At 34.6% G+C, this 69,909-nt stretch overlaps 8 protein-coding genes and 1 long non-coding RNA gene across 16 annotated transcripts; 3 read left to right on the top strand and 6 right to left on the bottom strand.

Annotated features, from left to right (window-relative positions):
• Positions 1 to 8,398: 8,398 nt before the first annotated feature.
• LOC144559922 (uncharacterized) lies at positions 8,399 to 8,869 on the bottom strand. Its single transcript, XM_078309090.1, has one exon. The coding sequence runs from the start codon at positions 8,867 to 8,869 to the stop codon at positions 8,399 to 8,401; it is 471 nt and encodes a 156-aa protein (XP_078165216.1).
• Positions 8,870 to 10,506: 1,637 nt separating this feature from the next.
• LOC144559144 (protein OXIDATIVE STRESS 3-like) lies at positions 10,507 to 12,193 on the bottom strand. Its single transcript, XM_078308115.1, has 2 exons — positions 11,736 to 12,193; positions 10,507 to 10,876 (listed from the first exon to the last, which is right to left on the bottom strand). The coding sequence occupies exons 1-2, from the start codon at positions 11,966 to 11,968 to the stop codon at positions 10,588 to 10,590; spliced, it is 522 nt and encodes a 173-aa protein (XP_078164241.1). The 5' UTR covers positions 11,969 to 12,193; the 3' UTR covers positions 10,507 to 10,587.
• A 2,608-nt stretch (positions 12,194 to 14,801) lies between these two features.
• LOC144559921 (serine/threonine-protein phosphatase 7 long form homolog) lies at positions 14,802 to 15,926 on the top strand. Its single transcript, XM_078309089.1, has 4 exons — positions 14,802 to 14,995; positions 15,081 to 15,258; positions 15,368 to 15,685; positions 15,912 to 15,926. The coding sequence occupies exons 1-4, from the start codon at positions 14,802 to 14,804 to the stop codon at positions 15,924 to 15,926; spliced, it is 705 nt and encodes a 234-aa protein (XP_078165215.1).
• Positions 15,927 to 27,177: 11,251 nt separating this feature from the next.
• On the bottom strand, positions 27,178 to 29,157 carry LOC144559299 (early nodulin-93-like). The gene is made up of 4 exons (XM_078308314.1): positions 28,868 to 29,157; positions 28,596 to 28,657; positions 27,794 to 27,869; positions 27,178 to 27,466 (listed from the first exon to the last, which is right to left on the bottom strand). The coding sequence occupies exons 1-4, from the start codon at positions 28,989 to 28,991 to the stop codon at positions 27,375 to 27,377; spliced, it is 354 nt and encodes a 117-aa protein (XP_078164440.1). The 5' UTR covers positions 28,992 to 29,157; the 3' UTR covers positions 27,178 to 27,374.
• Positions 29,158 to 39,825: 10,668 nt separating this feature from the next.
• On the top strand, positions 39,826 to 46,768 carry LOC144559743 (copper-transporting ATPase PAA2, chloroplastic). 2 transcript variants are annotated; one of them, XM_078308857.1, is made up of 18 exons: positions 39,826 to 40,245; positions 40,330 to 40,561; positions 40,647 to 40,724; positions 40,818 to 40,915; positions 41,031 to 41,084; positions 41,750 to 41,836; positions 42,198 to 42,356; positions 42,450 to 42,560; positions 43,189 to 43,257; positions 43,331 to 43,440; positions 43,773 to 43,878; positions 43,972 to 44,038; positions 44,156 to 44,235; positions 44,407 to 44,864; positions 45,448 to 45,622; positions 46,009 to 46,140; positions 46,226 to 46,376; positions 46,464 to 46,768. In XM_078308857.1, exons 1-18 carry the CDS (start codon positions 39,892 to 39,894, stop codon positions 46,556 to 46,558), a joined length of 2,616 nt encoding a protein of 871 aa, XP_078164983.1. In that variant the 5' UTR covers positions 39,826 to 39,891; the 3' UTR covers positions 46,559 to 46,768. The 2 variants fall into 2 exon arrangements, with proteins under 2 accessions (XP_078164983.1, XP_078164982.1); XM_078308856.1 differs by having other exon boundaries at positions 39,827 to 40,245; positions 40,327 to 40,561.
• A 1,618-nt stretch (positions 46,769 to 48,386) lies between these two features.
• LOC144559741 (Putative membrane lipoprotein) lies at positions 48,387 to 49,417 on the bottom strand. The gene has a single exon (XM_078308855.1). It carries the CDS (start codon positions 49,289 to 49,291, stop codon positions 48,662 to 48,664), a length of 630 nt encoding a protein of 209 aa, XP_078164981.1. The 5' UTR covers positions 49,292 to 49,417; the 3' UTR covers positions 48,387 to 48,661.
• A 300-nt stretch (positions 49,418 to 49,717) lies between these two features.
• On the top strand, positions 49,718 to 50,361 carry LOC144559742 (uncharacterized). The gene is made up of 2 exons (XR_013513222.1): positions 49,718 to 49,824; positions 50,181 to 50,361. It is a non-coding gene; the product is annotated as an uncharacterized LOC144559742 (long non-coding RNA).
• SPL2 (E3 Ubiquitin ligase family protein) lies at positions 50,180 to 54,088 on the bottom strand. Of its 5 annotated transcripts, none has more exons than XM_078308849.1 (7): positions 53,533 to 54,088; positions 53,229 to 53,330; positions 52,656 to 52,826; positions 51,896 to 52,017; positions 51,693 to 51,812; positions 50,730 to 51,022; positions 50,180 to 50,498 (listed from the first exon to the last, which is right to left on the bottom strand). In XM_078308849.1, the coding sequence occupies exons 1-6, from the start codon at positions 53,905 to 53,907 to the stop codon at positions 50,731 to 50,733; spliced, it is 1,182 nt and encodes a 393-aa protein (XP_078164975.1). In that variant the 5' UTR covers positions 53,908 to 54,088; the 3' UTR covers positions 50,180 to 50,498; position 50,730. The 5 variants fall into 5 exon arrangements, with proteins under 5 accessions (XP_078164975.1, XP_078164980.1, XP_078164976.1 ...); XM_078308854.1 differs by having other exon boundaries at positions 50,180 to 50,414; positions 53,533 to 54,084; XM_078308850.1 differs by having other exon boundaries at positions 50,180 to 50,493; positions 53,533 to 54,046.
• Positions 54,089 to 56,557: 2,469 nt separating this feature from the next.
• Positions 56,558 to 64,448, bottom strand: LOC144559190 (mitochondrial import inner membrane translocase subunit TIM44-2-like). 3 transcript variants are annotated; one of them, XM_078308172.1, is made up of 14 exons: positions 64,140 to 64,448; positions 63,866 to 63,972; positions 63,001 to 63,075; positions 62,676 to 62,751; positions 61,981 to 62,025; positions 61,187 to 61,615; positions 60,106 to 60,174; positions 58,463 to 58,527; positions 58,276 to 58,344; positions 58,109 to 58,181; positions 57,767 to 57,871; positions 57,446 to 57,517; positions 57,274 to 57,336; positions 56,558 to 56,993 (listed from the first exon to the last, which is right to left on the bottom strand). In XM_078308172.1, exons 1-14 carry the CDS (start codon positions 64,200 to 64,202, stop codon positions 56,862 to 56,864), a joined length of 1,443 nt encoding a protein of 480 aa, XP_078164298.1. In that variant the 5' UTR covers positions 64,203 to 64,448; the 3' UTR covers positions 56,558 to 56,861. The 3 variants fall into 3 exon arrangements, with proteins under 3 accessions (XP_078164298.1, XP_078164300.1, XP_078164299.1); XM_078308174.1 differs by lacking the exon at positions 64,140 to 64,448 and having other exon boundaries at positions 61,981 to 62,027; positions 62,677 to 62,751; positions 63,830 to 63,930; XM_078308173.1 differs by lacking the exon at positions 64,140 to 64,448 and having other exon boundaries at positions 61,981 to 62,027; positions 62,677 to 62,751; positions 63,866 to 63,929.
• Between the last annotated feature and the right edge of the window lie 5,461 nt (positions 64,449 to 69,909).

Below are 69,909 nucleotides of genomic sequence, written 5' to 3'. Positions count from 1 at the left end.
CTCTGCCACCTATGTAACTCAAAAATTACTGCTATGTCTACATTCCTAGAGAATAAAATCAGAAGGCCCACCTACTTGTTAATCGGGCGCGAATAGACTAATTCGCATTCTCTGGCTTCACATATGCTAGGGTAGTAATCTAGAAGTCAATCATATTTGTTCATGAATTGGATGATTAATATATTAGTTGTTCCATAAGTTTTATTGCAATTATGAATCATTTTAAGTTCATGACTGAAATTGTGAAACTTCATAATACAGATGATGATAAATACTCTAAATAGTCACTAACCGTGGTAATTAGCAAGAACACTAATTAGTTATTATAAGATTAGTATGTGGATTAAATGATGGTTAAGTTTCACAGACTATAGATAAAGAGTTGTCATTTAATTACATAGATACATGTTAAGAACATGGTATTTGACTGACCCTAAATGAGATGTTAAATGGTAATGTGTTTGTGTCATTAACGGTTTCATTTCAGTGTTAAATTCTACAGTATGAGGTGTGGTCTTTCCTATATGAGAAATGTGTATCCGTAAGTGTTATCAAACGCTATCTGTAAAAAGTAGTTATAAAGATGATATTTCAGTACACATCACTTGTGCGGAGGAAGAGATGCTCACCAAAAGTACTATCGTCCCTTGTATTATTATACGAGTGATAGTAACACTTGGCCCCTTGATAGGAGTAGAATTATACATATATGGTATGATTAATAGAGATTAATCATATAAAATAATATACTGAAAGAGCAAGAAAAGATTAGGTTTTGCAGGGATGACACATACCTACCCTAAACCTGATCTGTTGCTATGAGACGAAAGAATTAACACAAGTAAATTAATAAGTTTACTACAGGATCGTGATATTGTAATGGACAACATCATCTGTGTAATTAGGAGTCATAGTGCACTGCCAGGTGCCAACTATGATCTATAGGAATTAAAACAGCTTTTAATTATATTGTCAACATAACACAGATCCTATCGGGTCACACCGCATAGGAAGTAATCAGATAATCTTATTATTAATTATAAATGTTATAATTAATTAATTAGATGGCTATATGTTAATTATAAATGTTATAATTAATATAGAAATGTCATATAGATGACAAGCTTAAACAGATTAAAATTACAAGCGTGACTGACACGTTGTGTAAAAGTTATCACAACTGCAATCGCAAAAGAATATAATTGTTCAGAATAATTATATATATGAATTAGTATATTTGGGCCTTAATTATATTTAGAATATAATTAAGAAAGCCCAAAAGTCCAGGTCTATTACTATTCAATCTAAGCCTTTCTGGGCCTTGTACTATTCATTCTAGGCCTTTTTGGGTCGAGGTCATTTTGGTAAAAAGCCAAAATCAACCTACTGTTCATAACCACCTTTAAACACCTATAAATAATGGTGGAGGGGTGGTGGTAAGGCATACTCATTCCATGGTAAATATTGGAATCTGACTGATTGTCTGCGGAAGCCAGGTTCCCTTCTTTCTCAGTTTTTCCTCTCAAATAGTTTTTGAGTTAGGAAAGAAATATATATGTAATTGACATATATATTTCTAAGAGTTGTCAGTGGTTGTAATCTCACGAAGTCTGCGGTAACTCTGCTTTCGCATGAGGTTGTGAAAGTGGGAGTATTTGCGAATCGTGAGATAACTATTTTTGCTGATTGTTTCTGGTGGATTACTAATAGAGGCACTGAACGTCTGGTGCTCTTGTCCATAGCAGCAACATCAGCGAGGCAAGACCAGCGATAGTTCCAATTTGAATTTGGAACCATGGTATAATGTTATATTAATTTATTTAATTGTTAAATAAATTTAGTTTTAGAAATCAATCATGGAGATAGATTCTCGGCTTAAGTTAGACGTAAATTTTTTTGTTTTTCGGTCTTTTTCCGCATTTAAGACAGTACAAGGGTAGCATCAAAATCCAACAACATATCTGTTATTTTCGACACAGCAAATTAGATGATTTTATAGGTAGTGCAATGTATAGGTTTTTTGTACTTTCTATTTTAATCAAGGAAAACCTATATAATAGCTTGAAGTTTTTTGAAATGAGGAATGAATTATATTAATTTGTTCTGATTTACAAAGCTCTCTGTATATGAGTATATATAACCCAAAAATCCTATTAGCCGTTGGCTATTTTCCTAAAATACAAATTTCTGGATTCTTGTGGATTGTTGCCTAATTAATGAAATTGTACTAGGTACTAAATATAACCTAACAGCTATATTATTTATGCTAGTAGATTTCTTCCTAAATATGCCTATGATGAATCTCTGAGGCAAATCTTCTTTTTCTCAACACTGCCCCTCAAGCTAGGATTGTAAATGTCGATCAATCCTAACTTCCTTGTAATATCTTGAAAAGGCCTCGGATCTAATCCATTAGTGGAGACATCAGCAAGTTGATCTTCACTCTTTACATATGGTGTTTCAATTTCTTTCGCTTGAATTTTTTCTCTTATAAAATGATAGTCGATTTCAATGTGTTTGGTTCTTTCATAAAATACTAGATTAGAAGCAATGTGTCTAGCCGCTTGATTATCACAAAATATTTTCATAGGTTCATGATTTATAATATTCAAATCGGCTAAAACTTGTCTAATTCAAGTCAGTTCACTCGCAGTTGATGCCATAGCTCGATATTCCGCTTCTGCGCTTAATCTTGCTATAACATTCTGCATCTTGCTCTTCCATGTGACTAAGTTTTTGCCAACAAATGTGCAAATGCCTGTAGTTGATTTTCTATCAAAGCTTCCCGCCCAATCTGCATCGGAATAGCCACATATCTCATTAGAATTGTTATTTTTCATCCATATTCCTTTTCCGGGTAATCCTTTGAAGTATCTTAAAATTCTATTAACTGCATCTAAATGAGGTGTTCTTGGTGAGTACATAAATTTACTAATTTGACTTACCGAATATGAGATGTCTGGTCTAGTTATTGTCAGATATATTAATTTTCCTACAAGTCTTTGAAATTGGTTTATGTCATCTAATGGTTCTTCATCTTCAGTATTAAGTTTACACTTATTTTCAATAGATGTTGAGACTGGTTTTGAACCTAATTTACCTGTTTCGTTAAGGAGGTCCAATGTATATTTTCTTTGAGAAATGAACAAGCCCTTTTTTGAATGAGCTACTTCTATACCTAAGAAATATTTTAGTAAACCTAAATCCTTAATGTCAAAGTTATTCTTTAGTTGATTTTTTACTGTATTAATTTATTTTTTATTATTTTCAGTAATTATTATGTCATCTACATAAACTAACACAATTGTAATGTTCTCACAATTATGTTTAGTAAAAAGAGAGTTATTAGCACTACTAACTTTAAAACCACATGATTTAAGAAAAAAAACTTAGTTTTTCATACCATGCCCTTGGAGATTGCTTTAGTCCATATATTGATTTTTTTAACCTGTAAACAAGATTATGATATTTTTCTCTCTCATGACCGGGTGGTAGGTTCATATAAACTTCTTCTTCAAGTGTTCCTTGAAGAAAAACATTCTTAACATCCATTTGGTAGAGTTTCCAACCATTATTAGTTGCTATTGAAAATAAAATCCTAAATGTGTTCATTTTGGCAACATGAGCAAATTTCTCATGATAGTCAATTCCATAAGTTTGTGTATATCATTTTGCCACTAATCTAGCTTTGTATCTTTCTATGGTGCCATCACTATTATATTTAATTTTATATACTCATTTGCATCCAACTGGTTTTTTATCTTTTGGCAAGGTTGTAATAACCCATGCATTGTTTTTTTCTAATGCCCTAAGTTCTTCTTTCATTGCATTACACCATACTAGTTGGTTTAAGGCTTCTTGAAGGTTTCTAGGTTCTTCTTCCTTGGATAGAGAACTCAAAAAACTTTTATAATTAGTTGAAATTTTGTTTTAAGAAATAAAATCTTGAATAAGATATGTTACCTTATATGTCTCAAAATCTTTAAGTCTTGTGGATGGTTGGGTTTCCCTTGATGACCTTCTTACACCTGTTTCTTCCTCATTCTCATTGTTATTGCCAACCATTTCTTCCTCATTCTCATTATTATCATTGTTAATGTTATTGTCTTCAATTTTTTCTTGCTCACTTATTTCATCTCTATTTTCACCTTCAGTTATGACTATGAGGTCTTGGGTATGGTTGTTTGGTAATACTATACTATCTTGACTATTGGTACTGTACCCACTAATCTCCTTTTTTGAAAAATAAGTTTTATTTTCATTAAAAATAACATCTCTTGAGATGTACAATATTTTATTTATTGGATCATAACATTTATATCCTTTTTTGTGTGTTAAGTAACCTAGGAAAACACCTTTAGTAGATGTAAAATCAAATTTATCTCTTTTTTTTTTTGTAAATAAAACAAACACAACCAAAGACTCTTCAGTGGTCAATATTAATTTTTCTTTGGTACAAAATTTATAATGGGTTTTTATTTTTTAACCGAACCCTAGGGAGTCTATTAATTAAATATGTGGCTGTGAGTATTGCATCCGACCAATATTGTCTTGGAACATTCATTTGAAATAAAAGTGCTCTTGTAATTTCTAATAGGTGTCTATTTTTCCTTTCTGATACTCCATTTTGTTCGGGTGTATTTATGCAAGTTGTTTGATGTAAGATTCCTTTATTTTTTTAAAAATGTATGAAATTATTATTTACAAATACTGTGCCATTATCAGATCTAAAAATTTTAATTTTTGTATTAAATTGATTTTCTATTAAACTAACAAATTCTTGAAAACATAGAAAAACTTCACTTTTTGATTTAGGTAAATATAACCAAGTAACACGAGAAAAATCATCAATAAATATAACAAAATATCTGTAGTCATTATAAGATTTAGTAGGAGCTGGTCCCCATATATCATAATGTATTAATTCAAAAGGAACTTTACTTTGACTAGTTGATAACGAAAAATGAAGCCTAGTTTGTTTGGCTAATTTTCATACATCACAATTAACACAATTATGTAAAGAAAAATTTAAATAAGAATTCAAAATTCTATCAGATGGATGCCAAGTCTTTTGTAACATAAACTATTTTCATTATTCTCCCTTGTAGCGCAAAAATTATGTTTTTGATAATTCAAAAAATAGAGCCCATTGTCATAGAAACCCTCCCCAATCGTCATCTTGGTTGTTTGGTCTTGAAATTTAACATTTGTTTTTCAAAACAAAACATCACAATTAAATTCTTTTGTAATTTTACTTACTGAAATTAAATTTGTTGTAAAAGATTTTATATATAACACATTTTTAATATTTTTTGAGAAGAGATTAATGGTTCCTATACCGGTAATGGGTACTTTAGTTCCATTAGCAACTAAGATATATTGGTCATGATTCAACATTTCTAAGGTCACGAAAATATCCCTATTTCATATCATATGGTCAGTAGCACTAGTGTCTATAATTAATTGATTATTGGATGAAAATTTAACTAAATTTAAAGCAATACCACATGAATTATTGTTCTGTTTGGCAAGCATTACAGACAGCTGCTCCATCAACTGCCGCATGATAGGCCTAAATTATATACATATTCGATCTGATTTTTATCACAAAATAACACCAAATATCTTGTATTTTGAATATAAAGTGAATATAATACACCTAGGATCAAGTTACTGCGTTTGTTTGGTTTTAATTTGCAGAAAATGAAGAAAAACGAAGAAAAACCGAAGAAAAATGCCCAGTGCGAACGCACGGTTTACGATATGGTCGCACAAAGTACTTAGATGGATTTTTGGATGCGCGCCAATTTTAAAAAGGTATAATAAGCTATTCGTCAAAATCCGTGCGGATGCACGGATATCGATGCGAATGAAATCTGGACGCACAGAAAAAATCCAATCCCAGTGTGGACGCACTGTAGCACCAGTGCGGGGACCTGGCCGCACTGTAGCAGAACACATAACTGGAACCTGAACTTAAAATAGCCATAATTTTTGACTCGTAACTCCGTTTTGGGCATACGACCACTTTTTGGAAAGCTAGGAAGAAGATCTACAACATGAGAAACTAAAAAAGGAAATTTAGAGTCAGTCGGACGCACTAAACTCGCAGACAGCCAAAATTACACGGTTTTTATTTTTGGCGCACCAAGGACACATTTTTATAGCTGAACTTGGACAAGCTATCCTGGGAAACAATCCAAATATAGCACCCACTAACTCCACTTCCTAGCCTCTAAATTGGACATGGTCTTTAGTTATAAAAGAGGGGGTTCATTATCCATTGAAGACATTTCTTCGCAAAGATCATCCATCAATCATCCAATCTCATTCTTTCCCTCCACACATACAATACTTAGCAATAAATTCTGAAGTAAGGAAAGCTTTCAAGCAAGGAGAAGAAGGGTTTCCTGAGCAAGATTCGGCAAGATAGAAGTTCTTGATTCAATAAAGGGTGTAATCATTTCTTTATTTCATTTCTTCTTACTTTGCCAACTTTTTGTAATGGATCTCTCCATGAGGGAGTAGTTCTCTCTCTAGGGGTTTAGGTCAATGTATGAACTTGTTTAATTGTATCTTATTCGGTTATTTGTTTTTTTTATGATTGTTTTATGGGATTTGATGTTAATTTCTGTGATTTATTATTTGTGTTAATTACATAATTAGTACTTGAAATTGCAGTAGTCCCGTGTTGGATTCGAAAGAACCAATATTACTAGGATGAGAGGAGAGTACCAAATTATGAATGCAAATACCCTATGTTAGGATTAGGATCTAACCAATTTGTAATCTAAGCCGGAACTACAGAAATTAAGGTTAGAAATTTGGTGAAGGACCTAATCGTGAAGGCAAACCCTAATTAGGACATCTCAAATCGAATCGGGTATTGGTATGAAGGACTTAATCGTGAAATATCAATATTTGAGGAGAGGAGAGACTAACAAGAGCATATGGTCTAGGTAGCTAGGATGAAGGACTTAATCGTGAAGTTCGAATTACTTAGACACGTTATTAATTCACGAAAGTGACCCTTAATAACATATTAGGTTAGAAACCTTATCAAATCATACATGAACTTAAACAAATACCGAATAGATAGAGTTAGCAAGGGATTGTAGACCAAATGCCCCTAGATCTTCTCAAACTAGAAAGTAAATCAATCTTTATTTCCTCAATTTACTTTTATTGTTTTAAAATTTCTCTCTCTCCGGTATTGAACCCAAAACTAGGAATTGTTAGAACAAACCCCCCCATTTACTTTTATTGCACTTTACTTTATTATATTTTTCTGAAATTTGTTACTAAAGTTTTAGCATAGTAATTAAACACTCCCTGTGGATGGATACCCGACAATATACTACACGGTAGGATTGTATACTTGCAATCTGAACCAAAAAGTGTATTTAGGGATAAAATGTACATCTAATTATACTGAAACTTTTTACCATACCCTTTTGACGTATCACCGCATTGAATCCGGGCCATTTGATGGATTTGATTCGCCTAGACCCGTTTCTGTCTGCGAGACGCATGCGCTGAAGGGGCCTTGAGTCGCTAAACCTGCGTACCCTCCTTTGTCGCTCCCCCTTCCTTATTTCTTCAGTCCGATCACCGCCTTCCCATTTCCACTTCTTCGGCCGGAGATGCGGATGTGAAAACCAGCATCTCTCCTTTGTATGCCCAACTTTCTTGCAATTATCACACTTCTCGTTGCTGCTGGATTGTTGGTTCTTGCCCTTTTGCGAGTTACGGTTTTGAGTCTTGGTGAACGCACCAAACGGTTGGCCCTCTGGCTGGTCGCCGGATTAAGTGTTAGTGTTCATGGCGCTTCTCCTTGACTCTTCTTGTTCTAGGGTTGGAACATTGGATTCAAGAGGAGGTAGGTTGGTTCCAAGGAGGATTTGGGTTCGGACTTGTTCCTAGCTCGGGTCCATGTTTGCCAAAAATTGAAAGGTTCTATATTGGTTTTTGAGTGAGTCTATGGTACTATACATATCACGGGCTGTTACCGTGCTACGGCTCTATATTCGAGTTTTCAAATCCTAATGGTCGATCCGAACCGTTCATCTTGTTCTCCATATTAATATGTCTTTGGAGACCAAATTTTACATTTTTTGAAAATTGTTTACTATTTTTTTAGATATTTAGAAAATCGCTTGATCTGAAAATTCTGGACCATCCAAAAACAGTGATTTTCAATAAATCTAAATAAATAGTAAAAAAATTTCAAAAAAGGTAAAATTTGGTCTCCAAACACATATTAATATGAAGAACAAGATGAACGGTTTGGATTGACCGTTAGGATTTGAAAACTCAAATATAGAGCTGTAGCACGATGCCAAATCGTAATATGCATAGTACCATAGACTCACTCTTGGTTTTTTCTTTCTCTGATTTTTTATGGATCTATGGTATCTGGTTGGTGGATGTCTAATTCATCCCATTTTTCTTTCATTGCCCCAAAGTATTGTGTGATTGATCTCTGGTTTTGTTTAATTTGAGCAGTATCGTGTTTGATTTGAAAAATATGGGCGAAATTATTTTGTTTACTATACATTTTTCGGATCTCGGTCCACAGCTTTGCTGAAGTTTCGGCACCAATCATGAAAAGTTCACTAATTTGTGGCTCCATGGAGTTTAGGAGCCATGACATTATCAGGTTGTCATGAATCTCCCATTCTTCTGGGTTTGTTGCTAGTTTATTCTTGTCGCCTGTGACGTGCCCGTATTTGCCTTTGCCTTTGAGAGAAATTATTGCCCATTTGGACCATAATTGGTAATTTTTACCATTGAGTAGCATGGGAGTTAGCTTCAAGGAGGTATTGGCATCAATCATGGTTGATACTTCTTTGGTTGCTGATTCTGTCATGCTTGCTCTGTTATTGTTATTGGTTTGTTGTTGCGGAATTTTGTTCTTTATCGGTTACTGGTACAGATTGTGTTGCTCTGATACCATGAAGTTTTTTGAAATGAGGAATGAATTATATTAATTTGTTCTAATTTACAAAGCTCTCTGTACATGAGTATATATAACCCAAAAATCCTATTAGCCGTTGGCTATTTTCCTAAAATACAAATTTCTGAATTCTTGTGGATTGTTGCCTAATTGATGAAATTGTACTAGGTACTAAATATAACCTAACAACTATATTATTTATGCTAGTAGATTTCTTCCTAAATATGCCTATAATGAATCTCTGAGGCAAATCTTCTTTTTCTCAACATAACTATCTTGTATATCATTGGATCAATGAAATCACCTACGGACTTTCAAACAAAAAAAAAGAAAAAAAGACAGTGATAAGAAATCAGGTGCGGAACTAGAAATTCATAATAGGTGGTGTTAAAATTTAAAATGAACAATATCTTGTTGATGGGAATTGAACCTAAGCTCTCCACAACCACAAACTAAGCTCTAACCACTAGGCTACAAGTAGACATGTGATATTTTATGAGGGGGGCTAGGCTATATAAAAAGTTCTAAAAAAAAAAAAAAATTCAATTCAATTTCAATATACATAACTAAAATTTTAAAATCATAAGGTGGCTTAGCACCTGTACGGATGAATGTAGATCCTCCCCTGTAAGAAATGGTGGTTTAGACTTTAGACTTTAGACTTTAGAGATGGATCCGATTTTTTTTTTTTTTTTTTTTTTTTTTTAGAGTAATGATCCGATTTTCATTATCCCGAAAGATACATGCACCTCGGACTTGTATCCAAGTAGAGCTAGCTGAGCTAAAGGTCCACATTAGTCATTGCCACAAAAAAAAAAAAAAAAAAAAAAAAAAAGGTGCATATTAGTCATTGCCGAAGCAAATAATAAGTAAAAGGTCCGCAATGGTTCAGAACTTGAGATGTGACAACTGATAAGCAACGCGCTTGACAGTCTTGACTGCATCAGTCAAGCTTTCAAAAAAAAAAAAAGATAAGCAACGCGCTTAATTTATAGCTTTCGCAAGAGTTGGGTTAAATTTTAACTTGAAGAATTTATATAGTGTTGTATTAATTATAATCATGATTAACAAGACTTAATTCATAAATAGTGTCTAGTAATAATTAATATTTTAAATTAAATTAAATTAAAAAGTGAATTTAATCTGCATTAAAGAGTGATACTTATAATAATTAAATGACTAGAAAGGTTGAGAAAATATGCAAAAAGCTAAGAAGATATTACCGATACGATATAAACCGTTAGAACAGGACAGTTGTCTGTTCGGCATCACTCGAAAGTTGAAACTGTGTTATCGTTGAATAAAATAATTTAGTATTTCTTCTTAGATAATGTTTTTTTCTTCTTAGTGATGATTAAATTACTTGGATCAATAAGAATTAAATGTGTCTGCCGGCGTTGTTATTTGTTAGGTATCAGAATTAGTGCGCATGGCTTTTGTTATATATTCTTTTATCTAAGGATAAGCAATCTAGAACTTGAACTCTACATTTTTTTTTCCATGCAAAAGATTAGTGCGCAAGATTTTTTTTATATTACAAAATGTTTAAAAAAGAATTACATCAATTTCGGCGAATAATTTAATTTTTCCCAATAATAAATGAGAGATTCAATAAAATAAATCATCATCTCCTATGACCTATATACGGGTACAGGTGGTTTGCCACTGCTGAAAAAGGCATTGCTATTTCTCCTGGAAATTAATGAAGCACATGAGTTTCCCCTGGGGGACTTCTTTGCAATTGTTTTGTTGTAGGGGCCTGGAATAAAATTTTGCTTCTCCAAACCAGCATAACTCTTGCATGATTTAATTTTTTTTGCGTAAGGAGATTCCTTTTTTGCTAAATCTTCTATGCATCTGGCTTCAAAAATGCATGTGAAGGATTGTGACTTCCCTTGGTAGAACTTGGAGAGACTTCGTCTGCACAAAATTCGTAGATTTATTAGCTTTGCACTCTTAAAAATTTATCAAAAGTTACATATTCCATTTTCTTTTTTAATTTGAACATTTATTTTTCCACTGAGATAAGGATTCCAAAATTTATACTTGAGACTTGAGAGTTGAGAACTAAAAACTATTTCCGCTATTAGCACTCGGCAGGATCAAATATGGCGGTCAAAGGGAATAAAAAAAGAGTGATGCTTCTATTATGAATATAAGGATCTATTTGTAAAATGAACACATTTTTATTTTTAAAGTTCAAACAGTTAATCCTAACCGTTCATCTTGTTCTCCATATTAATATGTACTTGGAGACCAAATTTTACATTTTCCTGAATTTTTTTACTATTTATTAAGATGGTACAAAATTCAATGGTCTGAATTTGATATTTTTTGTACCCATCTTAATAAATAATAAAAAATTCAGAAAAATATAAAATATGATCTCCAATCACATATTAATATGGAGAACAAGATGAACGGTTCGGACCGACTGTTTGAACTTTGCAAATAAAAATATGTTCATTTTACAAATAGATCCTTATGTCTATAGAAGCCTTTGCCATAAAAAAAAAACTGTTATACTCTTTTTATTATTTTTCGTTTTTTTATTATTTTAAAAGAAAATTATGCTCCGCCTCATTTATACCTCAAGAAAAATCAAGGCAAAATTATTTTTTTAAAATCAAGAAAATCCATACTGCTTCCGACGGATTTCACTACAAAGCAAAACAAATTCTTTACAAATAATTGTCTGCTCAAGGAAAACAGCTTCTTCTTATAACTTTCTTATAGAAGAAAACAAACAAAATAGAATTCAAAATGAAAAGAAAAATACCTAATTGGCAAATCGGCCATGAGAGAAGAAAACTGAAAGACCTCCCCGTTCGCATCCAACTCCGACTCCTTTCTCTTTGGAGAAGCTGATTTCGGACTACCTGAACTCGCATCGTCCGTCAAATCCGACGAAGACGAAGAAATCGAGTCATTAGAATCACCAGAAAAAGAAGAAATGTCAGAAGCCTCTGCTCGATCACCGCCATTTAATACATGCTCGCAATCGTCCTTCATCTCTTCCAAACAACTTTTAAGAATCTCTTCTACACGGATCGATATCTTCGCTTATATATTTTATTTTAATTTTCGGTTGTGGTTTCGAGCTTTTTAATATTTGTTTCAAGCTTCATACAGCTAAGTTTAAGGGGAGATAGAGATGCTTATATACAAGACGGATATGGGGATAGGATAAGACTAAAGAAAATGAAAATAAAAAAAAAGGAATGCGTGGAGAACATTTCAGTGGGCGGTAGCATATTTTAATGGGGTTAGCTAACCTTTTCATGCATGAATTCGTATCCTCTGCGTTAACTCAAAAAAGAATCTTTTGAGTTAATACATCTAGACCGTCGATCCTCTTCAAGATTCATGTGGACTAGATCCGCACTAATATTAGAGGTCCTCTGAATTATAGACTGTGGTCAGATTGGCTCCGTTTAAAATCACACGGTCAAGATGTATCAACTCAATAGATGCTCTTTTGAGTTAATGCAGGCGATGAGAACTCTTCATGCATGGCCCACACGGAGCTGCGTTCCATTTGGGTTCCTTGAAGATAGAGCTGAGTTTTCAACGGTCTGATCACAATTAGGATTCCGCGGTCCGAGTTGGTTTTGGACATCAGCGGATCAGATTAGATTAAAATTGAACTATGAAAAGCAACAATTCTTCTTGTGTACAAAATTTTCTGAAAAGAAAATGGGCTCGGTTATAATTTTATATGCTTCTCACCCCAAAAGTGGTAATTAGAATAGTATATTTTTATTTTAGGAGTATAATTATTTTCATGGGAAAGGAAAAGGTTTGATGATTATAGAGAATTCTTGTTGTTATTTTATGGAGAAAAAAAATTCTACAGTTTTTAACAAATTAATTTATGTTGGATTATAAATTCCAAGCAAATGACAAACACGTCATTATCAATTAAAAGTTAGTGTGCAGCACCTGATTTATTATGCAATGAATTTAATTGAGATACTGTTAACTACCACCCAGAAAAATTATTAGCAATATTTTTTCTTAAATCTTAAATGTTTTTTTTAATTATCATAAAGTGTTTAGTGATAAAAAATTATTATATTTCTTATTTCTCTAATTTTAGTTGGATAAATAAATATTAAATAACAAAGTCAGATAAATGAAGTTCAGGTCGCAAGCATTGCCACATGTAACCTATGCTTCTCCTCCCGATTTTTTTAAAAATACCCAAAACAAAAAATAAATAATTTAAAATACCCAGGTTTCGGACAAAATTTTAAAAATGCCCAAACCGCCTCAAAATTCGGCGGTCCGGAATTATAATTCCGAACCACCAATAAATTCGGCGGTCCGGGCCTATAAATACCCCCCAAAGCCTGTTTCTCTCTCCTCACAATTCATTTTCTCAAAATCTCACTCTCTCTCCTCCCCACCCGAATTTCTCCTCTCTTTTCTCCTCTCTTCTTCTCTCTTCTTCCAATTTGCAAGTAAGTCCCTAGATTTTTTTGAAATTTAATTTGTAGTGTAAAAAAGTTGTAGATTAGTCCAATTATGTTAGTAAGGTACCAAAATTAGTATTTTTTTTTTAGTTAGTTGAGTTAGTGCTAATTAGTTATAATTAGGATTAAATAATTACGGTACCAATTTAGTAGTAATTAGTATCAATGTAGGTATCAAAATATTTATAATTAGTGATAATTATGGTACCAAAGTTAGTTTTAATTTTAACTTGAATTATTTAGTCCAAAATTTGATCGTAATTAGTGCTAATTAGTTATAATTAGGGTTAATTAATTACGGTACCAATTTAGTGGTTATTAGTGTCAATGTAGGTACTAAAATATTTGTAATTAGTGATAATTATGGTACCAAAGTTAGTTTTAATTTTATTTTGGATTATTTAGTCCAAGCTATGATCGTAATTAGTGTTAATTAGTGGTAATTAGTGTTAATTAATTAAAGTACCGAATTTAGTGATAATTAGTGTTAATGTAGGTACAAAATTAGTTTTAATTAGTGATAATTGAGGAGGCCAAAGTTAGTTGTAATTTTATTTTGGATTATTTAGTCCAAAATTTGATAGTAATTATTGTTAATCAGTTATAATTAGGATTAATTAATTACGGTACCAATTTAGTGGTAATTAGTGTTAATGTAGGTACAAAATTAGTTATAATTAGTGATAGTTGAGTATATTTGAGTATATTTTATCATATTTGAGTATATTTTTGTCGTAATTAATGTATTTTAGCATATTTTACCGTGATAAGCGTATTTTAGCATATTTTAGTATATTTTGCCCAAAGAACAATTTTTTTTTTCATATTAACGTAATTTAACCAATTGTAGCATGTCTAATTTTTTTTCAAACGTAGGATGGCTAGGGGACGGCCTAGGAGACCACCACCACCCGACCATACTGATGATCCCATTTCCGTAGACAGCACGGAGCATTTTAGTCCATTATTATGGATACCTCATAGTGAGCATCGAGTCTCACTGGCATCCCGAGAGGTACTTGATTACTTTTTCCTTTATTTTTTTGAAAGTTTAAATTTTTGCTAATTGCTCATTTTTTAAAGTTTTTATGTTGTTGTTTTTTTCAACACAGAGTCAGGACCTCCTAGAATGTAAGAATCGGGCATACGGCATGCAGTACTACTCTCTGATGGACCCGTATCTACGAAATTTGGGGTTGTACCATTTGGTCGATATTTTGGAGACGGAGAGCAAGGCTACTAATGCATCCCTCATCCAGGCACTAGTGGAGCGATGGCGCCCCGAGACGCACACGTTCCACTTCCAGTTTGGAGAGATGACAGTGACTCTTCAGGATGTGAGTGTCCTTTGGGGTTTGCCCATCTAAGGCATGCCCGTCGGTGGCATATCAGACTCCACTGATGATAAAACGATTAATGCCACCCTCGCAGAGTTGTTGGGAGCGGAGCCAGCTATACGCGATAATGGCGGGAAGTCGAGGTTTCATGTGAAGAAGACGGCACTGCGAGCTCTATTCGCCAATCGAGGTCTGCATTGGGGATCCACGGAGCAGGACATTGAGAGGTACTCATATAAACCATTATATATATTTATTTTGTACTATATTTCATACTAAAAAATGAGGTGCTCCGTAATTTCGACATTATAGATACACACGGGCTTTCGTGATGGATCTATTTGGTTCTGTCATGTTCGCTGATTCGAGCGGTGGTTCCATCCCGATTATGTATCTGGAGCTGTTGCGAGACCTTGGGACGTCAAGAAGGTACAACTGGGGTGGGGCTGTCCTAGCACATCTTTACTCCAACTTGTGCCGTGCTTGCAAAGTCAGTATGTTATTGCTGTGTTATTTTGATTATTTAACTTGTCATGTAATTATTTTCTTATTTGAATTATTTAACTTTTTCCTGACGGCTATTATTTTTCAAAATACAGCCTAAAAGTAAGCAGATTTATGGACCGACACTTCTACTGCAGCATTGGTCATGGTCACGTATACCAGTGGCTGTTCCCGTGCCGAATGAGCCCGATGATGCATATCGCCCGGCACTTGCCAAGAAATGGTACGGAGATCACCGCTATGTTAACCAGCCTCACGGAAAGACAGTAGGTATCAGGCTAGTCCGAGGTCAGTTGCAGAGTTTGGGTGACACGCAGGTGAGCTGGACTCCGTACAGTGAGTTATACGATGAGGGGAGGCTGCCGCAGATTGTATCGGATGATGAGGAGATGTGGCTCTACAGGGGTCCGTTGGTTTGCTTCTGGATAGTGGAGCACCACTATCCAGACCGGGTGCTCCGTCAGTTTAGACTTCCTCCACTCATCCCCGCAGATCCAGACATTCCGAGATCTATCATCATGGGACTACACGGGTACGTACAAGTCATGAGATCTATCCCGAGATCTATCGTCAGTTTGGTGCATTTTGTACTTAATATTAGTTGTTTCCTTTAAATTGAATCTAAAATAATAATTACAGGGTGACCCACGGTAATCATAACGATAGAGATTGGAGTACGTATTACCTTGACCACTACAACAGAGCAGCGAGCATGAGTGAGAACTTGTGGCAGATGTCGGAGGTTGGTGAGATGCAGTTGCAGGGGCCTCCCCTACTGCGATATCAGGCTTGGTACATGCGGGTCGGCATGGCATCTGTGTATCTTGAGGGAGATTACGGCGATTATCTTCGCGCGAAGATCTTCGAGGATGATGGTTATACCCCTACAGGCCGAAAAGTTGCTCGCGATGTAAGTAATGCAACTCAAACAATTCATTTTTTCCCTAATGTATTTTTTTCGTCTAACTTTAGTTTTATTTTTTTTAGCTACTACTGGCAATTAAAGGTGCCGGGCATTCAATCGTTTGTCTTGGAAGGCGTGGCTATAGGGCTTTTGGGCACACGATGTTGAACTTGGTTGCCCCTTGCATTGAGGGCCATGGCCATGAGGCCAAGCTAGTCACGATGCTCAGAGACGCCGGAGAGGACATCGATTGGCGCAGAGTACAGAGGGATGAGCCCGATGAGCCCGCTGTTCATGCTAGTCAGATGCCACCGGAGCCCACATCTCAGCCAGAGTGGGACTACCATCGTTGGATATTGAGCATGTCCGGTTGGCACGGCTTCTGGGATGAGCATGGACGTGCAGTTCTTGCAGATTTTGTTCCAGAGTATCAGTTGGACACAGCCGCCTCCCCGACACCGCGTCAGCCGTATCCGGAGAGGTCTCATGATTGGGAGGCCTCTGGTAGCGGGACTCAGCCTGACTATGGTTCCCAGCTTGCGGCATCCTTGTTCCATACCCCCCCGCCACCGCCAGCTACCCACACCGCCGATGATCCATGGGGTACAGCACTCATGATGAGCAGATAGGCCGCGCCCATGGAGGAGATCACACCAGCTCGCGTGGCGCAGGAAGGAGAAGTACAGTGGAATGATTGGCATCAGGCTCGGGTTTTCACCAGAGAGAACAGGGGCCAACCAGCTGACCGATATACACCTTCGCAGTATCGTTGAGCACTTAGTTTTTTTTGTTTTATTTTTAATTAGTTTTATTATGTTTTAGAGCTCGTGGGTTTTTTTTTATAGTTTTATTATGTAGTGTTTTATATTTTATTATGTTTTATGTTTGTGTTTTTAGTTAGCTTATTATGTTTTATATTTTAGTTAGCTTATTATGTTTTATATTTTAGTTAGCTTATTATGGTTAGCTTATTATGTTTTATGTTTTATTATGTTTTAGTTTTAGTTTTGGGTTAAACTATGTTTTATGATAGTATTCGTACAATAAAAAAATATTAAACAATTTTGAAAAAAAAACACTAAAAAAATAAGAACACAAAAATACTTCAAAAATAACACTAAAATAAAATAGTACAACAACAAAAATAAGAACAAAAAAACACTAATAAAAATAACCACAAAGTTAAACCCCGGAAGAAAAATTTATCGGTTGGGGCTATTTTTGCGAGCTTATATCTCACGTTTTGTTCAGAGATTCTGAATAAAACTTGGCAGTGCTATTCTAGGATGTTGATACTGTATGTCGGAAAATTTTCATGATTTTTGGAGATGTTTTTCTAAGGAAACCAGAGGTGCAAAATTGGACCCCGGAAGAAACATTCATCGGTTGGGGCTATTTTTGCGAGCTTATATCTCACGTTTTGTTCAGAAATTCTGAATGAAACTTGGCAGTGCTGTTCTAGGATGTCGAGACTGTATGTCGGTAAATTTTCATGATTTTTGGAGATGTTTTACTAAGAAAACAAGAGGTGCAAAGTTGGACCCTGGAATAAACATTCATCGGTTGGGGCTATTTTTGCGAGTTTATATCTCACGTTTTGTTGAGAAATTCTGCATGAAACTTGGCAGTGCTGTTCTAGGATGTCGAGATTATATGTCGGTAAATTTTCATGATTTTTGGAGATTTTTTACCAAGGAAACCAGAAGTGCAAAGTTGGACCCCGGATGAAACATTAATCAGTTGGGGCTATTTTTATGAGCTTATATCTCATGTTCTGTTCAGAGATTCTACATGAAACTTGGCAGTGCTGTTCTAGGATGTCGAGACTACATGTCGGTACATTTTCATGATTTTTCAAGCTGTTTTGCTAAGAAAATCAGAGGTACATTTTATTGCAAAAAATCTGAATATATAAAACAATTTGATTTGCAAAAAAAAAAAAAAAAAAAAATTCGGACCGCCGAATTTATTGGTGGTTCGGAATTAAAATTCCGGACCGCCGAATTTTGAGGCGGTTTGGGCATTTTTAAGATTTTGTCCGAAACCTGGGTATTTTAAATTATTTATTTTTTGTTTTGGGTATTTTTAAAAAAATCGGCTTCTCCTCCTTGTTGTTCCTATTTTATCCACCTAATTTTCACGAAATTAAATGAAGATTTTGTGATAAAAAAAAGTATTTAGTATTAGTTCTTCAATTCGTAATACAATAAACGGAACAATTTTCTATTCAAAACTACTAATTGGATTCGGTGACCTGTTTAATCTTAGAAATATTAATACAGGTGTCATAATTCTGAGTTGCTAACAAGATATGTTTTAGGTGAAGAATATTTTTTTAATACTAATCATTTATAAAAATCTGAAAAATCAACGTGACTCGCATTGATTTATTTTTAATGAAAACAGAGAGCGTTTGTTGAGAAAAGTATCTTTTATTCTATTTGTAAGAGATATTTTGTCCTGGTGTACAAAACTATGTAATGATCTCTGTCCTTTAAAAAGTCTGGTGAGAATTCAGGGCTGAGCCAGCCACCACCTCCTTTGACTCTATATAAGTAGTTTCGAACCTGGGGACTGGTTTAAGATTTGTGCGATCTGAAGATTGAACGTTCAAGATTATTCTGCTATTTCCCTGTCATTTTACAATGATACAATCAGTACAATTTGCGTGTGGTGAGTTCAACTGTAAGGTCTGAAGACTCTGAAAGCGATAAAAATGAATGTGCAACACGCTCTTAAATTTTAACGCCACAAAATATCTGAAGCCAAAGAAGCCGTTAGTTAGTACGGAGTGTGTATTCTCTGAGATATCTCAACTTTCGCGTGACCGACGGGTCCGGCGCCTATTCGGGGGTGATGTAGGGGTCAGTATTATGTATGCTTTGAGATTCGTGCAGAACGTATTTAAACGGTTAAGATTTTCCATAAAGTCACGCAAAGTTTGAGATATCTCAGAGGATACGAATTCCGTGGGCGGGTTGCAAACTGTTCGCAAAAAATCTGGAACTTCTACCGGTATAAGATGCCGCGTGTCGAAGAGGACAAGGTATATTCCGATACTCTGTGAACTGAACTGTGTATTCTTCCGAGTTTCCTCTTCTTTCGTTCTTTGATCTGACTCGTTCTACGGGTAAGATCTAGAATTCGCCTCACCAAGTCACAAATCGATTCGCCCATACTCCCTGCCCCTTAACTATGGTCAATTTGAATACACCTTAATGTATACCAAGAGGCAAGAGATGTTCGGTTCCTCTCTTTATTTTGATGAGGGGGGCTGCGCTTCTATCCGCAGCATCTTTTTTAAGGCCGGCATTTTTGTAAGTTTAGTAATTTAGTAGATATTGACCCGCAGATCATGAACAAATTATTTGCTTATAGTATTAGAATAATTCGTCTAAATTTACCTGAACAAATATTTATAAAAAAATAAATTTGAAAATGAGACAATTTTATATTATACTTTGAATGTAGCAAATTTGTAAATAAATAAATACTTATTTAAAATGTTAAAATTATGTATGATCGAGTACAATACAATTAGACAAAGAAATGCAAAAAAAATCACATAATACCTAGGTTAATTAAAATTTTACCTTATCCATTAGAGCATCTACATCCCTGAAACTCTTGGAGTTTCTAATCTGATGTGGTAGTTTCTAAACTAGTTTTAGGGATGCAGATGGGTTTCTTATTTAGCAACTTTGCTCCAAAGTTTCTTAATAAGAAACCGTTTATAAACTCTGACGTGGCCAAATAATTCGCTGAAATTTTTTTCTCTAGTAATTTATTTGCTTATGTGGAAATTAAGAAATTCTAATTTTAGTTTCAGAGATGTGGGGGTTTAGAAACTTTCAGAGACAAAATTTCTAAAAATTAGTTAACGGTTATTTAGAAACTCCAAGAGTTTCAGGGATGTAGATGCTCTTATAATGTCGTTCGAATTAGCTATACAAAAAAAAACTAATTTTATAACCGTCTCCGTAATATAACCTGTTATCTTTTTTAAAATCATATTCTATCCCAATTTAATCAGTAACAAGTTGGTTTTCATTCGGATCCAATTTGAGACCGAATCGGAAGTGAATAATTGAATTAAAAGAGCACATCTGATCCATCATTTTTCAATGATACAAACCTAAAAAGTTTGTAGTGTCTGTATTGCATTACTAACACCATTTGTATCATGTCATTATAATTTTTTGTTTGGGTGGAGTTACATAAAGGAAATCACCTCTTAGAGTTCTTTAATCACTATTTATAAAAGCGACAATAAGCTAAACACTAGTGCGGTTCTATTGTCCATGTGGAGAGATTAACATATGGACCGGGTTTACCACAGTGGTGTGCAACGTATCATGTGAGTATACGAGGATTTAATTGTTTTGGCAAATCGATAAAACATTATTTTGTACTCAGAGAGCATTTATTATCGTGAGAAATATCCAGACGTTTTTATTTATGGTTATTGTTTGGGATATTATAGTTTCTCTGAATTTCTATCTTTCAAATACTTTTCAAAAATCTTTAACTAATTTTCTGAAAAAACAGAATGCTAAATGTGTATTCCGTAATATGTAGTTAAGTATATATTGGGCGATCGATAATTAGGTGAAAATTGTTCGAACAAGATGCACAAATCGAAACTTTCGCTCTTTGAAAATAAGAGGCCGATTCAAAGGTGTTTCAGCAAATCGCTAAAATCACAAATTTGAACCATCTGATCTTTTTTTTGATAAAATGTGTTCTTGGAAGACTGGACAAGTCGCTAAACCTTTTTAGCTCTTATGGAATTGGATTATTTTAAACCCGTAATAAGCCTGAATTAGCACGACCAGTCCGATAAATCTTATACGTTCAACTCATGTTTGTCATGATCTGACCATCTTACAGTTTACTAAAAATATGATACTGGCCTTTGTGTCCTTGTGAGCAGTTACCAACAATATTATGGCCATACTTGGGAGCTTGACTCCCAATTTTTCTCTCAAAAAAACAATATTATGGCCATATTCTGACCAATCATAAATAATCCCGATAGAGACAAAATTAGAAAATTTAAATAAAAGAGCTAAAATTTATAATATATAGTAGATGACTATCATTCAAAATAACAAATTAAAACTTTTACCATTATACTACGTACAGACACACATATTATAATTTACAAGGAGGGCAGAACAATATAATAACTTAAAAAAACTAAAATTCAATTAAATATTAATAATATACATGATTAAAAAATTTGAAAGTTCTGAGCACCCTCAACTTTACATAGATTCACCCTAAATATTGGTTAAAGCAAAAGTGAATCCAAGTGGATAGTTTTAAATTTATTTTACCAAATAAACCGTGGCGTTTTCTTTGTGAAACTCCACCGTAGCATTACAGAGTTAGGTTTTAAATTGACGACGAATGACAACGTAGTACAAAAGTGTGAATAGGCCCCACCAGCGGTGTTTTATGACTTAATGAATAATTAGAGGATAAATGTAGTGGAGAACTTGAGATAAGGACCGACCTTTCACAAATCCTTATCCAGTTGGTTGCTTTCCTTCCCCAATTTAATATTGACATTAAATTTTTTGTATTTTTTATCGCCTATCTATCCAGTTGATGCTCCAACATGCAACCTATCAATAACAGCTCTCAGGGGTCAAAAAGCAGGATGATTCCAATGTATGCCATCATATATACTTTGCATTTGGACATATAAACACTACTGGTATTTTTTTTTAGATGAAGCATGAAAGCGAACATTAATTACTAGTTATTGTTTCGATTAATTGACTTGGCAACTATTTTATGCATTTTAGTTAACATTCATTGAAACTTGCCGTGTTTTTAGATTAATGGAACTTTAACTTATAATTCAGCTTTTCAATTGAATATTTTTAATTAATTGGTTCTGTTTCTTATGTTATACTCAAATAGATAGTGGACTTTTATTTTCTATATTTTAATTTTAAAATGGTTTGATTTCATTGGCTGACTTCATAAATAATATCATTTTTATATTTAAAAAGGGTTTGAATTCATTGGCTGACTTGATAAATAATAAAAGAATAATGATATAACAAATAAAATCAAATATGCTTAGTGACTGAGTCCTTCTAGTTAATTAAAAAGGACAAAGTCTCTAATTGTAAAATCATAAACGAATATATATATTAAATTTTTTTGGTAATTTATTGGCGACCAAATTATTTTGCACACCTTACGTGATATCATGACTCATGAAAAATCAGTGGACTACAGGTTTTGTGCCCCTAGTTTTGGAGACGCGTGTAATTGGGTTAACATTGATGAGTCTGTTTCATGTCTCCAAATGAGACCCACATGTTACGAGATTTTTATTGCAAAATAAATAGGGCGACAGTGGCGGGCCAGCTTTTATTAGTTACTGCAAACTCCAGAGATCCAGCTATATTAAATTATTTCGTGTTTCGACCGATTTATTGTTGATGGCACCGACAAACAAGTAGTTTATATGTATATATTAAAAAAAAAAAATCATGGGTGCAATTCGGTACTAATCAATTAGTGGTTTAAGTAAATATGGATTCAACAAGGAATCTTTACATGGATCGGTCAAAATACAATGTGCAATTCAATAATACTCAAATGTAAATGTTTAAGTAATATCCATTCAAGTAGGAATCTTTTCAGGGATCGGTCAGTTTAAATTTGACCGAATCATTCTAATTGAAATAATTTTGTCGTTCGATATGTTTGATTTGTTTCAAATAATTAGAAGTTACTAATTCATAGTTTTTTCCGCTATAGTATACCATGCATGTGGGCATGTCGTCATGACCACTTGAGAAACTCCTTGACGCCTTAAAATTATTTTATGTTATATATTAGCAAAAAAATATCACAAATTCATAACTGGTAAAATATCAACCAAGTATTATTGAGTCCGACTAGTATGACAAATGAGTCTAGAAGTGATTAATAAGCGAGCATGAGGGTATGCTCATGCTCGGCTCATTAAATAAATGAGCGAGTTTAAGCAAGCTACTAAATGAGCAAGTTGAAAATGAGCGAGTTATGAGCGGCTCACGAGTTATGAGTACTAAAATTTAACAAATTGTCATAATTTATTTAAATAGAATAGAATAAAAATCCAACAAAAATTAACAAAAATAGAATCAACATATTTCATTCTCCACAGTAGCATCAACAATCAACATATTACAAAAAATAGAACAAATTATGTAAAATTTAGTGCTGCAGAAATGTATTTGGGATTGAATGTGGCAGGGATTATATGTGACAAATTCTTAATGGGTGAGTTATGAGCGAGTTAGGGCAAGCTCATGCTAGCTCATTAAGTAAATGAGCAAGTTTAAGCGAGTTTTTAATAAGCGAGTTATGAGCAATTTACTCACCCCTACATATGACACCAACTACAAAATTGATTTGATAGATTTCAAATAACTAATTCAAATCGTTCAAATTGATTTACTTTATGAGTGATATGTTTATATGCAAATTTTTTTATATATTTTTTTAGTTATTTTAATATCAAATCAAGTGGTAAAAAATGTTGAAAATGAATGAAATAAAATTAACTAAAAAACTCATACATTTGACCACTTGACTTGATACTAAATAAATTTGAAAAATTATAAATTTTGCATGTAAACGCACAACTAATTAAATATATCGGTTTGGATTTACCGTTTGAAGTCGATTCGATAGGTTTTGAAGTTAATATTATATAAGTTGAAATGACACTGATATCATACTAGCCAGACTAAGTATTATTATATTAACTAGTAAATCAACATGTACTAAAATTTGCCAACCAATTTATCAAACACTCAGTTTAAAGGAGGTTGTGTGAAAATAGTAGTTGCATCATTAAAAAAAAATCATGATAATAATTGTACAACAACTAAGAATTTAAATAATAATTATTAGAGAGGATTTAATTCTGAGTTAGCCGAAAACAAATTGCCATAAATAACAATTACTAACCTTTAAGTTTCTTCACAATATTCTAAGCAAAAGATAAAAAAAAATGGACCAAGAAGGTAGAAGAAAGAAACTAGATATCGGTAACTCACCTAGGACAAGTTAGACTATCATAGAATTATAGAAATGACTAATGAGATATGATAAGTACAAAATTCACAAATTAATTTCCGGGAAAACATACAAATAGATATGTACTAAAATGATCATGTAAATGTACTGAAGTAAATATTTGATTGTACCGAATAATTATAAAAATTCATATTTCTTTTCTTCTAAAATGTTTTATATAAATATAATTATTTGTATTAGTATAATTAAATATAGTGAAATAATCAAATAACGTATTGATACTAATTAATCGTTATTGATGCTTCATTTGCTTGAAATAAAATACAAAATATTTATTTTTTATAAGATTGTCATAGTAAAAATTATTGTTGATTGCTAAATAATTTGGATTCATTTTAATATGACAATAAAATACTATAAATTAAACTGCCTTTAAAAATAAGTTAATTTAGTAGTAACTAATTTAAAACTGAAAATGAACAGAAGAGAACATCTAGCGCCTTTAGTTGTTAAAAAGAATATTTAGCTCTGCCTTGATATTTTTTTTATATTAATTTATGTTAGAAAGAACAAAAAAGAGTAAAAAAAAATCTAATTTCATTCATACAGGTTCAAACGGATCATAAAATAATTTATTATTATTTCAAAATCTCTTTTTTTTTTCTTCGTAAAATCTCATTCATCCCCTGATATTTTGCTATCCGAACATGGCCTTTTCGTAAAGTTATTTATAACTTGCCAAGTCACCCGATTTATCAAATCTCCGTATTGATGCTGGATGGATGAGGAAGAAACACATGGGCCCCGCAAATACCGAATAGAACACATCAAATCGGTAACTTTATTTCAAAAGTTTGACATGCATCTTTCAAATTGGAAATACGAAAGAGGAAACGCTCGGACCACATCACTTGAAAAACAGGAAAGAACCCTCGAGAACAACCCAACCTTTTCTTGAAGTATGGGAATGTTTGAACTTGAATGGTTCTTTTACCACTTTCTGATGCCTTTGAAGTTTGATCCAATCCAATTCCTTCTAAAATGACTTCGATTGGATCATAACTTTAAGAGGATTTTGGTACCATTCCTCAAATAGTGAAACGAATAGTTCAAATTCGATTTGGCGAGATGAGAAGTTGGTAATTCAAAAATAATTTAGATATGATTTGAGAATGATTTAATATTGAAAGGAAACAAAAAAAAATTTCACGTTTTTTTGTATTTTATTCACAAATAAAATGTATTATATTTTTTTTCATTTCATTCAGTGTTTCGGTTTGAAAACATAAAAAAAACAAATAAAATATTAATAATTCACAAATTAAATGTGAATTGTGTTACTATACCCCCAAGTCCCAACGAATCTATTAGAGTTAACCGAATTTCAAACCAAAGTCACCGAGAGATGTATAATTGAAAATAAGTTTATCTTTTTAATTTATTTTACCTCAAAATAACGACTATTTATATTGGAGAGATTAATAGAAAAGATTGAATTTCATATAGAGAGATAAGTTATTATGCTTTGGAAAGTAAAAATGATGTTTTATTTTCCATTCATATTTTTATTTTCAAAATTCAAACAGTCGATTTGAATTTCTCAACATGATTTTCATATTGATATGTGTTTGGAGATTACATTTTACATTTTTTTTGAAAAATTTTAACTATTTTTTTAGAATTTTTAAAAATAACATGTTTTCATTAAATAAAAAATTCAGAAAAACACTAATTTTCAAAAATTCTTAAAAAATAGTTAATTTTTTTTTTTCAAAAAATGTAATATTTGGTCTCCAAGAGCATTATAATATGAAAATCATGTTGTGAAGTTCGGATTAATTGTTTGAACTTTGAAAAAAAAATATAATTATGTTAAATTTTAAAAAGAGAGAGTCATATCTCATATTGTCTTTCTTTTGCCTTGGGGTTGTACAGTGTACACCAAGGATTTCAAAGTGCATGCGTCTTTTACTGTAGTTATTGATTTCTCAAGAAGGAAAGTGTTGGCACTTGGCACCCGAGATAAGTAGCGTGAGTTGTAACGAAAATTTTGGATGAAGTTATCTGGCCGGAGAAGAGAAGTAAAATTGTAAAAGGAAATATGTTGGTCTGTAAAAGAACGGAACTTATTTTTTACTCAAGAGTGCGTAGAATCTAATTATGACTAACATAATAACTTCTAGTAATTGCTAACAGATTGAGTTTATTTCCTACTTCATAAGCCAAATTGAGCACATCTGGTATATGCAAATTTTGTTGATAACGGATATATCTACAAATTGTTATGATTCATATAGAGGAAGAGTGAGGCAATGGTGATATGTATATTATGTATCGACTTGTACTATGGATTCATACCATTATTTTAAAATTTTAAACAACCGATGTAAACTGTTGAACACGATTTCCGTATGAAAATGTACTTATAGATAAAATTTATAATTTTTAAAATTTTTTAACTTTCTTTTAGATAGATAAAAGATCACTTGATCTAAAAATTTTGAACTATCTAAAAGTAGTGATATTTTAACTATCTTAAAAAATAATAAAAAATAATAATTTATTTTTATATAAAGATCATATTTAACCGTTTGAATCAAAGGTTAAATTTTGAAAACAAATATGTAGATCCATAGCACAGACTGTACCGCGCAATATGCATATTACTGTAGTCTATGAAACCACTTGTTTTTCCTTTTCCATTTTTTTTTCCATTAGATTATCACATTAGGCTGAATACTGCGTAACGTATATAAAATTGGGCTGGGCCTAATAGCACGTTCAAATATGAATGTGAACTCCAAACTGTGTCACCATGTGTAGTCCAAGCCCTTAAGGGTTCAGTTGTTGATTTGAATGACACAAATAAATGAGCCATTCAGCCTTTCAGATTACTATTTTATACCGAGGTGAAACAAACCTTTTTCTATTTTAAACACTCACAAAAAATATTTTATTTTGGAATCAAGATCCTCCACCCAGATTTCCAAATTCACTTGATTAAAGGCCGATTCTCTTAATCTCTTCCGATTTTACAAGTAAATGAGACTTCAATAAATTACAGAAGAAAAACCCAATTTGGAAAAAGAAAAATTAAACGAAATAAACACAATATTCATCTCATATCTCCCCAGTGAAAATTGCATTCAAAGATTTCTGACTTGCTTTCCAATAGAATTTTCCCTCGCGTTTTCTAGTATGTATTTATCTGCAGCAATGAAGAAGCCAGCTACACTAGCTGTCAACAACAAAAGAATATGTCATTATCAACAGTGAAATAAATTTCAAAATTTATGCCAGTGTAATTGGGATTTATGTCGTAATTTTGATGTTGTTATCTCAACCAGTGTTATATCCTGAAGATGCCTGGACTAATAGTGTACTTAAAACAAATTTTGAATTTTTCTTAGTAAAGATTGGAAGTCAAGTCATCCAACTATTTAACCTCCCACATACAAGAAAAACATTATTTTTTGCTACTGGACCAAATGCTGGTTTTCAAAATTTTGAAAATTGAAAAACAGAAAAGATTGTAATTCTCCTTGCGGTGATGATTTTTATGTACCTGCAGATATGATCAGAGCTTGTGCAGTGTGATTGAGATTAGCCTTCGCCCATGGAACAGCACGGCAAGCAATCACCTATGATAAAAAACGAATGCACACTAGCTTTGAGTTCAAGATATAAAAGATTAATTTGAAAATATTTTGTATGACTGTATCCGACATTTGATAGAGGAATGAAATTATCGTCAATCTGTTCGCTCAATAGATCTTTTTATGTATTTGATAGAAGAAATTAATGTCGGTAGATCTTTTCATTTCTTAAATGTCCACTCTTAGATGTGTTCGGTTTCTAGTATTTTTAAGAGATGCAGTGCATGTAAATAGTACTTCATTAGTTGTTTCTAACATAAATAATGAAAAAAAAATGCTCAGGTGATTGTGTGTTTATAACGTTAAATTAGTTATTTCTATATAAATAGTTTTTGTTATAAACAGTTAGCCACTTCCTTTTAACAATTCGTTGTCCCTTTTCACACTTATATATTACAATTTTCAAGACTTATGATGATACACAAAGTGCCTTGCAAATTATAACTATATGTGTTAAAAAATCTACCTAAATATTATTTCTTGTAAATATTTACAGGAACAATTTTTGTTAAAAATAACTCATTCGATATTTTTAAAAAGTACATAGTCATATGATTATATTTTTCATGATCATATGCTAAAAGCGACTAACTTTGTGTTAATGCTAATTATATAACTGTTTAAGTATATAACATATAGATTAAAGAATGGAATATGTCCAGAGGTAAACGTAAGATGAACGTTTTAGTCTTTTAGAGATGAAAATATTACAGTTGGAACAGCTGCAGCAACGCCAGAGACCAAAGCAGCCTTAAATCCAGATTGAACCGCCTCTGCATCGTAGAATCATAAATTTTGTCAATAAAAGAGAATTGTGCATCTGAAATGGGTATTTTTGACCCGTTTCAGCAATATATTTAGTTCGACACAGCTGTTTCCTACATAGTTCTTGAATTTCTAAAAAAATGGAAAAGTGGCTATAAGAATTCAACGGAGGTTGATATCTCAAAATTTTCATTAATTTGGAAGAAAAGGAAATTTACCATGGATAGAATTGTCGGAATCCAGGATGCTCTTTTCAATCGGTGAAGCAGCCAACATTGTTGTGTTTGTGTAGCTCTGCCTTTTATTCACCCATGCATCTCTCAGCTCAGTTGGTATCCCCATCTCTCTCTTTCAAATGTTATCTCCGTGTGGATTTTGCAACAAGAGAAGAGGCTCCATGTGGTATTATAGTGAGCGACAGCCGCCAGCCGAACCGAACCTGTTTTCTAGCCCAAGCGCCCACGGGAACAAAGTCAATAGGTATCTCGGTCTTGCTTGGGAGACGAAAGGCAAACGAAACACTTACGATCAGTGTGAACTTGACCGTTGACCGTTTCATGCGCTAAGATTCCCTTTCGGCCCGTTTCAATGTTTCCTCTTCGGCCCTTCACTTCTATTTCTTTAATTTTTTCTTTTTTTAAAAAGAGAGTTGACTGTTAATTTTTTTTTTTTTTTTTCTTCAGTCATGCCCGTGGGCTTTCAATGTTTCAGACCTATCCATCCCTTAAAACACCTCGTTCGGCAACAAAAAATTAAGAGCTTAAGGAGCGTTAAGGAACCAATATTCGGTTGTCTTAATCTGTGAATTTTGCTAAGGAATCTAAAGGAAGGGGTATGGATGCCTTAAAGTCCGGGCAGAGAATTAAGATCCGGGCAAAAGGAAGCTAAAGGAGGTTCTTAATCCGCGCTAAAGAACTGGTGTTCGGTAGAATTAAGCGGCTAAGGAAGCTAAAGGAAGTGGATTAAGCCTCCTTGAGGCTTAATTCTTTGTTGCTGAACGGCCCCAAACAGATCGTCTCTCTCTGTTTTTTTTTTTGAAAAAGTGGTGACCCACCGATTTCATTAGAAATCATAAAATTGTTTTGCTTCTAACTCCAAACAACTGGAGATAGAAACGCTTACAGTATATACCAACAAAAAAACATATAGGCAGTACACAGTAACATGCCCAGTCAAACATCCAAAACTTATAGGAAATGAAACAACAAAAACAACAAAAGCATGCTAAAATAAGAACCTAATAACAACAGGCCAAAAGAAACATCAAACGAATCATTTAGAAACTCTAACCCAAGCATATGGGTAAAATATTCCTGTGCCAGCAGAGGGTGCTCTACCTCTAGCGCTGGATCCCCCTCTTGAACTGTTTTTTGTGGTCCTAATACAATCAAATTATGAGAAGGCAAGTCATTAGTGTCTAAAGACATAATTAAAGACAAATTAAGCAATGAACCATTATTTAAAGTCTTACACCAAAATATAGCTAAAGTAATAATTTTGGAGCCAATGGCCTTTAAAGTAGGTATGTGAGATTGTTGAAAACATAGCTTATTTATTTCAAGCCATAAACATCAAAGCATAGCTCCTCGAACAAGCTCTATTAAAGGTTTATCTTTAAGGAGAATAAAAGTATTAATAAACCATAAATCATCTATAGTTGAGCCCTCAAACATAAAGTTATTATATTGAGCAATCCAATTCCAAATTTGAATAGAGTAGGGGCAATGCACAAATAGATGATCAGTGGATTCAAAAGAATTACAAAAATGACATGATGTATTACTTATCCAACCTCTATGAGAAATATTTTCTTTAGTTAGCAATTTATTTCTTTTGAGAAGATAGAGAATTTTTTTTATTTTTAGAGGAATTTTTGATGACCAAATAGATGTGAATTCAAAATTAGGAATACCTCCATATTCAAGCCACATATAATAAGAATGAAATATGAACTTACCTATATAGGACCATCTCCATAATAAAGTGTCATTTAAAAGGGGATTAAGCCTACAATTATTTAAATGAGAAAACAGATTATGCCATTCATGAAAAGTGACCCCATGTCGTGTGAAAGATATATCTAAAAAATCATGTTCTAAAGCCTCACTAACCAATAAATCAGGATCTTGAGCTACAAGAAAGAGATTTGGATATAAACACGCTAAAGTATTTTCTGAACACCATCTATCCTTCCAAAATAAAATGGTAAGACCATTACCCAAAGATCTAACTAGCCTAGTATTAACTACATGGGCACCTTTTAAGATGTCTCTCCAAAAAGGAGAGTATGTGGAAGAAAAGCCTGTGAGTCCATACTTAGTCAAAACTATTGATTTTCATTTACAACTAATATTAAGATCTTAAAACCTAACTCACCATTTTGCAAGCAAAGACTGATTAAGTCTTTTTAGATCAATTAACCCCAAACCTCCCTGTGATTTATTTTTACAAACAATTAACCATGAAACTAAATAATATTTCTTTCTTACTGAATTGCCTCCAAACCATAGAAATCTTCATATTAATTTATCAATTCTCAACCTAATTTTTTCTGGCATAAGAAAGACGAACAATCAATAAATAGGTATGGCAGACAAAACATAATTTAAAAGTATAACTCGCCCCCCATAGGATAGATGCTCTCCTTTCCAACCTTGGATACGAGATTCAATTTTATTAATTATAGATTGTTAATCTATCATACTAGGTTTTTTAAAATGTAAAGGCAATCCAAGATAAGTAATAGGCAACGAAGCAATTTTACAACCAAATAAATCTGCCAAATGTAATCCTTCTTGGTCAGTTAAATTAAATGGTACCATTTCTGATTTGGCGTAATTAATTTTCATACCAGAAAGATTCTCAAAAGCAATCAAATGTAGTTTAAAGGCAGCCACCATTCTAGAGTCAGCTTGAAGAAATAATAAAGTATCGTCTGCAAATTGTAAGTTCAAAACTGGACGAACATTTAGAAAATTACCAATACTAAAAATAAACCCTGCTGATTGGATTTTTTGTAAAGATTTATTTAAAACATCGGCCACCAAATTAAAGAGCAAGGGAGACAGAGGATCACCTGTCGTAAGTCTCGTTTGCATTTAAAATAAGGACCTAGTGTGCTATTAAAATTAATACAAGTTTGTCCACTATATAATATAGATTTTATCCATGCAATGAATAAATTTCCAAAACCCCTAGCTTGAAGGACTTCAAATAAGAAATCACAATTCACTCTATCAAAAGCCTTTTCATAATCAATCTTAAATAGAATGCCATTTAGTTTCTTTTGATGGATATGATGCAAAACCTCATGTGCACAAGCTATATGATCAGTTACCTTTGATAAAGGCAATTTGAGAATCATCAATAAGGGAAGGTAGGACCCTACCTAGTATATTAGTAAGTACCTTGGTAATCAATTTAGAACTGCAATTAATTAGGCTAATAGGTATGTAATTAGTGACTAATTTTGGATCATCTTTTTTGGGAATAAGGCAAATAGATGCAAGGTTCAGTTTAGAGAGTTCAAGATTATTGGAATAACAAAATTGAAATAAATGGAATAAATCCATCTTGATAGTATCCCAAAAAGTTTGATAAAAAAAAATGAAAGACCATCTAGACTAGGTGCTTTATTAGGATTTCATGAAAATAAAGTATGTTTGATCTCCTCAAGAGTGAAAAGAGCCTCTAAACTAATGAATTGAGAAACAGTCAACTTTTCGGAACTAGACCACAAGTCTGGATTTAGAGTAACATCCCTTACAATTGTTGTTCCCAACAAATCCTTATAAAAAGAGGTGATATGGGCTTGTAAAACAACATGATCAAAGCATATTTGCCCATCAATTTCTAATGAAAAAATTAAGTTTCTCATCTTTTTGAAAGAGGCGGTGACATGAAAAAAAAATCTAGTGTTAGAATCCCCCTCCAAAAACCACTAAATTCGAGATCTTTGTTGCCGATAAGTTTCATCTTCTTTATAAATCAGATAAAGAGAAGCTTGACAATTCTTCCATTCCTTTAACTCAGAAGGAGAAATAGAATGAGATTCTTCAAGGATCTCAAATTCAGAAATTTTGAATAAAAGAGATTGTTTCTTCCTTTTTTGTTCCCCCCATAATATTCGCATGCCATCCCCTTGATTTTTTCCTTAAAAATTGCAATTTTAATTGCCATGATCTGCCAATCTCATCAATTTTAATTGTAATTTTAATTCACGACCGTGACCCTTTTTAACACTTTAGGTTAGAAGCCTTATCAAATCATACATAAATTTGAACAAATACCAAATAGATAGAATTAGCAAGGGATTGTAGACCGAATATCCCTAGATCTCCTTTACTTGAAAGCAAACCAACCGGCTTTTTTTATTAATAGAAATAAAATAAATTAAATATTTAAAAAGAACACTACTTTTGAGTTTTTGCGAAAACTAAGTAGATCGGGCTCTGTAAACCCGTCCCGGTTAATCGGATTAGCCGTTAACCATCACGGAAAAAAAAATATATTCCCGGACGGGTTTAAGCATCCCGTCCCGGGCCTGAAAAAAAAAATATTCCCAGGCCGGGTTTAAGCAGCCCGTCCCACTCTAAAAAAAAAAAAAATCTGCATCAATTGCAAATAACACCCAGCATTTCTATTAACTGAAATTAGCTGCCCACCAACTTTTATTTTGTTTCTGAATGCACTAACTGCCTACCAACTTTTACACGAGTAAGATCAACTTCATTGGACCAACCTTATTTTTATTAAATCAACCAAATTATCTCAAAGTTCTTACATTCAGATCCAAATGAATCCCACAGAAAAAATGAGATTGTTACAGCAAGGGCAAAGCCATAAATATAAAGGACAGAGAGAGAGAGAGACCCGGGGTAGTAAGGAGAAGGGACAAGAAAAGCATTTCCTTGATCAGCTATACAGAAGCTTAGTATTTCCATGGCAGGAGTTGCACCAAAATTGGAACTCGTAGCCATTCCAGTTGGAACCTTGAAACTGAGGATACACGACTGTGGCTTCCGTGAAATCATTTTTCAGTCAGTATTTGAGAACCTAACAATCTCAAGCTGTTTAGAGCTAACCTCTATTAATTGGAGTAATTGGGCCTTAAATTCTATTAAGGAAGTTACATTTGAATGCTGTCCAAAATTGGAATTCGTTGCCCTTCCAATTAAAACCTTGAAACTGAAGATACACTACTGTTTCAGATTATATTTGGGCAAAGGAAACGTCTAATTGTCCACAGCCTTTTGTCCACCATTTGTCCACAGCTTTGACTTGCGCGAATACTGTAAAATTACTTCTACATGCTGTATAATTATACAATATATCACATAAAATATATCAGTTAACTACAAAACATTCAGCAACTATTTTAAGTGATCACATAATAGTTAGAAAAAGATTGCAACTTGCACAACATGACAAAATAAATGTACTTTCAAACTGTACTTTCGGAAATTGCAGTTATAGGAAGTTATTGGCAGTTAGAGTTAGTTATTAGCGGTTATTGGTACTGAGTTGAATCTTGTATACTGTAAAATTGAATCTTGTATACAGTAAAATTTTCAATTTAATCTTGTATACTGTAAAATTGAATCTTGTATACTGTAAAATTGAATCTTCTACATAGTAAAATTTACAAATGAATCTTGTATATTGTAAATGTACAATTGAATCGTCTATACTGTAAAATTTTCACATAATACTGTAAATTTTCAATTGAATCTTGTATATTGTAAAATTTCTAAAACTAAACCATAAAATATTACCATCTATACTGTAAGATAAAATGTAAAAAATGCTACATTTCAGTTTAAACTACAATCTGCAAACAATCATGTATACTGTAAAATTGCAAAATATAAACCATAAAATAATACCATGTAGACTATAAAATTGCTAAATCTATATATACATCCATCATCACACACAAAATATATTCACCACAAAATAACATCCGTTCACCACAAACAACATCTGTTCAACACAAGATAAAAATATTCACTGCAACATTCAGAATAGCATAACAACAACAAAAAAACTATGGACTAATAACTTTTACATTAAAAACCTCCTGTGTTCATTATTCAGATGAGTAAGAAGCCTCTCTATCATCTCTTTCCTCCAGATTTTCACAAGATGAATACTGTAAAATTACAAGATGAATACTGTAAAATTACAAGATAAATACTGTAAAATTAACAAATCATCTCTTTCTTCCAGATTTCCACAAGATGAATACTGTAAAATTAACAAGGCAATACTGTAAAATTAACAGATTAATACTCCATCACCTCTCTATCATCTATTTCCTCCAGATTTTCACAAGATGAATACTGTAAAATAACAAGATGAATACTGTAAAATAACAAGATGAATACTATAAAATTAACGGGGCAATACAGTAAAATTAACAGATCAATACTCCATATCGCCTCTCTATCATCTTTTTCATCCAGATTTCATTTGAAATGCTAGATCTGTTACTGCATACAACGAAAACAACAAATTCAACAGAAAACTTACTAGATTTGAATTTTACCGTGCTCTTCAACAAAAACAACTTCTATTCGATCGCGCTCCACGATTGAAGGTTCCATTGCGATCATGTATAAAAAATGAGATCGAGTCAGTAATCTCAATTAAAATCGACATTGCAAAGAAAAAATGAATCAAAAATATACAATATTTCTTACCAAAGCTTGAAACAATGCATTCACTGTTCGGAGTAGCGAGCCGAAATCGAACCAGTACTTGATTGAAGCAAATGAAGGACAGAGACAAATGAAGAGCGAAGGGCTTGATTGAAGGACGGAGACAAATGAAGGACAGAGACAAATCGAACCAATACTGTAAAATTACAAGATGAATACTGTAAAATTACAAGATAAATACTGTAAAATTAACAAATCATCTCTTTCTTCCAGATTTTCACAAGATGAATACTGTAAAATGACAAGACGAATACTGTAAAATTAACAAGGCAATACTGTAAAATTAACAGATTAATACTCCATCACCTCTCTATCATCTATTTTCTTCAGATTTTCACAAGATGAATACTGTAAAATTAACGGGGCAATACAGTAAAATTAACAGATCAATACTCCATATCGCCTCTCTATCATCTCTTTCATCCAGATTTCATTTGAAATGCTAGATCTGTTACTGCATACAACGAAAACAACAAATGCAACAGAAAACTTACTAGATTTGAATTTTACCGTGCTCTTCAACAAAAACAACTTCTATTCGATCGCGCTCCACGATTGAAGCAAATCGAACCAGGTTAATCGAAGCCCTTGTGACCCTGATCGGAGATACTTGATTGAAGCAAATCGAACCAGCTCACTATTAGTGAATATCTCCTCGGTTCCTGCGACTGAGACACACGAACGAAACAAAAATGAGATTCGCGATCGAGAATTTCATTTGGATTTGAATAGGCGATTCGCGAACGAAGAGAGAAAGAAGAGAGAGAGAAAGAAGAGAGATCAGAAAGAAGAGAGAAATAGAGAAAGAGAAAGAGAGAAAGAGAGATCAGAAAGAGAGATCGGAGAGAAAGAGAGAGAAAAGAGAGATCGGAGAGAAAGAGAGAGAAAAGAGAGATCGGAAAGAAGAGAGAAAAGAGATATCGGGTGTTTAAATAGCAAGACGAAGTGGAGGTGGAGACCGACAGTTGAACGAGAGTTAGATAAGGTGCTGTGGACAGATGGTGGACAAAAGCCAGTGGACAAGAACCTTTTCTCTTGGGCAAAAGATATGTCTATCAGGTACAGGATCACCATTGATAATCATTTTATAACTTTTCATAACTATACAATTTTTAAACACTATTTTACTCATTAATCTACTTTCTTTAATTACAATAATCTATTTTACTCATGCAACAGAGCGATACAATGATTAAAAAGTTGAATTTGTTTGGGAATAATGAGATCCATCTGTCAGATTCAAAAATTCTGCTTCCAGAAAATCAGTTTGAACTATTCTTCACAAAAGAAGCAGTTGGGCTGAGCTGTCAACATATAAAGCTAAATCTGGCTTTGTTGGTGAGATTGGAGATTTGGTGGTGCAAAAAGGTCATATCAGTGACCGGGCTGGATAACCTCAGCAACCTCAAGCGCTTGAGCATATCATGCTGTCCAGAGTTATGCAATTGGAATGATAAAACACTGCCACTATCACTCGATTTCCTGAAACTTGATTGTTGTGACAAGCTGAGTTCCTTGCCAATGTTATTGGTTCAAAACCATCTAAACACTCTCAATGTTCTTGTGATAAAGAAGTGCCCAAGACTGGCTGTGTTGGAAGGTTTTCATGGCCTGATGAAACTGACATTTGTGGAACTACTACACTGTAGGAACATAAGCATCTTTCCTGCTACTGAAAGCCTCCAATTCAGGCCTAATATTTTCATTGGTGATTGTCCTTTGATGAGAGGCTGGTGCCAGAGAAACAACATCACTTACTACAAGGTCTAGGTACAACATTTAAAATAAATTATATTAGATTATTTAGAAGCTAGAGACCCTTGACTATATAAATTTATTAATGGAAGACGCAAAAGGTACCAAAAGCTTGGTATATTTTCTAGAATTTCATGCTTAAACTTTGATTGATTCATAAAGCATAAAAAAATATACCCAAGATGCACAATTAGACAAAAAAAAAAAAGAATAGGAAAAGAGGTTATTTTCAGTGCTAGAATTTATTTTGTTGTTACAGGACCAAACAACTTCAATTATACTGATGTCCAGCATGTCATGTCTTATTTTCATTAGAAGTTCTATCGTCTTATTGGCAACCCCCAGGATGATAGAGAAGATGAACAGGAAAGTGGTTGTGATCTCTGGAGAAGTAGGAGTCTAGCTTGCTAACCGAACTCAATTAACAAATTTGTGCGTTTCTTACTCTTAATTCTTTTCTTTACTTTATTTTTTAATTTTGTTTGTGCATCTTGCTTGTTTATCTTGTTTGATTTCGGTTTTACCGTCTGTTGCAAATTAAGCAAAACAGTTGAATTTTTTGTTAAGGCAACCATTCACCCCTCCCTCTAGGTCAATGTTGGTGAAAACACCTCAATGTTGGGTGTTTTGGTCATTTGTAATTTTTTCAGTGTTATGTATATTAGTTCTTTTCCATTTTGTCTTCAGATAGCTAGGTCATTTTCTGCACAGTTATTTTCGGAGAAAGTATTTGGAAATTTTGAATCATTACTCCTGTGTGTCGTGTAAAAGTTGGTAGAGTTAGTGCATTCAGAAACAAAATAAAAGTTGGTGGGCAGCTAATTTCAGTTAATAGAAATGCTGGGTGTTATTTGCAATTGATGCAGATTTTTTTTTTTTTTAGAGTGGGACGGGATGCTTAAACCCGTCCGGGAATTTTTTTTTTTTTCCCGTCATGGTTAACGGCTAATCCGATTAACCGGGACGGGTCAATTGGACCCGTCCGGTGGGACGGGTTTACAGAGCCCGATCTACTTAGTTTTCGCAAAAACTCAAAAGTAGTGTTCTTTTTAAATATTTAATTTATTTTATTTCTATTAATAAAAAAACCCGGAGCAAATCAATCTTTCTTTCCTTTATTTACTTTAATTGTTTAAAACTCATCTCTTTTAGGTATTGAACCCAAACTTATGATTAATTAGAACAAAACCCCACCATTTACTTTATTTACTTTACTTTATTTTATTTTCTGAAATTAATTATTAAATTTTAAACTAAGTTTTTACCATACTCTCTATAGTTCGACATTCAAAGTACTACAAGGATAGATTGTGCGCTTGCAACTAATCTTTCTTTGGATATTTAGGTTTATAAATTTAAAAAATCTAAAGAATATAAAAATAATTACAATTCCCTATCTCCAAAATACTCATCAATTTACTTCACGAGTGATCAAAGAATATAAAATGTTAGTCTCCTAAATTATACACGATCTACAACAATCAGTTTTTTCTTTGAAAAATAATGAGTGTCGACAATATAAAAAAATCATATGAACTATGGAGATTATTTTTCGGTACATATAGTATTTTTTATAAAATATATAAGAAATTTTTTATATAATCATTGATTTTTAAAGAAAATGGAGGATCAATTGATTTTCATTATATCTACGTAACTCCGCCTCTGAAGTTAGGTCAGATTGAAAGTTAATATGAATTGTAAAGTTATGGTCTCACCAGGAGCGGACGCAGGATTTTTGTCAGGGCGGGGCAATAATCGGATGCAAATAGCTTATCGGGTTCAAACCCAATAGCTTATCGGGTTCAATTCAACATAACAAAAAAATACCAATCAATATAATAAAAATCCTAAATTACTTGAAAAAAATCAAAAATTCAACATTTGTAGGTAATTTGAAATCAACATTTTGGTTCAACTTGGCAGCCTCTGCCTTTGAATTCAAAAAAAAAAATAATAATAAAAACATTTTGGTTCAACTAATTTTCGCTATTTAGGATCAGCGCCTATTTGGGCTCCGCTAATTTGTTTCGCTCAGAATTTATATGGGCTCCGTTCTGTCTATTAGATTTCCAAAATAGGCTACAGGGGGACAATTTGAATTCCAGGGAGGGGCAGAGGTCCGAAAAGCAGATTTTTAGCACTATTTTTGAAAATCCAGCGGGAGGCAGCTGACCCCCCTGTGCTACAGTAGATCCGCACCTGGGTCTCACTCTACAATAAAATAAAAAAGAAATGAAAACTCAGTGGTGGGAAAACAAATGAAACAAACTAAAAATTTAAAAGATAAATTTAAGAAAATTAATTAACTAACTCTACTTCGCGTAAACTTTATCCCCGATTGAGCTAAGATGTTGGAAAAATTGATTGGGGGTATTTAAGAGTTTATGGTGGTAGGTATCAACCCTGCATTTTAGAATCCGTATCCTCTCCGGTATTGCAGAGGATTACCCTCACTTTATCCAGTAGTTTGCTGTTTGCGGAGGAGGTGCAGCGTGAGAAAATAATATAGCCAGTAAATTTTCTTCTTCCATTCACACGTGGAACATGTGGTCAGAGACCTCGATGCCCATTCTTTCATTTATCCACTCAAAATTTACACCAGTATCTTAAGATACCTGACGTGTCAACCTCCAAAATTGCCATGTCTGACACTGCTGACTGTAATCTCAAAATTTCCCGGGGACTAACCTTCTACTTGACATTTCCCACAAATCTCTCGTTCTCTACCCCTCACTTTCCCATTGGCCGTCTCTACAGCTCCAACAATGGCGACCGCCAATCTCCTTCGTCTTTCCCTCTCTCCAAAATGTAAACCGAAACTCCACTCTCGTTCCTCCAGTTCAGCCCACACCTCCCTCCCTAGATGCCGCCTCCGTCCCTCTCCAGCGCTCGTTCTCCGAGTCAAAGCCAGCATCGCTGTAGAGATAGGCGGAGATGAGGTTGTTGGAGAAGCGAAGCGATCTCCTTCTCTGTTACTTGATGTTGGCGGGATGATGTGCGGCGCGTGTGCCTCGCGTGTAAGAACCATACTCGTGTCAGACCAGCGCGTGGAGTCAGCGGCGGTCAATATGCTTGCTGAGACCGCTGCTGTGCGGCTACGGTCAGGATTCGATTCTATGGTAATTTTTCTTTTTGTCAATCAACTAATGTTTCTTAGTAGTACAGAATTGTCGATCTAATTTTATCCATATCTTAAACAGGAGATAGCGGAGGAATTAGCAAGTAGGCTAACAGACTGTGGTTTCCCTTCCAAAAGGAGGCTGGGATCTGGTGTGGCAGAGAATGTGAAGAAATGGCAGGAGATGGCAGAGAGAAAAGAGGAGTTGCTAGTAAAGAGTCGAAATAGAGTTATTTTTGCCTGGACACTAGTTGCACTTTGCTGCGGGGCCCATGGGTCGCATCTCCTTCATTCCATAGGAATTCACATTGGCAATGGTTAGACATGCATGATATGACTTATTTCCAAAGCTGAAGCGAAAATGTGCATCTTTTATTAGAGTGTGTTTTTTATGTAATTCAGGGTCCTTTATGGATTTGCTACACAACTCTTATGTGAAATGTGGAATTGCTTTGCTTTCCTTGTTTGGACCAGGCAGAGGTACTTCAGAAAAATATTTTTTATATTTATGGAATTTCGGTGTTTCACTGAAGATATTCGAAACTATATGTAATATTCTGATTTCCTTTGCAGATATACTGTTTGATGGTGTCCGAGCCTTCAAGCAAGGTTCTCCTAACATGAACTCTCTTGTAGGATTTGGTTCCATTGCAGCATTTATTATTAGCACAGTAAGTGGATTTTCTTTAAAAACATATTTTACCACTTGCATCAATGTCTATAATATGTTTATTAATGTGTAGTTGTTTTCAAGTAATTTTATTCTTTCCCTCTGATTCCCTGAAGGTGACTTTGCTGAATCCAGAGCTAGAATGGGATGCTTCCTTTTTTGATGAGCCGGTGAGTTTCTGAGATATGAAATGAATATTTGTGAAACAATGCCTTAAAACTAGTTAGGATATTGATGTACATGGTGGGTGCATTACATGAATACTGCAAAATTTGAAAATATCATGCATATCCCTGCTCAATGTGAATTAACATCAAATAGAGTATATATCCAGTATGGAGCATGAGAAGACAGGAAATCACTTTCTCAGCTCTTCACTTGCCCATTTTTTTTGTCAAGGGCATTTCTGGTGTGCACCCGAGTTTTTAGGAACATCTTTTCTTTTCATAAAATGCAAGGGCTAAAATTTAAATTCGAGGGATTGAACAATTTTTTTTATTTGGAATAGAGTATTTTCATCCATTTACTTATTAGGAGATCAACGATTGTGATACAAATTTAAAAGTCAACTTCTATTATTGTGGATGTATGCTAAGGTAGAATGTACATAAAAACTCACATTCGTGGCAGAATTAGCTTTTTTTTTCATCAATTCTAAAGCCATGTTAATCTGCTCTCTCTTTAACTCAAGTGAAATGAGGCAGAAAAGAAAAATATATCTCAAGTGAATTATTGAAAATATTTCTTTTGTAAGGGCATGAATGAAATTCTTCCATTTTTATTCTGCCATATCTAAAATTTTGCTGCTCAAGTTGAATTGTGTTGTAGTATTCAGGTGATGCTTCTTGGGTTTGTGCTTTTGGGGCGCTCTCTTGAAGAAAGAGCTCGGCTCAGAGCATCTAGCGATATGAATGAGCTGATTGTATGTTTCCTTTTCTTGTAAAGCATACTCAATTTATACCTAAACTTGTAAGTTGCTGGATTTTCTAATATTAATCGTGCGCTTTTGCGAAGGACATTTAACATTTCTTTCCTTTGCTACCACCTAAGTACCTAACACCTTTGTAATTTTACCCTGAGTTTAAACTGTTAACTTATTCTGATCGTAGATGGTTTATTCCGACAAAATACTGTAAAGAATTAAGCTTTTTCTTCAGGGAGATGACAACTAGAATTTATATTCTGTGCTTTCTGAAAAATAACAGAATGTTATTATGTTATTGCAAGTACAGTAAACTTTCACTGTAAGAAGACCTTGAATTTTTTTTCTTTTTGTTTTGCAGTCATTGTTGTCGCCGCAGTCACGGTTAGTTGTTGCCTCGACTGAGGATGCATCGGATAGTGTTATTAGCCCAGATGCTATTAGCATTGAAGTACCAGTTGATGAAGTTCGTGCCGGAGATTCAGTATTAGTTTTGCCTGGAGAAACCATACCAGTTGATGTATGCAATATGTTCATTTAGATATGCCTTTAATTTTCTTTTATTTTCTCATAACTAGTTAGAGAAGTACAACAAAATAATGCATTTTTGCAGGGAGAAGTTATTAGAGGGAGAAGTTTTGTTGATGAATCTATGCTTACTGGAGAATCACTTCCTGTTTTCAAGGAAATTGGTTTGCCTGTTTTTGCTGGAACTGTAAACTGGGTACTATTCTTGATTATATCTTTACTTATTCTCTTACATAAAGGTTATATCATCTTTATATTCAAGCTATACTCGTCAGCACCAAAATGTTAGCTTATAAACTTTTTTTGCCAAAATAAACTAGGTTTCTGTCCTCCTTTAAAGCAAACAATACTTTAAACTGTATTTGCAAACAGCAACCAAAATGTCCCTCCATATCTGCAAATAGCAATAACCATTTTCTGTACTGTTTGCAAATATACCCAATGATCAAAGTCATTATTAAGTTGATAAAAAATGACGAATTTAAACCTAGTTTTTCAAATTAACACAACCAATCAGCTCATAAAAGTATATTAACTTAAAGGTCCACATTATTTTTTATGTTCTTAATTTTAGTACAATCAGGTTTAGGAAAAGAAAAAAGTTCAGAGCAGTCTTTTTTTTTTATAAAACTTTACCACCACTATAAACCAATTATGAGACCTAGCTGCAAATATCTCAATGATAGTTATTTTCTTTGATTTTCCTTAAATATTATGTTTAGCTATAGTGTTAGACATGTTGGGTGTTACTCCAAAGGAGATATTTTGAATAGCATAACTTATGCAATAATATGGAATATTTTGATTTCTTTTTATCATGAAAGGATGGTCCTCTGAGAATTCAAGCATCTACGACCGGAGCATTGTCTACTATTGCCAAGATAGTCCGAATGGTTAGCAATTGTTCTTAAATTGTTTTAAATCTTTAGATGAGTTTTGCAGTACAAGCTGAATTATTGTACACAGGTTGAGGATGCGCAAGCACGTGAAGCCCCAGTACAGAGGCTTGCGGATGCAATTGCTGGGCCTTTTGTTTACACTGTCATGACACTAGCAGCTGCAACATTTACCTTTTGGTGCTTCTCTTTAACCTTTTTATGCTTTTCTCATTAGTTAAGCAATATTTCATAATTTATAACTTGAATTTCAACTCAAGCCAACTTGACTTCAGTCAGCTTAGCAAAATACAGGTGTTGTTTGGTAGGGGGTTTTGATATTTGACAAAGGATATCTTTTCCATCAAATTATCACAACAGCTGAGCATGTTTTTGTGAATATCTGAAATGATGTGGTTGTTGGTTCAAAATGAGAAACATAAAGTATTTTCGAGCAAAGACAAACCACTGAATATAACTTTAAAATTAACTGTCACCATGTGTTTTGATAAAAGTTTTGTTGAATAAACTAGGTACTACATTGGAACCAACATTTTCCAGGATGTCCTATTGAATGATATTTCAGGCCCTGATGGAAGCTCCCTACTCTTGAGCTTGAAACTTGCTATTGATGTGCTTGTATGTACATTCTTATACTTCATTCTAATTAATTGGGATATTGGATATACCTTTTTCTTGTAACGAGTGATTATTGATTAAGGGATCTTACAGGTGGTCTCTTGTCCCTGTGCCCTTGGACTTGCAACCCCTACTGCCATCCTCATTGGCACCTCTCTTGGTAAATTTCTGTTCTATTCATTCTTGTGCATTTTAATTTGGTGGACGTGCGCACGTAGTATAATTGTTAGTAGTATGCCTACTGAGAACTATCCTTCTTGTTATTGTAATTCACCAGGGGCTAAAAATGGTTTGCTTATAAGAGGAGGTGATGTTTTGGAACGATTATCAGGAGTTGATGTTGTTGTACTTGATAAGGTAAAATCACATTATATGTTACAATTTCCTTTTGAATTGTTTTTTTTTTGTTCGTGGAAGCATAGAGGGCAATCCTTCATATGTTGTTAAAAAAGGTTGTACTATTAGCTAAGCTGATAGAGAAGAATACTTTTTCATAATATTCCAACTTTTTTGGGTCTCATTTCTCAGACAGGAACCCTAACTGAAGGAAAGCCAGCAGTCACAGCTGTAGCATCTCATTCTTATTCTGAATCAGAGATCCTTCGCTTAGCTGCATCAGTTGAAAAAACAGCATCTCATCCAATTGCAAAGGCAATTATCAACAAAGCTGAATCACTGCAGCTGGAGATCTATAGTACCAGAGGTCAACTAACTGAACCTGGATCAGGTTGCTTGGCTGAGATAGATGGGTCTATTGTAGCAGTTGGCTCACTAGACTGGGTCCATGGACGGTTTCAAACAAAAGCGCCGGAGTCCCAGGTGGCAGGTCTTGAAACCTCTTTGGGCTTTGGATTGCTACCTGGTATGGATTCTTGTTCAAGCTACTCGAAGTCTGTTGTTTATGTCGGGCGGGAAGGGGAAGGGATAATAGGTGCTATTGCAATTTCTGATGTGCTGAGGCCCGATGCTAAATCTACTGTCAGTAGGTACATGTTGTATATTTTTCTTCTATCTTGTACCTTATTCTCCTGCCTGTCAGATACCAAAATCATAAAGGGCTTTCTTGCAAAATAATTCGATCAATTTGCAGAAAATGAGTTCCTTTTGTCAAATTACTCCCAAATATTTGCAACTTTTGGTGATTATATACACAATATTTCTCATATCTGCAAACGCCACCCTAATTCATTTATGATAATTGTAAGTGTGACTCTACTTTCTCGTTATAGAAAATAGTTTGCATGTAGTGTTGGCAATTCCGCCTCTCCTTATATCAGTTGTTTTTACTAATTCCAAGATTATGCTAAAATCAAATAAAGAATATTTATGTTGGGTCATAGTCAGCTTTGTTTGCAAATAAACCAAAGAACGTGGCAAGTCACAACTTCGCAAATGTTGGGAGTTTTTGTTGCAAATACAGTAACATCTTCTGTATAATTTGCCTAAACCTTGAAAATAAAATAAGGAAAATATCATTGATTCAGTTGAATAAGCCCAAAATAATAGAAACAAAAAAAATATAGGAGTTCTCATACTTAAATGTGTAATGCAAATTACAATTTTGGCAAGGTTAAAGGAGAAAGGAATAAAGGCACTTCTCCTTTCAGGAGACAGGGAAGAGGCAGCTGCAAGTGTTGGCAGAATGGTGGGATTAGAAATGGAAAACATAAAAGCATCCCTATCTCCGCAAGATAAAGCTAGCATTATTTCAAGTTTGCAATCAGAGGGACACCGGGTTGCAATGGTAATAATCTATCTCTTAAAGGAAAATCAACGGAGTTCAGAAAAGGAAAAATGACAGAATTTAAGTGCAGCTGTATGTGTATATATTGAATTTGCTGTGCTCCACTCTGTATAGTATTCATGCTATTCCCTATTGATTACTTTCCTTTCATAAGAATTAAATAAATAAGACCATAAAAGATGTCTACTAGAAGAAATCAGCAAAAAAAATTCTGATATGAGATTTGTAAATGGCTAGAAATTATATTTTTATTGCGCAAGAAGCATGAAATTTGCAAAATTGAACCAGTCAACCAGCAAGATGATAGATCACACTTTATCCCTTGTTTCTCTCATAAAGTGTATAATCCTTTGAGAAATAAAAAGACAGCTCATTCATTTTTTAAGGTGGGAGATGGAATAAATGATGCACCATCACTGGCAATTGCTGATGTTGGAATTGCCATGCAAACTGAAGCAAAAGAGAATGCCGCCTCTGATGCTGCTTCTGTTATTCTTTTGCACAACCGGCTTTCTCAGGTGATAAATTTGCATATTATCCTCAAAGTGTGCTCAAGTTATATTAAATTATTCAAGCTCATATTTTGAGATGTGTTATATATAGGTAGTAGATTCTTTGAACCTTTCTCAAGCCACAATGTCGAAAGTACACCAGAACTTGGCATGGGCAGTGGCATATAACATGGTTGCAATACCACTAGCAGCTGGAGTATTACTTCCCCAGTTTGATTTTGCAATGTCACCATCTCTGTCAGGTTAAGCATGCTAAAAGTTTTTGGGCTTGAAGTTTTATCATTTATTGGATTTATTCTTATTAATTACAAACTCCCAATAAAATGCAGGGGGGTTAATGGCCTTGAGCTCTATATTTGTTGTCAGCAATTCACTGCTTCTTCAGTTGCATGGAGCATTTCAGAAAAGAGAAAACCCTTCATGAGTGTAAAAATAGGTTTAATTAATGGGTATTTTAGTCACTGAGCTGCGGATTCCTCTAGTTAGTCTTGATTTGTATAATGTTCAGTAGTTTGGTGATATGAATCTTAATTGAACCAGTATAAAATGCACCTGGCTATATTTTACAATAAATGAATAATAATTTTGTTAATTGGTGCCTTGTGAGATCATTTTATTTCATTTCCTTTTTTGATGTCCTTAATTGAAAGAGCATTTGTGCAATAGAAAGCCAGGTGGCAATTCGACAGGTATTTTATTAAATAATAAAGGGCAGACATTAGAGAAAGTACATCAATTACAAATTAGAGAAACTAGAGAAATTTAGATATATGCCCATCATAACTTCATCAATTAAATATTTACCCATCAAAACTTTAAATTTAGTTATTTCCCCATTCAAAATCATTCAAATTATTTATATCCCCATTTTGTGATTTAATCAATTAAAAACATTAATTTCCAGTGATTAAAAAATAGAATTACATTTTTACCCTAATCCCTTCTCTTTGCTAATTACCAATTTTCTTCCATTTTCATTCTATTTCTATGCTGACTAGTTGCTTAAAATCAATCTGTCTTGTTACCCCGCTTGCTTGTCCACCTGACCTCTCTCTCCTTGAGCCCCTCTTCTCAGTTCCTTCTCAATCCAAATGGACACACATTCAGACGGCGATTTCAGATTCGGGTTCTGATTCAAAAATCCTTAAATTGTTCTCTTTTCTGCTTAGATTCAATCTCTTAGCACAAGGGTCGGAGAGGTGCAATGGAATTGATAGAGCAATAAGGGAGAGAGATGATAGGCGCCTCCAGACCAAGTACTAAACTGCGGGACAATTAAGACAGAGAGCTGCAATGGATCTTATCACTTGATAGTCCTTTTGAAGTTATATCATCTCTTGTTATGCTTTATATTAAGACAGAGAGCTGCAATGGATCTTATCACTTGATAGTCCTTTTCACGGAAACTTTGTATTATATATTTATGCATCGATTCATTCATTTGGGTTTTTGATTATTCATTTACTAGTCTTTTCCCCAATGAGCTTTAATACATGATATTCTAATTATACACAATATGTCTTTTTATAATTATTGATCCACAAGAAAAAATAATGTTTCTTTAATTTGCTTGTAAATTAATAATTTTGAAAAGTCTAGAGGAGACATTTAGCCATGCTCCACGAAGAAAATGTAAGGAGAGAGGACCGGAAAGAGAATAGAAGGATAGAGGAGATGAAAATTTCTCCTTTTCCTTCTTGTTAATTTATATAACAAGCAAAATTAATTTTTACCCTTTGCCATATTTTTTTTTCATCGTGACATCTTATGAAGCATAACTTTAGGATTCTGAAATCAGCCAACCAAAAATTGACAAAAAAAAATGTGATAGGAATTGAGAAGAGAAGGCGCTCAAGGAGAGAGAGGTCAGGTAGACAAACAAGCGGGGCACCAAGAGAGAGTGATTTTAAGGAACCAGTCAGCAAAGAAATGAAAATGAAAATGAAAGAAGAATGGTAATTAGCAAAGAGAAGGAAGGGATAAGGGTAAAAATGTAATTTTATTTTTTAATCACTAGTAATTAATGTTTTTAATTGATTAAATTATAAAATGGGGATATAAATAAATTGAATGATTTTGAATAGGGAAATAACTAAATTTAAAGTTTTGATGGGTAAATATCTAATTGATGAAGTTATGATGGACATATATCTAAATTTCTCTACAAATTTATATTACAAGCCGGATTTATTTAACAAAATATCACACAAAATGCACGCCTACAAGGACGAAACTAGCAAGACGTTAATCTCTATCATATATTACACCAAACAGGTTTTTATTTCTCTATCGGAATCGTAGGAAATAAAATTAACTAATATTCTTATACAAGCTCAGCATTGTAGCATTGTAGATAGTATTAGACTTCTAATTAGCTAATATTCTTATACAAGCTCAGCATTGAGGCCAACACATAATGACCAATATAACAACCAATCATCCTAACTGAAATGATCAATCCTTTCTGAACCTTTATAAGGATTTTTTAAGGCGCTTAAGGTGCAGAGCTTATAACAAAGAATTCTTTTCAGGGCTCTTCAGTGTTGTTCTTCGCCCATTTCCCGTACTTTCCTCTCATTTTGTCTTCCAACCCCTTAGATTTCACCTCAGCCATAGCTTGGGCATTTACGATGGCCTCCTCTTGCACGCGTGCCTTTCTCCGGTTCCTCTTTCTGGTCGCCTCTTCTCTCTCTGCTTCCACTTCCTCGAACTCCCTTGCCCACCGTTTCTCAACCATACACCCGAACACAAGCACCAAAGACTGCACCAAGAACATCCCAAGGAAAGTCAACTCCAAAAGAAACATTAAGACCCATTGTTCCTTTCGGTCCCTATGCGAACCCAAGAAGTAACGGGTTGATTCATGCCTGAGAAAAAGGGAGAGAGAGCTGAGTATTTGTCCGACTAGTGATGCCAGCACCAAAGAGACGTGGATGATGAAGCAGAAGTGGGTGAGTTGGGAGTAGAAACCAATCAGCGAGGAAAGAAGTGTAGTTGCTGACACAGTGAAGAGGGTCCACCCGAAGGAGGTCGGTGAGCTCTTTAGTACAAAAATAGGAACAAGAGAGGCAGAGGCGAGAAACAGAAGGATTAGGTTTAGAGATGCTAGGAGGAGAGTTGAGAGTGATGAACTGCAGCTTCCAAGCTTAGACGACATTGCAATTTTGCTTTTCTGTGATTTTAATGGTATTTTGTTTGAAGATCCGAGGGGATCTTGAACTAGTTTAAATAGGAGGTGAACTTTCGAACCGTTGGGAAGACCCACATCCAACGGCTAAAATCTTGACAGGAAGGGGCCCCGAATCCTCCTGATTAGCTTTTGTCTTTTCTGCATATGCTGGTGTTTGTTTGAAATTATTCATACCCTTTATCACTCGCTTTGGAACTGTTAGAACATTTAACGAATAGAATTCAAGTTTGAATTATTGAGGAGCCAACCAGCTATCAGATAAGGGCCCGCTTTAGAATTAAAACTTCAAAAGTAACGTTCCAACTTTTTTTTTATCTTTTTTATACCTAAAATTTATGCTTAATTGGTGACGAGCGGAGAAGCAGAACTTCGTGCTGCTATTAGTGTGGCAGACACGATCACATAATCAAATATTATAATCTGAATGGGGGTAGCACCATAGGTCTCAGTTTGATATCTTTTGGGTTGCATTTCTACAAGTATGGCATAAAAAGAATAGAGTAAGGCTACAGCGCTACGGCTCAATATTCGAGTTTTCAAAATTCTAACGGTCGATCCGAACCGTTCATTTTGTTCTCCGTATTAATGTGTTTGGAGACCAAATTTTACATTTTTTTTAAATTTTTTTACTATTTTTCTAGATAAATAGAAAATCACTTGATCTAAATTATGCACCAGATATTTGATTTTCTACCTATTTAAAAAAATAATAAAAAATTTCCAAAAAAATATAAAATTTGGTTTCCAAACACATATTAGTATGGAGAACAAGATGAATGATTCGGATCAACCGTTAGGTTTACCGTAGCCCTCTATGCAACCCTAGCACTGTAGCCTTGCTCAAAAGAATATAGAGAGTTCTACAATATACACATAATTCTTGTCTTTGAGCACATTAACGGACGTACTATGTACAAATCCACACGCGCACTGAATTGGACACATAACACAATTCAGCTTGAAACATCATTGACGACCAACTTGCATTAAGTTAGAAAAATCATTATCTAGGAAAGGGCAAATAAGAAAAAGAAAAAGATGCTCCACACAACTAATCACTGTGGCATTTGAAGCACTCAATCTCTTGGCTCTGCAATATGGTGTAGAAGCTCAATTATCATCAATGACTTGCCACTGCCACAAGTTAGCAATGCAATTCAATATCAAAGCTACACTACATGAAATATAAAACAAAATTATTAAAGAAAATCATATGAAGCTCGTATTTACTGAGAACAGGAAACCAAAATAGGGTATCAACCCAATTGACAATATAAACAATAGTTGGTAGTTAAATCATATTCAATTAACTAGTCCTGTTTAAAAAGAGCCAGCAGGTATATAGCATAGTCTGGTCATAACCAGTTCAGTACTAAAAATGAAAGCCTACAATAACAACAAATACCTCAAGATCCATAAATCCTGATAGAAGAACGAATAGACTGGCGGCAGACAGGACAATTGGGGCATGAGTTGCGCTCCACTGCCAGGGCACATGGGGGGCAACACACAAGATGGCCACACGGCACAAAAGCTGATCTTCTGCGCCTCATTAGGCATATGACACAAAGCTCTCCATCAGACACCTCACCTGAGTCATCATCTGAGGCACTCCTTGTGGGAGATTCCAGAACCTCGTTGCGCAATTCTCTCTCTCTTTTTCTCCTCTCTCTCCAGTCCTTCAACCTCCACCAATTCCTGTTTTATGTAAATTTTGTGCATATTACACATTTAGTACTGGGTCAAATTTCCATGCCTTTTGTTGGTTATACTTAACATGTGCAACTGTTGTGGAAAAAAATGAGAAAGTTATACAGACGCTCCATGATCTTATTAAAAAGCCTCATTTTGATTGATACACATTTGGTTATGTAGAGTACTAGTTCATATTGAAAGTTTAGTAAACTAGTCAAATAACCTAACCGGTGCCTCATATGAATTGCATCGTCTTACTTCCAAAATTAATGACCAAAATTTACTTGTAGCACTTTGGCGTTTGCCCAAAATGATATGTCTGGGGACCAAAAGGAGAAATGTACGATAGTCACAGACCATCTGCAACTTGATAATAACATAAAAACTTTTACTAGTTGAACAACTTGAGAAGAAACTAATAACTTGGCTGAATTAATTTCAAATGATGTATGACTCACTCAATTAACTCCGCTTGTGTAATTTCTACACAACCTGTCCCAAGCCAGGAAAAAGGAGGGTTGTGATATGTGAGGCGAGCCAACATAAAATAGAGTCTTTTTATGGAATGAAACTCTCAATTCAAGTTGGGTTTCATTTCTAGCCTATCCCAACTTGTTTGGGACTAAAGTGTTTGTTGTTGTATGACTCAATTCCTGAGAAAAAAAAACAATACCTATAGATGGCGTAGCCCAGAATGCCGACTGAGACTGTTCCCATAAATATGCCGCTCCAAAAGAGGGTTGTTGCTGTGACAGCTAAATCTGACTCGATCTTGTCCCTAGTCTTCTCAGACCTAATGAGCTGATAAGTGTCAATACGAGATGCTAAAAGTAATAGAAAACAAACAGCTAGGTATGTATAGAAATAAAATATTACAAGAAACAAGGCATATCTTCACATGGCTTAATCTCGAGAGATTCATTCTTGGTGCTGCAAATTCCAACGGCTGTGATCTCTTTTCCCACTGGTAGGATCTTTTCTTCATCCAAAAGTGCCACCTTTAACAATAGTAAACACAGTTCAACAAGAGCTTTTTTGAGTAAAGGTTGGAGGTCAAGTCATCCAACTATTTAATGTCCTCAAGGGATTCCCCCATCCGGATTTCGAACCTGTGACCTCCCACACGGAGGGCATTGCTTTGCCACTAGACCAAAGGCTGGTTCTCAAGTTCAACAAGAATTATCTCTGCAAACGCCCCCATCCAACATTTCTTAAATTTTGATATGAGTCTAATATTTTTTTTAAGGCTATTTTGCAAACAACACGTGGTCCGTAGTTCAACAGATCAAAACGTACAGTATTCTAAAATTTAAGTTTTGACCAAGTTTTGCCTCCTATTGATTAACATATTTTTTCCCGCAAAGTGACACAAATTGAACTTAGGAAAGACAATAAGGAACTTGTACTAAAGTCAACTTATGTGCAATAATAATTTGTTCTAAAATAATTACAATAATACTTCTATAAAGCCTATGATTGAATTATAAGAACAATGCTAATGCAATTTTGGGTGGTTTTCAATTAAAATTGTTAGTTGTAATCTGCCAAACCACCACCAAACTATCAGATATAAAAGAACATTGGCAAAAATTGGACGTATATCAGTCCATTATTTTTTTTATAAGGAGGAACATACCGGATATCCATTACCAAGAATAGCCTGAAATAGAGTATAAGGAGTTGCTTGAACAGGGTGCAAGTGATGGTATACTGTTGTGAGAGGCAGAGGGTGTGTGGATCCATCTAATTTGACATTAACATAGCCTGAATTGAACCGATGACTTCCTTCAACTAGGACAAACGGCACCTGTAAAGACAAGTGGTTCATAAAAACTATATCGAAATTTTGGCTAACACTCAAATATTTGGCACAGAATATTCATTAGAGATGCTCATAAGCCCCCAATAATACTGAATTATGCCTGATATGCTGAATTTCTGAAGCTAATTCTGAAAATAACTTTAAATTGTGTGGATAATCCTTATTTTGTAATCATTCATCTTAAGTTCCTTGCAGTTTGTGGAGAACTTAAGAACCACAAAAGATGGGACAAAGCAGGCGAGAGCCACAACAAAGAGGGGATATAAAGTGTTACACTGACAGTCAAACCAATAATTACACCAGACAAGTAAAAGGGCATGGCAGGTACAGCATGATAGTCTTTTGAGTTATAACATAAAGACAATCCTAGGCATATCAACTTATTACCGATCTGAACGATGTCGTCCTTTGTTCCTTCCATGCTTTTGCAAAGAGAGCATGGAGATCAAAGCTCCAGCCAATAACGCCCCTCCACTCATTGTATAGACACTATAAAAAAAAATAAAAGAGCCATAAGCTGAAAGTAACTTAATGCACAACTGTCACTTCTTCACTGCAAGAGTGCAACCTAGAAATTAACTACCAACAAGCGCGTCCTAAGCATCCAATGATGTTATCTAATCCTAATTTGAAATTCTGTGAACGGAGCAAATATGCGAAAACAAATAAACAGCAAGAATTACTCAAGTACCGTCTGAGTCTGCTTTATAATTACGGCTCTTTCACCCGATCCTTGTGAAACAAGAGCACCGACCGCCTTCCCTCCACTGAAAAGCCCTGTTGCCGAGTCAGCGCCGGAGCACGGCTGTACCTGTCCGCGGATTACAACGAGGCGCTCGCCTCCAGTTTCCTCGGTAGAACTGCCGTCTCCAGTGTCGATGACGGAGCGAAGATCGGAGATAGGGGCGGAGGGAGCGAGGCGGATACGGCGGAGCGCGTTAGAGGTAGAGAGGTACTTGAACCAGGAACTGGCGGCGCAAAGGGCAAGCCCCATGCCGAGCAGCGCGCCGTCGAAGGCCGTCGCGGCTCGAGCCAGCGCCGCCGCTGTCTCGTCGCGCGACGACATGCCTTGTGCTATGGATTTTGGGATGTTATTTTTTTTCTTTTTTTTTTCTTTTTTTGGGTTTTCTCGGTGAAGCCGCGGTTTACTGGTTTCTCAGTCTCTCTCTTCTCCCGGTAGAAGCTTCTTCGTCTCTGGGAATTGACCTCATTTTTCTTTGCATCGGGAACCCGGGCTAAATTAAGGCGGTTGTATTTTTTAGCCTCTTCTCTCTTTTCAAGAGAGTCCGTTTGAAAGATCGATTTTACGGCCTCTACTTTTTGGCCCGTTCATGTATGGAATGTTGGAAAAATGAAAAATGAAGAACCTTTTCTACCCTATTATTTATTTTTTTTATCTGCGCATCTAGTGGAAAATTGAAATTTAACTTATTCTAACATGTAAAAAGTCATTATTTCTCAATGCCATCTTTCTTATGACATAATGGGAATGAAATAGAAATGGCTAAAGTGGACAAAAGCAGGATTTGACTGCATATTTTTATTACAGTTCTACTTTTTCTTTTTTCAATTCCATCCAATTTCACTAGTGGTAGGCAACTATTTCATTTCATCACAGTTCCATACTCTTTCTTCTATTCTCACTGTACCGAACAGGCCCAAGAGAACTGGGCCTTTTATAATGCTTTTAACCTTTTAAGTATCAAACTGACTATAAGCCGAGATAAATCTGTGACAGGCGTATGAAATGTGAATGTTATCGTATGGCTCAATAGTTTATTAACAGCAGAATTCCAATCGAAAAGTACTGTCTCGGTACTTCCAGTATCAAAATCCAAGTTAGTTCTTTTCCAATATGCGGTTTTCGAAGATCCATCCACTTAGTCTTTTTTATAAAGCAATTGCAAGCAAGAATATACAACTTGATCGAAGTAACAGCCAATTGTCGCCTTGAAAAAAATATTTCAAATTTAGAAAGATCATTGGTGGGAGAAATTGTAAGACACTAAGCACTATGAATAACTCTTAACAGAACTTAGAATTACTTTTTGTTGTTCATTGGTTCGTAAGGCTAATTTTTCTTAATAAATTTGAAAATCTTGCATTTTTGATTGATTAAAAAAAAAGATAGCATTTAGCTGCAAAGAAAGTTTCAGTTCAAATAAATATAATTAATCTGATTATAATCTTGAATCTAGAAATAATGAACATTGCATCACTGTAGAGAAAAAAGGACAGAGCGAGAGAGAATCATCAATTCAGATCTGCTGTACAAGTGGGTGAACATGAACATCGTGCTAGTATATCAATTTACAGAGTTTTTTTTTTCTTGAGTGATGCTTCTACGAACACCAACTCTTACCAAAAATCCATAGAAGCATTTGACTGGTTATATATATAAATTGTTGGTTGAATAAAATACACGCAGTTTCGCCTAAAATTATGCTAATAAAAATCAGGGACAAAAGTTTCTTTGGTTCTTCACCAATGAAGACCCACCACGTGCGTAAACCATGTAAAAACAATATGGTTCACAGTTTTATAAATTTTCTTTTTACATGATTCTTCATTGGCAGAGAAGATTGCGGTGATTTTGCCCCATGAGATAAAAAAGTATCTGTTTTCTCTATTTTTTCTTACAGCATATTACAAACATGTGCTCTTCGGAAAAGGAATGGAAGATTTTCAACCCTTTTAAGTATCTAATCGAAAATCAATAGATCTAACACTTCATAAATTAAACTAAAAGCATGAAGTGGATTTAGAAGTATCATTGGATAGCTTTCTAAAGAAAAATATCTCGTTAGTACTGTCCATTCATGCTAGGTGAACGTGGTGATATCCTTTATCATTATTTTTTATACCGGGGATTCAAATCACGTATATGCACAGGCGCACAGCATAAAACAGGAAATATCATGCACGACTTCAAAAGGCAAATTAGAAATTGGTACAGTAAAATCATTTGAAATATTAATGCCGTTGGGAGGCATCAAAGTATAATCGGAACTTTGTTCAATTCTTATAATCTATTGTGAGAACTGCACATCCTGCTTTAATTTTTTATAGGCTATGAACAAGGACACGACATTAACCTGATATTTCCAGACCCCGTTAGTGCACAAAAGAGTATTCCTTCACGTTATCTGCTCTTGTCAAAGAACATTTTTAATGCTGTAACCGCTGTACAGAAGTGGAGATTGGTCCTGATTGGGGAAATAAATCTGCTCTGGTTCTTTGATAATCACGGGACCATGTTATTTCAAATCCAACCTTTTATCTGTTTTGAGATTTGGAATAACAGGGTCCTGTGATTCTCAAAGAATCACAGCAGATTTATTTCCCCTGATTGGAGCAGGGGTCTGTACCACTATTTCAATAAGAAAGAGACGTGCAATTGAGCAAGGCAATGCATGGCGAGCAATTACCACTTTCTGTCATTCTCATAAGCTAGAGACAAATATTAAAGGCAAATTTCCTCAATTTAAATATAAAGCTAAGTAAACATCATTTTAAATTAAAGTATCTAATTAAAACTCTATCCTTCCCACTTTCAACTTCAATTAGAGAATTTATTACATCACCCTAACAACAAGATGATCATATTGGCCGCAATGCCATCAAGTCATCAAAAGAATAATTTGAGAAAAAAGCAATAGGGTACCAAAATGTTCGCTCTTGGTACCATTACATTACATGCTAACAGGGACAGTGAATTTATGAAGATTGAAGTTAATAATTTCTTACGAGAGCATTTATCCATACAAAATCCTGCATAAGAGCTCATAAGAGAGCAAAATTTGCTTCACATAAAAACATACAAATAAACTAAAAGGCTACAGATATTTCCTTTCACAACAGAAAATTGGTTGGGGCTGTATAACAAACAAAAATCAAGCTGATGAGAAGCAAAATTCGTCAAAATGTGTACTCTCCTCTAGCGAGAGGCACAATGCTAGTTATTTAGTATGGAAGAGAGACTAAAAATGAATAAATATAGAAACATCATATGACATATATCTAAATAAGAGCTTGTACACCTTGTTCTTGCATTTCACGCAGTCTCCAAACTGGGAAATATGATTCCTCACCTGCCTCATCAGCATCCATCAGTTGCATGGCCCATGCATAATATACTGTGAGTATCGTGTCCTACCAACAGAAAAATATTTAAGTGTTAGCAACAGAAATTGCCTCAAACAATGCAAGTAGGCCTTGGTCTGAACAAATTAGCCTCAATATCCACTTTAAATAAAAATAAGAATAAAACATTTCATTTTTGGTAAAGACCAGTTGAGACCTAATTGATACAACACCAATGCCATTTAATGTATGAAACCCAATGCTTCATATCCATGAGGTATATATTGATTGCAAGCAACCTTTTTATACTAAATCAATAGATTATCATAAAAAATGAAACTGAGCTCACCTTCCCACCATCCATAATTTCTCCTTGCTTATCACGAACACAGTATATTTGCTGTGTTTGGAACTGGATTTATAAGAGTTTACAAAAAAGAATGGGATACATCAGAAATGAAAATAATAGTTCACAACAAAAGAAACATATAATAGTAAGTTAAGAGCCAATATTTTCTTACAAATAATATGATTATTGGTGTCGACCCCATCATTTTGGTTTCCCTCACATCAACCTCTGAGATGTGAAGAATCTGCAAAAGCACAATAAAAAAATACTCTAAAACTTCAGTTCACGGCAAGTGGGTTTATTACTTCATGTTAGGTCATCTGATTCAGTTCAGGCCCAAATCAATTTCAGATCCACATTTCTACTCCCATGATAGGTTCAGGCTCAATGCCGGAATCAAAGATGCTTTTACATTATTGCAGGACCTAAAAGATATTTCATGGTTTCATGGGTTTATAAATGTGAACGATCCTAAAAAGATGCAGAAACCTACTTTCTTATCAAAGAACATTCCTTGAGATTCATAGGCAGTGCGCTCCCCTTTACACCTCTCAAGCACCTCTTTGGTGCAATATTTCTTTAATGTCTCCAAATCCCCCTACAGAATTATTTAATTCCATTTCAGCACAATTACATCAGCATATATTCAAGTCAAGGGAAAAAACATGCAATGCAATGTCATGTATGGTCTCAAGCCTGAAACATGCATATTATATGTACAACCATCAAGAAATACCATATTGTACCAGTGTTATTGTGATAAAAATTCAAGTAAAAGATATAATGTTGTATGCTTAGCAAATAGAAGGTACAGGAGTATCATAAGTTCAAGTACCTTATGGTAGGCAGTGAGAACGGGATGTATTATTTCTTGTACATCAGAAACAAAATCCGGAAGTGAAAATGATCTTAAGCATCCCGTTTCAAAGAACATAAAAGAAATAAAATCACTTAGTAACAATAACAAAAAAATAATAACAAAGATTATGCCAATTATCTTACGGGTCTCTCCGACGGATTTCTTTGAAAGATAGACCTGTGGCAGTCTCTCCAAAGACGGTCTCATTCAAACTAGCAGGAAGAGTTAAAAAAAAGAAAAAAAAAATTAAACAGCATAATAGAATCATTTATGACGAAGAATATAGCAAGTCATCAAAGAAAAAGAGATAGAGAGAGAGAGAGAGAGTACTCTTGAATTTTGTGGACAATAGGGCTGTCACTTGTCTCCCACCGTTCCCTGACATCCTCTGCAATCTGTCAATACAGGCTGTTATCGTCTAGTCACCTTTACAAGGTTAAACATGGTTTTGCAATTGAAACTTTTTCAACCAAACTGAGACCTTAATCTTAAACACCATGTTTGGTTGTGGCCTAAAGGGTGGAATAAGGAGTTTAGGCCTCATTATTCCACCAAACGTGCCTTAATTGAGACGGACTAAGATGGCATAAGCCAATCTTTAGGCCGGCCTAAATTAAACCACCTCACATGGTGGTTTAATTTTTATTCCACATCGTGGCCTAACTTGAATGATTATAATAATATTTTATTTGTATATAATTAGTATATTATTATTAATAATTATTATAATAATATTATATAATTAATATCCTTTTATTAATAATTATTATTAATATTATGTTATATTGTTAATATATTAAATAATTATTATAATATTTATAGTTATTATTAATATATTAATATTATATAATTAGTATCTTAGTATTGATAATTATTATTAAAATATAATTAATGTCTTATATTGTTAATATATTAAATAATTATTATAATAATATTATAATATATTAATATTATATATTGTTAATATAGTAAATCATTATTATAATATATTATAGTTGTTATTGATATATTAATATTATATAATTAGTATCTTATTATTAATGATTATTATTAATATATAATTATATAATTAATATTTTATATTGTTAATATATTGCTGCTGGCAGCATTTCAGCAGAGGTGCTGCCGGGGCTATATTTAGCCGTGTGATGTCCAAACAACAAATCCAAACCGTTAGATGTTTAATCTATATTATAATCTACTTGAAGACCAAATTTTACATTTTTTGGAATTTTTTTACTATATATTAAGCTGGTTTGAAAACCGCTGATTTCAGTAAATTTCTGCATCATTGAAATCAGCGGTTTTCAAACCAGCTTAATATATAGTAAAAAAATTCCAAAAAATGTAAAATTTGGTCTCCAAGTAGATTATAATATAGATTAAACATCTAACGGTTTGGATTTATTGTTTGGACATCACAAAATAAAAAAAAACAGCGGCAGCACTGCCGGCAGCAAATTAGCCACAGCCTAATATATAATATATTACAGTTATTATTAATATATTAATATTATATAATTAGTATCTTATTATAAATAATTAACCAATTTAGGTTTTCAAAACTTTAGTCCTCCACCAACTCTAACCAAACAAGGAATAGTTTAAGCTATGATTTAACTTTAGGTCTCAACTAAACATGAATAATTTAGACCGGCCTAAGTTGGAATAACCAATTTAGACCTCCTTAGCTTTAGGCCACAAGCAAACATGGGGAAAGGCCTACACTTTGGCTTAAATAACAAAACAAGTGAAGTACCCCAATTTTCATTATACCATTCCAGTCCATTCATTGAGTACTAAATGTACGAGATACGCAGTCCAGATTACCACAACTTGTTGATAAAGATAGCCATAACTAATACAGAAATAAAAATACAAGTGTGTGCATATCAAATAAAAATTCCCTGCCCATATGCAGAAAAAGTGCAAACAAGTTTCAAAACTTTAAAATTAAGGAGAAATGGCAATACCTCTTGTCCCTTATTTACAACAGGCTTGGTGTAACCAGTGACTTTCCTGAACATCGGATGACCTTGCATCTACAAACAAACAATACAAATATTTAGCAGTGGTGCAGAAAATACTTCAATTGCAGACGAAAGGCCAATATTAAGATCTTTGCATGAATTGCTCTTGTATAAATACACCAGTTATACTATATTTATAGCATCTAGAAACAAAGTGCAAAAATTATATCAGAATAACATTTTAAACTCTAACCAAAAATCAATAACCAACTTCCTCTGATTTGGGATGTATTACTCATTAGTACATTTTGTATGAATACGACTCTTTTGCTTATTTTCTATCCCTCATGGTACATGCAACTTCTATTTTATGTTTGGTCAGAGTGATTGTCACCGAGTCTCATAGAGGCAAACACTCAGACAAATCAAAGAAAACCGGAAGAATCCTATAGTAGTCATTAAATACTAAAATAGCTTTTGTACCCTTTAAAGAAAAAAGAAACAAACAATTATGCCCCTGAAGAAAAGTGAACCATAAGTAACACCCTCCTATTGTTTTGTTTTTTATACCCAAACTTGCCTGTCCTTCCACACTCAGGTAAAGAGACAACAAAGGAGCTTTAGAAATACTTCCATGTAAGGAAATGAAGGTATATCTTATATTTCTCATGATTTTTAGAGGTATAAGACACGTTTCTCTAGTTTGGTCAGCCAAGAAAATTTGTTGATAATATACATATATATTGAGATTTTGCTAAGTTGGACAACTTCAACAATATCTCACATGCCTTTGCAAAACTACAAGGCACCAAAATACCTTTCTTTTCCCTCATTCATACCAATACAAAAGGGGTAACATAAGAGGATTCTCATGCATTTATAGGATGCATCTCCTTGATTCCTAGTAAATTATATTTTCATTTTAGTTCATACTTTTCATGAAAAAACAATAACAAAAAATCTCATGTTGCAATGCCTATGTAATATCAGATTAGGGAATGCCCACGCTTTATCAATAGAAAATCCCAGTGCGAATATAAAATTGCATCATCCTGTTTTTGTGAATCAAAACATCAATCACTACCTTTTGTTTGAGAGATTCCCATTTTTCCCCCAATACCGACCTCTTTATGGGGACCACAACCACTTCAGTCCTCGTGCTTCTCTCTCCTGAAGCCGCCGCAGCCTGCTGCATCTTCTTTGTCCTTGTCTTGCTATCAGCGCTCAGCTCATCTCTCACCATTTCAAAACTCTTCTTCGCCAAATTAGTAACTTTTGTATCTTTCAATTTCTGAAAGGCTGACGACACTGCCGGCGAGGCCGAGGAGATTGTTGATTTGAGTTTCGAAAAAATATCCCCGTACCCAAATTGCCCCTGTTGGTTAGTACTTGAAGTTGAGGCATCCTGGGACGAGCTTTCTGACGAGGAGGAGCTAGTTTGGTTTGGATTGGGTTCAGAACCCTGGCTGGTGCCTGTGATATGTTCCTTCCCGAGACCAAAAGTCTCTTTCACCTAGAATATATTCCATCAAAGAAACTTTTAGCAAGCAAGGATTTTGGTGGTACCAGTTCTACTGCATCCTAAATCCATTATGGTTTTAAGTTTATTTTATTTCAATTTCCTATTCTAATTATTATTATGCCCATTGCACTTAGTTGAGGTTATCCGAGTGTACAATACCCAGAACTGTACCCTACCAACACTACTTTAGTTCCTTCAGTACAGTCCTTATTTTATGAGGCCATATCAGATTTCCAAACCCAAAACTTCCAATATAAGGTGCTGGTGAAATATGGTTCTGGTTAATTACCGGCTCAACTTGCAATCTCCTACAAGGACCACTGGACAAGCTACTGATAAATTTTGATTTGGAGTACCTCCTCTTTTGCAGCCGAAATCTTTTCCTTGACACTGGCTGAAACCTATAAGAAAAAAAGAACAAATTTTCATAACAATTAAAAGTAAAATGATAAAAATAGTAATAAGTATCACAACTTGTTTGTCAACCTTTGTTTTAGACCAAATTTGGAACTAACTGCTTAATGCATGTTGTCATGATTTCAGTCTATCAAATCAAGTGTAGCTTAACTAAACCATTGGATTCACATTGGGCTAGTGCACTGGATACAGATAAATTACAAATAACCAGAGCCAGCATATGTAGGAATTAATTTTGACTCAGATTTCATGAGTTGAAGCAACACAGAAGACTTCATCTGATAACAGGTCAAGTCAGATTGGTAAGGTGATGTTTTACCATCTTCTCACAACTCGCAGGTATAATTCCAAAAAGACTGGTAAATCAAACACTTCAGAAGCAATAACAGATTGATAAGGGCAAATTCAAGTATAGCACCTAAAATTCAAAATAGTTTAATTTGATGTATATATTAAATACGCACTTATGCCTTGCTTACAAAGACTTGCCTACTTTAATTACATAAAAATACTACCAAGTCAAATTTAAGTAATTCTGTAAATTTGATATTTGATTTGATTCAAATAAGACAAGGATCATACAGAAGTTTCCAACTGACGATAAAAAGATAAATGCTTAAGACATTTAAAAAACCTTTTTTGATGTTTCTTCAGCTTCAGTCCAAACTTCATCGACGCTTTTGTAGACTTTCTCAGCTGTTTTCTTTGTCCTGCATAAGCAAGTACCCATCGAAATAAAGCTAATGTAGTTTTCAGTTAAATTGCAGATGCATTAAGTCCAAAAGCAAAATGACTGGTCAATTTTGGCCGATAAAACATGTTAAATTGAGGCCCAATTGAATTTAAATTAAATTGGGCAAAACTAAATAACACTGTTACATGCTTGTCAGGCCATGCATTCTCAAGAGAGAAACAACAACGAAAAAAGTAACAGATAAACTAGAGGATAAGAAAATTACTTTACTTTCAAATCATCAGTCACCACCCCAATCTTTTCATTTAGCTCCTTCACCGATTTCTGAAACTCAGGGTTGCTGTTCCAAATCAAGAAAAGAGTGTTCCAGGTTGAAATAATATAGTTAAACCACAGCATTAAATAAGTACTTAGTTGAATAAATCTATCATGTAGTGGAATAAACCTACAATGCACTACGCTGATATGTATACTAATTGTTGCCCCAGATAGTAGTAAAGGTTTCCCTGCCTATGCAGTTGTGTCCAGATTCACCGCAGTGAACATCCACTGAGCCTTTATCAGGTAGATAACCATTTGATAAGCTTCAATTGTGCAACAAAGTGGTTGTCTGATCCAACTTTTCCTTAATTAACCCTCAGTTGGGAAAACTTAAACAAGAATAGCTTGGAACAAGTTTGATCCAGCTTATTACCTCAATCATACCATATAAGTAACTGATTAAAAGCGAAATAAATAGAATCAAAAGCCTACAATTAATTGTGCGCCTCATAGAAACATTGTCAAAAACAATTATTGTGAACCTAGATCAAGTTGGTATTACACTGGTTATGTCACTACGGGCACATAGTGGTCTGTATTATGCCAGAAAGGCAAAAAAAAAACTTTGATTAATGGTCTAACCTCCATTTTAGCCCTTTCTGATTTCTGTGTTTTTCTGGCGAGTTTCGTGTTGCAATGTACACCCATAGTCAATTGAGAGTGTGAATTAGGCCATCTTAGTTCATTTGATGGCTTAATAATTTGTACTTGGGGCTAACAAAGCCTTAACTTAAACTACCTATAGAGCTTATTAAATGTATAGGAAATAGTACCAAATCAAACCCTTGGTTCAAAAAGCAAAGTATCACCTATTAGCTTCTCCTTTCAAGTGCTTAGAAAACTCTTTAAAAACACTTAAATGTCGATTAGTTGTGTGCTTATATCCCCCAGGCAATTGAAGATGTCTAATTTGGGCCTAAATAACCATAAAAAGAAAATATCAATAGACAAAAAATCCTACCATAAAGAAGTATAGAGAAATTTTCTAATATCGTAAGAAGATTTCTACCTGGAAAATCGGGATACTCTGATAAAAAAATCCATTGAAAGTGGAAAATGAAGGGGTAAATGTAGAATTCATACCGGCGTGAGAAGAAGATGACATGAAGATCGCCTGAGAACTCGAAGCAATGTCGAAGTTGCCATGCCAATCTCTCTCTTGCCTCCTTTTTCTGGACTTCTTTTTTCTCAGTCTGACGAGTAACTAACTGTTCACGCGCCACTCCCCTGTCGAGCGTACCAAAGAATGGAAACCAACCAAGGGACGGCGAGAAGCGACGCCGCGTGTAATTGAAGCAGCGGGGTACAATGTGCTCTGCGAGAGGTGGAAAACGAGAGTCGGACGAAAACCCTAAATAAGAATCGAACTGACCAGTGGGGTCAACTAACAGAGAGAGCTGTCGCTGCTTGATTTTTTTTCCCTTTGGTTTGTTGGTTGGTTTTATTTCCGTTTATTTAATGGCTCCAAAGTCCAAACCACCTGTATACTTCTTCCGCAAGATGTAAATTGGGTATCTTTTTATTGTCGAAGGAAATAGTCACCGAAATTTTTATTAATATCCAAAAAAAATATATTAAAATTCAGAATCTACATCCTATTTAACAAGATTTTAAAAAATACTCAAACCACAAAATATTTTTCAGAAAATTAGCATAAAACCACAATTTATTTTGCAGTCCGCAAATTTCAGAATCTAAATTTTATTTGACAAGATTTAAAAAAATATTCAAACCGCAAAATATTTTTGCAGAAAGTTATCCTAAAACCACAAATTTATTTTGCGGTTTTGGAATTCCGAAACAGCAAAAAAAAAATTGCGGGTTTAGGTTAACTTTCCGCAATTTTTTTTTGTATGGCTTCAAGGTTTTTTTTAATTAAACAAAAAAATGTTATAATTTTATATATTTCTTTGAAAATAAATATAATACTATATAATTTGATTTATTAGATAGACTACGACAAATAATTCGGATCAATATTTTTAAGCCGGATTTTTTGCGGTTGTAAGAAAATTAAAATATTTCTTTGTGTGTTATTTAAAAAAATAAAAATGTTTTAAATCTAAGTTATTGATACCGGTTCAAAAGTCACTTCTAGGTAAATACAGAAAAATATTGTGATCTATTTTTGAAAAAAAAAAAAATCTCTCACATTCTTTGACAAAGGAATACTTAAAAAACTTAAATTTTTTATTTTTTCAAAAATATTGTGATCCTTCTATTATTGTGATCTTTCAACTAAATTTGTGGTTTTATACTCGCTAAGTTCTCTAAATGAGCATAAGCACGCATTAGCTTTACTCTTTGATAAGATGAACAAAAAATTAGAAATTTTATTACTTTCAATGTCTATTTTTTAACAGTTCAATAACTGTACCATTTCAATGAAATTACTTATTTAATTAAATCTCAAATGTAATTATTTTCGGTGACTAACAGAAGCAACAAACTGGTATCTCATTATACCTCCATTCTTATACTAAGCACGTAGATGTCTTGATCTACCAACGACTCTCATTAAAAGACAAAATTTTATATTGAATATTATTTCTCTAATAAAATAATTTGCCTTCCTTAAATCAATACATCTTTTTGATATTTTTTTTACATGTAGAAGTCTAAATTTAATTAGACACATACTTACCACACGTACCTGTACACAATTATTTAGACTTAAATTGGTGCTAGAACGAAAAAATTATTGATATCTTACATTTTTTGGTCCTCTTTCAATTTTTCCTTAATTTCTTAATTCTTCATTCAGCATATATAATCTTACGATTAAGAATATTTTCTACATGTCATGACCTGAGAAGAGATAATTAGTCTTTCCTTTCAACACTGGCTGAACTTTTTTCTAGTTAAAAGCCCGTAGGTAATATTTCATTAATCAGAACAAAAACCAGTTACACATAGTTTCGTACCAGTACATATATATAGCATCTGTACTAGTACTTACATTATTATAACTGAAACTCCTTTATTAAAGTAGGCAAGAAAAATTACAAGAAAAAAAAAGAACCAAAAGTTATTGTGCTTAGATTAATAGATAATGAGCTTACATGATTTTTTGTGCTCATGCTCAGATTAGTAGATTGTGAACTTGCATAATTTCTTATTATGAAAAGGCGAATGGAGCGAAAGAAAGAGCGAAACGTTGGGGCGACTCAGGCGACATGGAGGCGACCGTATTGGGACAGAAGATGGGGTGCGAACCCCAGAATGGTAGCTAACATGGTGCAAAGGGAAGTTAAAGCTCCCAGTGTACGTCAAGCAGGGAGGAAGGTAGTAAATGAAGGTAATGGATGGTTCAGAGTTGATGCAACAAGGAGTAAGCCAAATCTGGACAAAGGATATCAAAGGACGGCCATTAATGCAAAATACGGAGACAATGAGAGGAAAAAAGTATTTCTCTCAGAGGAAAATGAGAAGGCATACGCTAAAGCATTCAATGAGCGTAGATGCCTAAGATGTCTGGCCAAAGATCATAAAAGAGCGCAGTGTCGTGAACCAATGAGATGTTTTAAATGTGATAAACTGGGTCATTACTCCGGTAGGTGCAACCAGACAAATAAAAAGACAGATATAAAGGAGAAGGTGCAGCTTGAAGTTCCAAAGGAGGACAGACTAAGCAACAAAAATCTAACATACGCACAGATCCTAAAAGAGGGAGTAGAGAAATGGAAAGGGAAAGGAAAACAGAAAATGGAACCGTTCTGGGATGAGAGGCCAGAACAGATTAATGTTTACTTGCCTCATAGAGAGCAGCTGACGCCAGGTACGGAATATCTCAATAGAACGGGTATGGTGGTAATGGTAGAAGGTGCGGCAGAGCCGGGTTTTGAGCAGATCATTGCACGACGCATATCTAGCAGGAGAGGATGGATGCCGCAAGACTACTCAGTACTGTCAGGAGACCCGCACGAGGTGGCGCCATACCTGGTCATATGTCCGGGAGAACAGACACTGAGAAATGCAGTTTGGAATAGTCCATACACCATCAAACCAGGGGTTCAAGTGGGTATTATTCCGTGGGATCCAACATGGAACACGCAATATGACCCAGCACCATACCAGGCGTGGATTAGGCTTGTGGGACTGCCACTGCAAGCATGGAACATGGCAGGCATCAAAGAAGTAACGTCCTCTCTAGGCCGGTTAACTGGTATCTTACCATATGGGAGGCAAGCAGGTAACTTTTATCACATCACGTGTAGAATAGCTTGTGACCACCCAAGGGAAATACCAAAGACTGCCAAATACCATGAAGGGCACAGGGCCACCATAGTCAGGGTGGTGCTGTTGCATTGGAGAGACTGGGAAGAGGGACTATCCACTGCCACCAGATGCCTGGGGAAATGACCAACAAGTACACCAAGTGATTGTTGCTCCAGACACACCATCAAGCACTACAGATGAAGGAGGTAGTGGAAAAAGCAGTAGTGGAGGATCTAACAGTATGACAGGAGGCCAGCAAGGACCGGCACCAATGCTAGGGGCGGTAAGGCAATGGCAAAGAGTAAGGAAGGTCAGGGCAAAAGTCAAACAGGTATGGATACCAAAGAAAAAAGTGGAGATACAAACGATAAGCACACGAAAGGCCACATAGGAAGGAGCAATACAAACTGCTTATAGATTTACTGTGGCAATAGAGGGCAGAGGGAATGTTCGGGTCATAGTGCAGGAAAGTACAATCCGTAAAATACTGAGAGTACTGCATCAAGCACCAGAGCTAGTCGCTTAGTTGTCTTGCTTCATTAAATGCATGGAGTACGATACTGGCAAGGGATGGACGGGTTGTAACGAACTGTCAGAGACAAGGGACACAATGCATGGGAAAATGGGAGACCTGCAGAAAAGGACCAAAGAAAGGCAAGGCGTTACGGAGATTACGGTGAAAAGGAAAGAGGATTGGGTCAGAGCAATAAATGATCCGTTGGGATTAGAGGTGTGGGAGGCATGGCAGAAGGAGAAAAAAGAGAGAGGGAGTGATACCTCGCATATTTAGCCTATATTTGACTTGATTTCGTACCAAATTTACATTCTAAATTGTCAAAATCATGTGCATTTCATTGATATATCCTTAGAATTTGGTACTGCTGAGAGTTTGTTTGTTTTCTGCAGGATTGGAGCAAAATAAACGAAGAAACGGCGTTTTTGGACTCTCTGGTACAGCCCTTACCAGGCTTGGTACGGCCCTTACCAGGTTTGGTACGGCCCTTACCAGACTTAGCCGATCTAGCCTCCCTCCCATCTTGTACGGCCTAGCCGTACCACTTTGGTACGGGCCGTACATAGATGCCGCCTGACATAATTCAAATCTTGGCAGAGGCTATTTAAAGCGAGGGATCTCTCCATTTTCGAGGATCCACATTTCATTCCAGATTGAGAGCTCAGAGAAAGAGAGAAAGAGAGCAAATGAGCAAGGAGAGAAGAAGAAGGAAGAGGAAGAGGCGAAAATCGACGGATCAACACCTTCTCCACTCCCGATCTTCAATCTAGTTCTATCATGCCTTTCTTTATCTCTTTACTTGTATTTCTGGACAGATCTATGACTTGTGAGTAGTTGATCATTGTTTCTAGGGTTTGTAGATGGATTTTCTTGATTTGTGTTGCTTTTCTTGATTTGGATCTTGTGTGAACTCTTTTGATTGAATTGATTGTGAATTTGCTTGTCTTGATTGCTTTGTATTGCTGTGATTGCATGTGGTGTGCCTATAGTGGTAGATCAACCCTAACAAGGTCATGTGACCATTGCCTTCTCTCAACCAAACCAATCCCTTTAGGTAGACTTGTTCGAATTGAAGCCGAAAGGTTGAATTCTCCCCTAATTGACAGATTAGAGGATACCTTAGATCTCCAATCAATCAACTAGAGGATCTGGACCAAAACACGAGAGTTGAGGTTTAGAAACCCTAGAAGGTGAAGAATTGACTCCAAAACCTAGATCTTGAACCAACAAACGAGAGTTGAGGTTTAGGAACCTTAGGTATGGTCAATTGAACCTTTCTCAAGAGTTTAATACAAGGTACCAGCAAGAAATGCATCAACTCGAACTTGTAAGCTCTGTTATGGTAAATCAGTACGGGTCTTACAAGAGTGGTGCGGCCTACCCTTACCAAGCCCCACTCGGCTTGGTCGGACCAGGTTGGTGCGGCCTAGCTGTACCAACTTGGTAAGACCCGTACCACTAGAGGCAAATTAGAGATGAAGTCTGAAACCCTTGAAACATCTTTTATCCTAAATCAAAACACAGTTTATACCTTTCCTTGCACAGTTACTATTTTATTGCATTGTTTGATTGCTTGAGTTGATTCTTTAGGAAAATTAAGTACCAAAACACCCTCTTTCTCACTTCTAATTTTTAGTCGAGATAAGTAGATTCTAGATAAAGAAACCGTCCCTGTGGATCGATACCCGATTATACTCCTCGATAGGGTTGTGCACTTGCAACCCTAATCGGAAGGTGTAACCGCGGTTTTAAAAGGTACGCTCCCAAGCGTACCGAAACTTGCGTTGCGCTTTCACGCGAACAGGGAGAATTCAAAATGAAAAGGAATGGAGGGAGTTGTTGGATGACATGTGCTCATTGAAGCCGAAAGAGGACTGGAGGGAACACGTGCAAAAAGAAAGGCTAATGGGCCAAAGTGAACAGTTCTTATGCAATGGGCTAAGTGGGCTGGAAAACTCTGAGTATACGCACCAAAGCGAGGAAGAATTAGATGACGGGCCGCCACCGGGATTTCCAATAGCAAAATACGGGCCAAAGGAAAAACAGGTAAGGAGAAGTCCAAGGCTGGCAAAGAAAACGTATGTGCGCCAGGAGAAGAAAAAGGAAGAGAGGATCAAAATG

This window comes from Carex rostrata, chromosome 9 (assembly GCF_964058835.1).
Source record: "Carex rostrata chromosome 9, lpCarRost1.2, whole genome shotgun sequence".
NCBI classification, from domain to species: Eukaryota; Viridiplantae; Streptophyta; class Magnoliopsida; order Poales; family Cyperaceae; genus Carex; species Carex rostrata.
The sequence above is the reverse complement of the archived record's forward strand: the minus strand, read 5'-3'. Positions and strand labels throughout refer to the sequence as shown.

Excerpts from the sequence above, each read along its gene's own strand:
- LOC144559922 (XM_078309090.1), bottom strand. The coding sequence starts at position 8,869 with ATGACAGAATCAGCAACCAAAGAAGTATCAACCATGATTGATGCCAAT.
- LOC144559144 (XM_078308115.1), bottom strand. The coding sequence starts at position 11,968 with ATGAAGGACGATTGCGAGCATGTATTAAATGGCGGTGATCGAGCAGAG. Across the intron at positions 10,877-11,735 it reads ATGGCCGATTTGCCAATTAG|ACGAAGTCTCTCCAAGTTCT; the intron begins GTATTTTTCTTT and ends AATTTTGTGCAG.
- LOC144559921 (XM_078309089.1), top strand. The coding sequence starts at position 14,802 with ATGCCCGTCGGTGGCATATCAGACTCCACTGATGATAAAACGATTAAT. Across the intron at positions 14,996-15,080 it reads ACGGAGCAGGACATTGAGAG|ATACACACGGGCTTTCGTGA; the intron begins GTACTCATATAA and ends TCGACATTATAG. Across the intron at positions 15,259-15,367 it reads ACTTGTGCCGTGCTTGCAAA|CCTAAAAGTAAGCAGATTTA; the intron begins GTCAGTATGTTA and ends TTCAAAATACAG.
- LOC144559299 (XM_078308314.1), bottom strand. The coding sequence starts at position 28,991 with ATGGGGATACCAACTGAGCTGAGAGATGCATGGGTGAATAAAAGGCAG. Across the intron at positions 27,870-28,595 it reads TTGCTGCAGCTGTTCCAACT|GTGATTGCTTGCCGTGCTGT; the intron begins GTAATATTTTCA and ends TTTTTATCATAG. Across the intron at positions 27,467-27,793 it reads AGCTCTGATCATATCTGCAG|CTAGTGTAGCTGGCTTCTTC; the intron begins GTACATAAAAAT and ends TGTTGTTGACAG.
- LOC144559743 (XM_078308856.1), top strand. The coding sequence starts at position 39,892 with ATGGCGACCGCCAATCTCCTTCGTCTTTCCCTCTCTCCAAAATGTAAA. Across the intron at positions 41,085-41,749 it reads CTTCCTTTTTTGATGAGCCG|GTGATGCTTCTTGGGTTTGT; the intron begins GTGAGTTTCTGA and ends TGTAGTATTCAG. Across the intron at positions 46,141-46,225 it reads TGCACAACCGGCTTTCTCAG|GTAGTAGATTCTTTGAACCT; the intron begins GTGATAAATTTG and ends TGTTATATATAG.
- LOC144559741 (XM_078308855.1), bottom strand. The coding sequence starts at position 49,291 with ATGTCGTCTAAGCTTGGAAGCTGCAGTTCATCACTCTCAACTCTCCTC.
- SPL2 (XM_078308849.1), bottom strand. The coding sequence starts at position 53,907 with ATGTCGTCGCGCGACGAGACAGCGGCGGCGCTGGCTCGAGCCGCGACG. Across the intron at positions 52,018-52,655 it reads TTCTTGGTAATGGATATCCG|GTGGCACTTTTGGATGAAGA; the intron begins GTATGTTCCTCC and ends CTATTGTTAAAG. Across the intron at positions 51,023-51,692 it reads CTGGGCTACGCCATCTATAG|GAATTGGTGGAGGTTGAAGG; the intron begins GTATTGTTTTTT and ends TACATAAAACAG.
- LOC144559190 (XM_078308172.1), bottom strand. The coding sequence starts at position 64,202 with ATGGCAACTTCGACATTGCTTCGAGTTCTCAGGCGATCTTCATGTCAT. Across the intron at positions 58,528-60,105 it reads TTGTAAATAAGGGACAAGAG|ATTGCAGAGGATGTCAGGGA; the intron begins GTATTGCCATTT and ends CTGTATTGACAG. Across the intron at positions 58,345-58,462 it reads ATTGTCCACAAAATTCAAGA|TTTGAATGAGACCGTCTTTG; the intron begins GTACTCTCTCTC and ends TCTTCCTGCTAG.